The sequence below is a fragment of the Lathamus discolor genome, chromosome 4 (genome assembly GCF_037157495.1).
Source record: "Lathamus discolor isolate bLatDis1 chromosome 4, bLatDis1.hap1, whole genome shotgun sequence".
Taxonomy (NCBI): Eukaryota; Metazoa; Chordata; class Aves; order Psittaciformes; family Psittacidae; genus Lathamus; species Lathamus discolor.
In genome coordinates, this window is record NC_088887.1 from 1,968,479 (window position 1) to 2,029,142 (window position 60,664).

At 41.2% G+C, this 60,664-nt stretch overlaps 1 protein-coding gene and 2 long non-coding RNA genes across 4 annotated transcripts; 1 reads left to right on the plus strand and 2 right to left on the minus strand.

The window, feature by feature from the left end:
* Positions 1 to 2,200: 2,200 nt before the first annotated feature.
* On the minus strand, positions 2,201 to 6,747 carry LOC136012898 (uncharacterized). Of its 2 annotated transcripts, XR_010612052.1 has the most exons (3): positions 6,670 to 6,747; positions 2,590 to 2,644; positions 2,201 to 2,499 (listed from the first exon to the last, which is right to left on the minus strand). It is a non-coding gene; the product is annotated as an uncharacterized LOC136012898 (long non-coding RNA). The 2 variants fall into 2 exon arrangements; XR_010612051.1 differs by lacking the exon at positions 6,670 to 6,747 and having other exon boundaries at positions 2,590 to 2,810.
* Positions 6,748 to 13,277: 6,530 nt separating this feature from the next.
* Positions 13,278 to 36,327, minus strand: CIP2A (cellular inhibitor of PP2A). Its single transcript, XM_065675975.1, has 20 exons — positions 36,151 to 36,327; positions 34,487 to 34,634; positions 33,761 to 33,873; positions 32,600 to 32,694; positions 31,880 to 31,976; positions 30,894 to 31,016; positions 30,598 to 30,743; positions 29,841 to 29,916; positions 28,542 to 28,769; positions 27,913 to 28,069; positions 26,955 to 27,096; positions 26,160 to 26,259; positions 24,811 to 24,929; positions 21,968 to 22,160; positions 20,093 to 20,167; positions 19,899 to 20,009; positions 18,954 to 19,150; positions 15,698 to 15,780; positions 15,044 to 15,183; positions 13,278 to 13,970 (listed from the first exon to the last, which is right to left on the minus strand). The coding sequence occupies exons 1-20, from the start codon at positions 36,250 to 36,252 to the stop codon at positions 13,800 to 13,802; spliced, it is 2,616 nt and encodes an 871-aa protein (XP_065532047.1). The 5' UTR covers positions 36,253 to 36,327; the 3' UTR covers positions 13,278 to 13,799.
* A 58-nt stretch (positions 36,328 to 36,385) lies between these two features.
* Positions 36,386 to 56,829, plus strand: LOC136012904 (uncharacterized). Its single transcript, XR_010612060.1, has 3 exons — positions 36,386 to 36,445; positions 40,233 to 40,445; positions 56,592 to 56,829. It is a non-coding gene; the product is annotated as an uncharacterized LOC136012904 (long non-coding RNA).
* Positions 56,830 to 60,664: the final 3,835 nt, after the last annotated feature.

The window sequence follows — 60,664 nt, forward strand, 5'->3', positions numbered from 1 at the left end:
ATTCCCCATACCACAGCCTGTTTGCTAGCAGTAACAACGTGTGACATGTCACACGGGGCTCTGCCGAGCTGAGTTCCAGACCTCTGACACTACACCACTGATAAAGGGCTGCCCAAGTGCCTTCACAACAGCCAAGCTCTCTGGGAGTCAGCAATGCCTGCTTTAACCCAGCTATCTCCAACAAGTGCCTCCCACCACCATTATCAGAACCAGAAGTGAAAAGGTATTAACAAAGGAAAGATATTTTTGCACAGTGCTTTTTCACTGGATAGGGTTCAAGTCTGACTTCCACTGTCCAGCTCAGCAGCAATGGGCTGAGCAAGGAGAGCATGTGTGCAAGGGCACACATAAGGACTTAAGGACCTCAGCCAGATGTGAGGGTTGCTTGTAACTGTGTGCATCCAAAGAGCAAGCCAAATACCAACCATTCAGCCATGCCTTAAACTATCCATATCATGAGGTCATTTTCCTCAGCATCACCTCCTTTCCCTCTCTGCCCTTACCTAAGCACAAGATAAACTAGGAGCTGGCCCAGAATCTCTCTCCTCACCACTCTCTTCTTGGACTCCCACGAAACACATGGAAGGAGAGCACCAGGAGAGTTCATTGCTTGTGGCTCTGCAATTACAAAACAAGACAGCCATATATGGACAAAAAAAGAATAATTAGCAGATACTGTTTCAATCTTACTCTTTCTTTACTCATTACTATCCCCAAAGACACTGCCTTCCTCCCCCAAAATAAACTCCCCACTGAAACAACAGGAGGGACACACTACCTTGGATGTTTTTACAACCTGACAAAATGTATTAAGCACTGATGTGTAATTCTTCATTCTCAAGATCCAGCACTTGTCGTGTCTCTCAGAATTTCTTTAGAGATCTGAGATACCAGAAAAGGAATCCAGCACTTGCTAAGAGAGACTCTGCCTAGCTGTAAAGGATGAGGGCCCTTAAATAAAATAGAAGCTGAAAATTCTGCATGAACTGATGATAGGAACAGATTATTAAAATATACCATCCTCCTACACCAACAGTATTTCTGATGAGCCAGTCTAAGTAAATCTAGCCCAGCATTTATGTATTCAACCTGAAGAAAAAGACATACAAAGGATAGAATTACAGCCAGGAATATGGTAATGATGTTGCCATTAGCCTCCAACCAAGCATCACTGATCCAGGAATCAAGAGATTAGACAAGAAGAAGCCCAACTAAACTAAGAAGCAAGTAGTTAGGGAGTTCCAAAAGTCTTAATGTCACTCTATAGTGGAGACAGGCTATGACTAAGGTATCCGAGTGTTTGTATTCCTACAAGCTCTGATTCCACCTTTTTTACTTCAGTGCATGAGTAATCAGTAGCTCTCATTCATTTTGTCAGGCTTCATTTTTTTTCTCCTTTTCTCCTCTTCAGGAAGTTCCTGTTTCAAAATGACTGCATGGAGACAGAATGAGGAGGACCAGCTGGTGCTCCTGCACAAGATTCCTGGCCTTCTGGAGCTGCAGAGCAAACAGCAGAGCTCTATTTTAAGGGCAGAGCTACTAGAGATGCATGACGACCAGTGGTTACCAGTCTTCTAAAGAGGTTTGCACCTATTTTGTGTGACTGGCACCTCAAAGCAGCCCATTCCACTCACAGGTTCGTCTTCTAATTCGCAGTAGATGAACTGGCTTAGGGCTTTTCCTGAAGGGCAAACACATACAAAGAAATGGTGCAGAGATCCCACTCTCTAAGCCCTAGCAGTACCAAGCTGCTGGCTTTTCTCTGTGGTTCTCCCTCATTCCCATCAGCACTTTAGGTTTCAGTGGAACGGGGGACATTTCAAGCAGAAACGTACAAGCCACTCAACCATGAAGCCTTTGAACCTTTAGAGACTGAAGCTAAATAACAGTTAATCCACTGGTGAAAGTCTATGCATGTGCTGTCTCTCCAATGAGAGTGGCATTTCAGCCAGCGCAGAAGATGATAGTAAGTAGCATATCTCTGAGATCACGGTGGACCTAAGATTCTTTTAGCCTAGCTGTACTCTATATGTAACATTAAATACAACCATTGCTAATAACTTGGCTTAATTATTAGCTGATTTCTTCATAGACATGCAGGCAGATAATTTCAATTATTTTAATTATATGGGAAGTTCAAAGTGCATTTTATTCCATTAAGATTGTTCAGAACTCAGTAAAACCCACAAACACCTAAGTCTTTAATTGACAGTTTTTAATTAATTTGAACTCAGGTTAATTAAAAGATTTGCAGATTGCAGCAATCCAGTCCATTTTTCAAAAGGCAAGCCTTAATGTCTACAACAAATACACTCTATTTTATGCTAGGATTAAAGATTCAGCACCTACTTTTAGTGCAAAAACCTCTTCAGCCTTAACAGGCCGAATCACAGCTGACAGCAGGTAATAGAAGTGCTCCATCAGTTTGGTTTCTAAGCTACAAACCATCACTGGAGAATATCCATGTACACTGCTCCCACTTACATGGAAATCTGGGCACTGGAGACAGGGACAAGAACTTTAGCCAGAACCTTTGGTGGTAACAGATTTGGTTTAACCCCCCCACACACACACACACCAAACACTCACCTGTTTGTGCAGCACTGTATAAAGGAGGAAACACCACCCAGCTCTGGCCATCACCCTGCAACAAAATAAGGCAACTGGATTTGCTAGACACCCCACAGAAACACTAGCCTCCGTGGACGACCTCAAAAGGAAAGATAGAATATTTTACTTTAAATTTGTAGCCAACAACAAAAAAATAAGGCTGTGGTTACACTGTAGATCTCTCCCCATTGACAGTTAGTTCGTTCTCACCAGTTGATTCCAATGATATTTGGCAAGGGAAAAGTGGTTCTGGTGACAGTCGTACAAGTCAGTAGCTGGACTCTGAGGCCAACATGGACAGAAGCTGTTTTTCTCATATCCTGTGCACCAGAGCCTGGGCCAGCTAGCATCTCTGTAATTTCCAGTCATGACCTGCTGATTCCATCCTAGTGGAACAACCTCCCCAGGGACACGGATAAGCCCTCATCACTGGAAGATTTTAGGGTGTGATTGGACAAGGTGTTGGATAATCTCGTCTAGGCTCTCTTTCCCACAGAAGGCTGGACAAGATGAACTTTTGAGGTCTCTTCCAACCCAGGCTGTTATATGACCACTAGAGGCACAGAGGTGAGGAAATTGAGGTCACTTTCCCATACAGAAAACGACGGGCTTAAGGAGGACAAAGGACCCAACGCAACAGTGCGTAAGTTTTCCTGCTTTCAGTATGCACTGCTTTAAATGCATGAAAGTCACTAAGTCCTTGACTGGCACGAACTAAGTTGGATTTTCAGCACGACACCTTCACACAGCTGCTGGCAATGAGCTTCCTTCATATACAAATATAGTTAATGTATACAATGACTGTTGGCTTGATTTCGCCATTTAGAGTGAGTAATGCATATAGCCATAGTAACCAGCTCCCGCCACTGAGTCTTCCTTCTCTTCTGAAGTCAACCCACTTACGCATGGATCTACAACAAGGAGTTTACATTTCTCCTGGTTGGAAGAGTAGGCAAGGGAGACTTGGCTCCACAGTTCTGCCACATGCTGCAGAAATGACAAGGAGTGACCTTGGTTATTGTTCTGTCGGTAGTTTTCCAGCACGTCACATGCTCTGTTACCCACTTATCGACCCACTTAGGTCTATATAAACCAGCCAATATTCTCTTTGCTACCCAGGGTTATTAAAAATGCAACATTGATGTGCAGTAATATCTCTAAAACAATTTTTCCAGTCAAGGTATTAATAGCTTTAAGGTGTTGGAAAACCATTTTTAATGAGATGATGGAGTTTCACAGCAAAGTAGGTTTGTAGCCAGCATCCACATTAGCGTTTCTCCTGCCTATAGGATGTTGAATCTGAGGACATTTAGCTTTTAATGTTTTAAAGACAGAAGCATACCAGAGCCTTTAACACAAGCTAACAAAATCCAATTTCACTTGCCTAGATCAGCCTTTGTAAGTGTTGCTATCCGAATGCTGAACACAAGTCCCAAATCTGATCTAAGCTTTATCCCTCTCTAAATGGGTAAAAATAAACACATTCTTTCTTAACCTTTACAGAGGCAAAAACATTGCAAAGAAGGAAGATACATGTGTATCGTGAAGAACTCAGCCAAGCAGCAAAGATTACCCCAAAAGAACATGGAGCAAGTACTATAGCTATCGCACTCTGTTTACATATAAAATGAATGATGCAGATGGTAGCTTAGACTAGAGACCTATTGCTGAAAGAAGGGAAAATCCCACCTCCTTCCTCTGGAAGTGCTAAAGACATTAGAGACCTTTGCACAGATAAATAAAACGTGGGCATTAAGAAGAAGCTGAAAGCTACTGTGATTTTTCAATTGTCACACCGTACCTTATTGAAGGGGAAGCTGGCCATGTGCATGAACTATGGAAAGCAACTTATTTTTGACAGCAGCGAAACAGGTTTGACCTAAATTGCTGAGTTTAACTTCAGCTTGGGCTATACACAAGCGCTGAAGTTACCAGAGCCCAGCTCACACAGCAGCCCACTAAATCCCTTAGCCGAATCCCTAAATCGTGAGGCACCATTGTACCTATCCAACAAAAACCCGCTGGTTTGTATCAGTGGTGCGATTGGTCTTTAATATTCCAGGCCTGCAGAGCTCTCATCCAAGCACATGTCCTTGTTAGATTTGCCTGGGACTGATGATGCTTAATGAGTCTGGGAGAAATCCAGGAAAACGTTATCACTGAACAACAGACAGAGACTAACGCCAGACTTCAGCTACCTGACTTTAAATTTTTATCACACTTCAACACTGCAGCGAATGGAAAATACTTCTCAAAGATTAGCACCACTCCTCCTATCTCCCCTCTAATCACTTTCTACCTCGAGTTCTGAGAAATGGAAGACTTTTGGGGAGGGGGAAGGGACAATCCGGTTTCTGTAATGCCACCCCTTGCTTCTTAGCTTGTGGGGCTAATAACAGTCCTCTATCCTAACATAGCTGTTTGTAGGAGTTTTTAAACGGTACACAGGATGCTAAGATTCTTAAAGAATTTGAACACTGACATGTTAAACATGTCCCCTCTAACCTGAGACTTTGATGTAAAGTATCAGTTTATCTCAACAGAGGATTAAGGAAAGATAGATGAGACCTATTAACTATCACCCCCCACACCCCATCAAACAGTGAAACCATCTCCTGCAGAATCATAACTCAGGACTTGGCCAAAAGCCTTTTCACCCTCTAGCAGTGGTCACTTGCAGTCCTCCTTGCGTGCAGACTTGGTAAGCTAATAAAATTCTATCTGCAGTTTAGGACTAGCTTCCGTCCTTTCTGCTCACCAAGTTATGAATAAACATGACACTATCATCGGGCCTGGAGTAGTTACATTTATAATGAACAAGGCTTGGGAACAGGAGGGAAAGGGGGAAGGAAAAAATGTCATTTGAGTACTCCAGGCTTCAGAAATAGAACTAAAATTGGAGGTTGTGTGACCTCGCTTCAGCACCTGCGCGTGTGTAAGCGCTCTGCTTCCAGTGATGTGATTAGATGCTATTTTTCCCCTCAGGGCTCTGCCTCATTCTGCATATGAGAAAGGTCTGTGTGGGGAGGAAGGCAAAGTCAGGTGGTGAAGGAGATGCTGCTGTCTGCATGTCCCTTTCCACTCTGCTGCAGAAACTGCCTTTCTGTATGAGTCAGAAATGGGAAACAAAACACTATTTTAAGATTTGAGTAATTGCTGCTGCATTAGTATGACAGGAGGCTTCACCACAATGTACCTATGTGATGGCAAGCAAACCCATTTACACCACGGTTTAGACAGGCAAATCACCATAACTGGTTTTATTTTCTACGCAACTGAGAGCTGAAACCCCCTGATTTGCATGGAAATGCTGAGTGGAAAAGCACAGAAATACTGCATACCAGGGCTGCAGCCAAAGACACTAAGAACAACTCTTTGGAGCTACAGAAAGCATATCTGTGCACGCATGCCTCAAGTGTTGATGTACTTGCAAACAGAGGCTTTCAGTTTTTCACATAAGGAGCCCCAGATTAGCAGTTTCCTCCAATTTGCATCTTGAGTCTCTGCTGGTAACATGAAGGTAATCGTATGTAAATACTCTAAGGATAAGTACCATACAGAAATGAATGGATGGGAATGGCTATGCATTAGGTATTTTACCTTCATCTATTTCATAGCCACATATAGGCAAAGGTTCCTCACACATATGCAAGTATTCGAGCACAGTTGCAGCACATGTACAGAGCAGCTACAAGAGGTAGACGTGTTCTGCTCACGCAGGGAGAGGCAGGAGCAACTTCTGTTCTGGCACTCCACAGAGCTGAGTAGCCCATTAACCTCTCTAGGGGAGAAGTCACCTTGGAGGGGATTGTGCATCAGCCAGCCCAAAGATTGCGCTCTGTAAGCGCACCATGCCTAAAAATATACAGCACTTCAGCCACAGACACTAAACAGGTGAAGGAGTGACAACAGCCTCGCATGCAGCGAGGATGCTGTTCCCCAGCATATCAACACCACCCCTCTCTCCCCCCCTAAAAACAGCTTCTGCTTTTGCCAGTAAAAGGCATAAAAGTATTTACTTGGTCTTTACAGAACACAAGCAAGTCAACAGTACAATACCTTGAAGCATATTCCGAGGAGCTTTTCAGTGTTGAAGGAAACCATTAAACTGATACTGAAACGAACACAATAGCTCTCAGGTTTCCTGCTGCCTTAGAAAGCCACAACAAAAGGAGTTGTATTGATTCACCTTATCCTGAATATAAGTAAGAAAATTAAAGGCTTCTTTTAAAAGTAGATTCACTTCCACTTGCTGGATACATGATAAAAATAAACCAAAGATTTTTCTAAGCTTTATCCTCGAAGGATAAAAAGAGAAACAATTAAGGCACTTGATATGACATATAAGGAAACAGAAATAGCTCCTGTGGCCCCCACCCCTCAACCAAGATTAAACAAAGTATATTGTAATTGAGCAGCTGTGGATTTTTTTTCCCCTGGGGCTTTTTAGAAGCCTCTGGATTTTTGAATTACTACAGCCTTATATTTCCTTCAAAGGTTATAGGACATTCTGGCTGTACTGTAAAACACAACTGAAATGCAACACTCGAGTATCAATATAAGCAAATAAGACACCCAGACAGATTATTCTGAATTACAATTGAGCCAAAACAACAGCTGCTTAATTAAAAACTAATTTTGTAAGAACTTAATACAGTGCAAAACCCTAAACCATATTGTTAGTTCAGTTACCGTGAAGAAACATTTAACTAACACAGTATTTGTTCTCGCGTGTAAGGACTTAGTTATGTATGGATAAATAAAGAGCTAGCTGTCCCTGCTATGTGGAAGATCCCAGCAGTATGATGTGCTTGTTATCCATGCAGAGATAACCTTTTCAAAGATGTTCTTTGGCCCAAACAAACAGGATCCTACAGAATTTAATCAGCACATATTAAGTGACAACCCACAGGCTGGAGACTGTATCACAAGCCAACCACATTAAAAGCAGCCAACTATTATACTCCCGTAGCTTAGCCAAGGAAATGTGGGATTTTTCCACTCCTACCAATTTGTTCAGGATCTGGTGACACAATTTTTCTGTCTCTCTGCACTCTCTTCTTTCCTTATCCCATAGCATAACCAGTGCTGGGAACATCTACAGGAAAAAAAGTTGCATTGGCTGTCTCCCTAGGCTTCCCACATTGCAACGAGGAATGTGTAAGCCACCTTCATCACATTTCTCAGACACTGAAGAGCTCATTTCTCATGCAGAGCTGTAGAATGAAAAGATGTTTTAAAGCCCTGCAAAAGCAAACAGGGCTTTCAAAGCCCATCTAAGCAATGAGAGCTACAACGCCTACTTCCAAGTAACATGTGTTGCCCCTGGTTTCACCACTCCTTTAAGGGTCCCAGGGATCTGTCACATACACACACACACAGACACAGAGAATATGCTGTGCACATGCAGTGATGGTCTTACATACTTTCCTGGAAAGACAGGCTTGTGGGGCAAGTACCACTAAAGTTTTAACAGAGTTACACCAGTAGACTTATATATTTCCATTTCCAAAGACATCCTCAATAAAAAATAAAATAAATCTGTTGTTATGAGCAAAGTGGCTTCAATTTTTGCTCAACCCAACCCAACCTGACAGTTGTGGGTCAGGAAGACAAACTGCAAACACATCAGCGGTAGCAACATATAAGGGCTCCCATTATTCCTGAGCTTCCATTTTCAGACAAGAGCTAATGGCCATGAAAAACCCCAAACCAAACCACCCTTCCAGACTCAATGTAGCATTTATAGTTCAGTTAGAAAACCATACAGGCATAAAAGGAGACATGAAGACTTTCTAATCATACACAACACTAATGCCAAGCATGAAACACATGCATGGATCCAGCTGGCTCTTCTTACCAATTTCCCTTTACAAGAATCACTCATAATAAGATATTGCTGACCACCAGCTCTTCAGCCAAGACCATCAGTTAATTCCACATCAAAGGGCAACATGTCAGAAAGGAAGAGTTTAACATGCTGCAACTATGAGGACCTCAAGTATATCAGATCCAAACAGAGGCTGGACAGCTAAATGAGGATCACACTGCCTTCTTATTTCTGTCTTTTCTGAAACGGACACCCTCTTGGATACAAGTGCTTAACTTTTCCAGCAGTGACTGGGACAATCCAGGCTGCCACCACGGAGGTGAGGAAGTACCTTGCCCTGGTTGTCAGGCATGGTCCAGGACTAGCAGGATATTTAAGCCAACAGCTCCACAGTTACCAGTGTGCCATAATTTAGCGGAACTAGTTACCCCTCCTTTCTATGTACTCCAAGGAAAGTAGCCAATTTAAATGGGACCAGGGTAGATAGATACAAATGTGTCACTCGGGATCTAAAGCTAGCAGACTGTTCTCAATTTCATCACGCTGCAGAAGGGAAACTGGGGAGAAAAAGCTGGAAAGGAAGCATGTTTCAGACAGTGAACAAATCTGAAGATTTCAAAAGTAACCAGATGGGAGTGCATGGAGGAGTTTATTTATATATAAACCAACTTTGCTAGGTTGAAAGCATTTTCTGTGAAATAAGTACTTGCCTAAAAATACTTTATCTTTGGCTGCTAACAATAAATTCCTACAAAAAGGAGCCGAGAACCTCTCCATGCATCTTCGCATGAGCACTTAAACCAAACCTATAAGGCTTGAAGTCACAGTTTTAGTGGAGTTTGACCCATTTTTGGCCTGCATTTGTACCAGAAAAGTGCACTGCTAGAAAACTCCTGGAGAACTAGGCACGTACCTCTTCACCAAGAAAATCGTAAGCGTAAAGAAGACATAGATCCTGACCAGCAGTCAACACTTGGCACTGCTGAACTGGTAGCATAAGTGGGTTTTAGACTTCTTTACTCAGAATTTTTTATCCGGTTTACACCATCACTAAATAAATCTCACTATCCCTGGAAAAAAAAAAAAAAGTTATCTAGAAATCATATCAGCTCTTCATGATATTGCTTGTCTTAAACAGGCTTACTCACCAGCACTTACATTGAAGACCACCTTCTACGCCAAGGCCATGCTTTCAGATTGTACAGCTCCTAAGTCCAACTGTGCGTGCAGGATATTAACTTCATCCTGAAGTTATGGAAATGCCAGCCAAAGTTTCACAAGCCTGAGAAGAAAGCGGGGGGGGTGGTGGTGTGCCTATATTAAGTTGCACATGCTAGCACAAATACCACAGCATAAACATTTTGACCACAATAACTAAGAAACAAATAAATGCTCTGCCTTATCTGTAACAGAGACAAGTGTAGCATGGGAACTGGTTCATGACAAGCTTCACAATCCATCTTCTGTGGAGGCAAGGATAACCAATTCGACTTAATTCAAAAGTCAGAATTCCGTTCCACAGCCTGTTTTATCCCAGAGGTGGTTAAGGCTCCACTACTCGATCCAAACAGCACGCAAGAAAAAACTTCTTAATTTCTACACAAGACAGACTTCACCAGGGAAAAGCAAGTGGTAGGCATTGTCACTCTGAATCAGTGGTGAAAGAGAGATGGAGAGATGGAGAAGTGGGGGAAAGTGAAAGCCTAAAATAAACCACTAGCATGGAAATAGAAAAAGATCAAAGAATGCAGAATCAAGACTAAGAAGAGTGGTAAGGTGAAGACAACATACAACACATGATGAATTGAAGAGCATCAACTCCGAACTGTTTACTATCTCATCACCCCCAAAAAGTGCACCAAAAAAAATAAACAGAAAGCACAGAAAACATGGTACAGAAAAAAATACTGGTTTTACAGCAGCATTGAAATAATATACCAAGCCATGCAGAACCACATGCCCAGTGGAAAACTCTCTCTAGAGTATAAAGAATAGAGGGCAGCTACTTTCAGATCAGTACTAGTGTGCCTGGTATTGAGATGTGAGGTTACTCTGCACTAAGACAACTCAAGAGTCCCTGCACTCGTACAGCAAGCAATTGACAACCTGACGCGACACAGATAATTAAAAATCGACTCTATTGAATTGCTATTCACTGTGCTGGTGCCAGCTATTCTCTTCACTAAATGAGGGAGCCTGTGGGGAAAGAAGAAAAGTCCAATAGCGTATTGGATATAGCATGTACAAGAATATTAAAACTGCAGAGAGAACCTTATTAAAGAACTAGCCTGAACACTGATAATATCAGGATGCCTAGAAGCAAACCCTCAGAACACAGTTATTTCTTTGAAGGAAAAAAGTATAAAAATCTACAGGTTTTTCTATAGCGAAAAGAGCTTTACATTTTGAAAGAAAATTTAAACAGCCATCAATTTTTATTTGCTAGTTCCATTAGCCACTATTCATTACAAATTGGAAAAGCACACAAAAATGCTGTCAAAGTGGCTTGATGTGCCCATGCATTTATTTGCTATGCAACCCAACAGAGTTCAGCAACACTTGGCTTAGAACAGCATACTGAGGCAGCACATTTTTCCAGAGGGAAAAAGCAATCAATATTTATACATTGTCCGTATTACTGTGGATTCTATCATGTAAACTTCAAAGATTCATTTACCATTTTCTGGGGACAAGAACCTTAGTGCTGCATGACCTTACTCAGTGAGCAGCTTGACGTTTCTGCCCCCTCATTCCGCCACGTGAGAATAAACTCAGACCAACATTTATCAGTTTAATTAGTAACATACTTGACATTTCCTACTTGAATTTCTTTACATGAACAGTTGCTGTTCACGTAAAGTCAGAAGAGGGAAAAAATAAAGTAAAACATATAAAATCCATTCACTTACCCCTTTCCTTTTTTGTTATTCAACAGAAATGAGCCCACACCTGCAAATGTACTTTGACATTCAAATTTCTTAACCCATTAGACTGAAGTAATAATTTATGGTTAATGAAGCCTTCCTTTCCAATTGAGTTTGCAAAACTAAACAAAACTCTGCACTTCAGCAACTGTGATAGCATCTTTGACCCTCCTGAGCAGAAACTTCATTTTATGCAAAAACACAAGCAACCTGCATGCACTGTACACAAAATTGGCAGTGATACCTATAATTTACCTTACTTGAGAGAATATGCATCACACAGAAAATAGAACAAGTGATTTTTGTTTTATTCCCCTGGTCTTCACGGAGACCAGAACAACATCTGACTCTTACCTGTGCTTAACTTACAAACACTGTATTTCAGTAACCAATACAACTCATCAGATGTGTATAATTGCAACAGTATGTACAAGGCCGTACTTAGACATGAGTTGAACAGATTCAGTAAGACACTTCAATTATACAACTGAAAAACAAAGAATGTCAGGTATTTTAAAATCTAGTCATTACAGATCAGATACAAGTAAAAGCAGCAATGCTACAGAAAAAAATATACATTAAATGACTCAAAATTCTGGTTAATTCTACCAAAAAACAGATACTAATGAAATAGCTCTGCCAACTGCTAAAAGACATGTTATTCATGTCACAAGCAAACTAAGCACAGGAAAGTGTTCTGCTACTCAAAAATGTGCATGAGGTTCTAGTACTAGCCTTTCATATGAAAGTATACTTTTTAAAAAGCAAAGTTACATAAAGAGTTATACTATGAACAATTTATGAAATCCTGTCGGTGTAGAGCAGAAACGCTGAGAACAGCTAACATGTGCCAGAGAAGATTGGCAACAAAGTGCCAAAGAATGCAAAGTGTTGCAGGATTAGGAAAGTATTATCCAGTATTTATGAAATATATGTACATTCATCTATTTCCTTTCAACATGGTTTCCCTAATTGATGCTACTTGCTGAAAAGTCATTCACATGTGGTTTTCTATCTCACATCTCCCTGTAATAAGAAATGCCTCCACAGCGGCCAATGCCAACCTTATGAAGTTTAACCATGCCAAGTGCAAGGTCCTACACCTGGGTCAGAGCAATCCCAGGCACAGCTACAGGTTGAGCGGAGAAGAGATTCAGAGCAGCTCTGCAGAGATGGACTTGGGGGTGCTGGCTGATGAGAAAATGAACATGAGCCGGCTTCAGTGTGAGCTCACAGCCCAGAAAGCCAACCGTATCCTGGGCTGCATCCGAAGGAGCGTGACCAGCAGGTCGAAGGAGGTGATCCTGCCCCTCTACTCTGCTCTTGTGAGACCTCACCTGGAGCATTGTGTGCAGTTCTGGTGTCCTCAACATAAAAAGGACATGGAACTGTTGGAACAAGTCCAGAGGAGGCCACGAGGATGATCAGGGGACAGGAGCACCTCCTGTATGAAGACAGGCTAAGGAAGTTGGGGTTGTTCAGCCTGGAGAAGAGAAGGCTGCGTGGGGACCTCAGAGCAGCCTTCCAGTATCTGAAGGGGGGCTATAGGGATGCTGGGGAGGGACTCTTCATTAGGGACTGTAGTGACAGGACGAGGGGTAACGGGTTCAAACTGAAACAGGGGAAGTTTAGGTTGGATATAAGGAGGAAGTTCTTTACTGTGAGGGTGGTGAGGCACTGGAATGGGTTGCCCAGGGACGTTGTGAATGCTCCATCCCTGGCAGTGTTCAAGGCCACGCTGGACAGAGCCTTGGTTGGGATGGTTTAGTGTGAGGTGTCCCTGCCCATGGCAGGGGGGTTGGAACTGGATGATCTTGAGGTCCTTTCCGACCCTAACTATTCTATGATTCTATATTTACTCCATGAAGCACTTGCACCAATACACTGATAAATACAGCTTTCAACATAACATATTCTAATTGAAAAAAATGCATTTTATTTTTATGTTTCTATCTTAAACATTAGAAAGCAATGCTGCACAAATAATGATACTCAGAAGAGTTGAAATATGATATTCAGAAGAGTTGAAATAAACAAGGCTATAGAAGTGCTTAGCCTATAAAGCATTCCCCTTGCCAGGCAGCCAATAGAAGAATATATAGGTAAAAAAATTGGCAGTGACTCCTATTTTGCTTTCATTTCCCTATATATATTTGAAAAAGGTTGGTCACCAGCAAAAGGTGCACGCAGCTCCTGATACAGGTGATCATAGTTCTATGAAAACCATCACAAGAACTATTTGCTACAAAACAGCTCAGTTTTTTCAGATCAAAGCTTCCACAGTTACTACTTTTTCTTCTCAACTGATACTAAAGCTATTTCAATTTTAGTTCGGTTCTTTTTTTGAAGTCAGACAGTGTGCTCTCCTCACGTTTAAACATCTTTACATATACTTGCACATATGTATAAAATACTCAAGTCTTAAAAACAAAGCCCTATAAACTGAGGTTCACTGTTTCTGCACTTAACTTGCCACCACTTAGACTGTGAATCATGGCAATCATGTTGGAATGTTTGTTCAATTCTTCCTTCTGTAGTTTTACAAGTGCTTCTTTTTCTTCCAAGCGTCCTTCCAACTGGGATTTTTGAACTTCCAGAGAAGATGCCTGCAGAAACCAACAAAATGTTATCATTTCCTCCATTATCAACTGCTAAGCACACATAATGCAGTGTGAGCTGAGTGGTCAATTTAAACAAGTAAATTAAAAAGTAGTTTTAAACTTACAAGCTCCTTTTGGCAATCTCTCAGCTATATATTTGCTGCACATGAATGATTATAGTGACTGCCACACAATGATACCACAGGAAACCACCAACTCCCATATCATTGTCCTGTTTCAGCAGCACAAGTGTTCACAGTTAAGCCATCCACATGTCATTTCAAGCCCCACACCAGCAAATGTTTACCAAGAACAAGGGAAATATTTGCTATATGCTGGATAATACTGCCTGCAGAGATTAGGCTTTGCTTCCAGGGAACGGAAATACAGCAAATATGTTTGCCAGACTGCACACTTTGCATTTGCTGATGAGTTTGCATGAAAATGAATCTCTGCCTTGTGAGTTTACAGGGAGCCTTACCTACAGGCAAGGACATAGAGGCAGCACTGAAGTTTGAGGGATTTAGTTTTGCCTTTTTTAAATACTATTTTGTTAACTTGGTATAGCCAAACGGGTCTCTGTTTTGAAAAAAGACACGATTTTTCTTAGAGACAATATTAGTTTTTAAAATTTCAAAGATCAAAACACATCAGATGCATTTTGGTGCGTACATATGTAGCACGTGTACCTTAATTCAGGATGCAAGCAAGGGGAGAAAGTAAGCTAATCCACATTTTACAGCAGTCAAAACTACTAAAGAGGAATGCGGTACCTTCTCTTAATACTGTTCTACAGGTTTGTTTTGGGGTTTTTTCTTCCTTCCAAACATATTCTGTAGTCACACACCATGGCTCATACAGCCTCATTAGAGCCTGACCCCGACTTCTTTTCTCTTAAATTCAAGCTCAGCTACTCAAAGGGTATAAAATTTAAAGTTGAGAGAATTTCTTCCTGTCCGCTATATAGGCTGCTCTTTCTTTAGCTACTTTACCACCAAAATACAGGTTTACCAGCTCTATCAGTTAAATAGATATCTAGAAGTCTGGTCTCGAGAATGCAGGTGCAAATAATGCCTTACCTTGATACTCAGTTCTTTCCTTGCTTGCTCCGTTCTACTTAACTCCTTTCTAAGAATATCTATAGTTTGTTCCATATCTTTTGTTTCTTTCTGCTGTGCTTTCAGTTTTTCTTCCAGAACTTTTATTTTCTGTTGCAAATCTTAAGAAAACGAACACATTAAAAGATGGGCTGCCAAACTTAGAAAAGATACACTGCATTGCCTGGGAAACAAGGTTCTGGGGCTTGTTTCTCCTATTTTCTTTAGGCTCGACATAGCTGCTAATAATTGAATTACTGAGTAGTGCCACCTACTGCTAAGTTGTAGTAACTGCTTCCAGTCACATTTGCAGAAGAGTTAAATAAAGCTCTTGTAAAATTCTCAGTCCCTACAGAAAGTAGTTTCAATGAACATGCTCTAAAAAGATCCCGAAGGGAAATATGATGCTGTGCAGGCATTCAGTGAATTCAGTCTAGGAAATCAAGTTTATGTATCCTTTCTAAAGAAGAAAAATCTGTATTCATTTCATTCAACTGTTAAATTAGCTATCCCTGGCTAACTAAGGTTTACAAGCTACTTAGTAAGATATAACTTCTTACCTAGAGCCCATAACAATACCATCCAGTTAATCTAGTTAGCTCTCTAGGTTCAGTGACGTTCAGGTAAGTGACTTACTCGCTATTTTGCCATCTCTCTCCTGCAGCTTTTGCTGTAGTTCTTTTCTCTGATCTTCGGTTTCCATCAACTGTGCAGCAATCCTAAAATTGCAGAGAAATAAATTTTAACGATTAAAGAGAGATCTGCCACCATTTCTCTATCCTAAGAAGCTAGAATGATTTTTGTATTGTTTCCAGTTCCTGTCAAGAGCTTCGAATCAAACCTATGAATTTGCAGAGTATGAGCACAGACAGATTTTATTTCCTCTCCCCCTATGAAACAGTTATTTCCTTTCTCTGATCACGGAGACACAGTAGAAACCACTGAAAAAGTTACGGTTTGGAGCTTAAATGCCAAAAACTGTTGCTCTTGATTACAGCCACAAAGCATCCAAAATACAACGACAGAACTAAAATTGTCATTCAAACAAAGCCAACATTCACTGCCACTGGTAATTAAGGATGCTGGGGTTTTACCTCTTACTATCCTCCTGAGTCAACAATACCATTAGTAAAGCCTGTTTCATGCAAGCACATCTATGTATAAAGATTTTCCAATATCATATTCCAGTTTGTCACACAACACTAGGCAATCCCAATGATTTCATAAGATATCACCAAAATCCATATTGCTGCTTCAAAAAATCCATATGGCTGCTTCAGTCTTCATTAGATAGGATAATACTTAAGTTTCCACAATAATTTAATATACAGGTACTGTCATCTATCAGCATTACAGTTGTCACCTGTGAAGCTAATCTACCTTTTCCATTACTAGTTAGCCTAATTTCTAAGGCATACTCTATCTGCCACTTGCTTTGCCTAGATGGAGTCTGCTGTCACTCTTGTTTGCTTGCTCATCCCCTTCCTATCTACCAGTTTCTAAGCTGCAGCCTGTAGCAAGAGAGGTACAGAGTTAATTTCCATGGTCTACATTTTATTCATGACAGTTCAAGAGTACCTCTACAACAACTGCACCCCCAGCCTGCCTTTAAAAAGGGGCAGCTGTCACCGAAATATCTTCCCAATTACACTGAGCTGCATATTGCACCACTGAAATTAAGTGTCCAAATTTATTCAGTAGCAAACTTAGGTATCAGTATGAAAATTTTTCCAATTGGATCAGAACTCAAGGCAGTGATTTGGATTGCTCTGCTTAGTGACAAGGCAAAAGCCGTGAAGGATGAAATGAACTTTAAAAGTAAAACCAAGAATAGTATTTTATTTCTCAACTGAATACAAAGCCTGCCTATGAGCATATTGGGTATTCCTTCCCAACCCCAATACAGGAGGCAAACAAAATTAACCGAAGTCACTACCATGCGTATTCAACTAACATACACTTATAAAACCAACCCTGAATTATCTTTTGCTTCCCCTAACTCCACTTCTCAGACGTTATTTAAAGCTCAATTGAAAAATTGAGATGAAATGCTACTTAGTTTTACTGTTTAATTTGCTTTAAAAAGACCAAATTGGACTTACCTATCATTCTGCTGCTTGAGTGATTCATTTAGTTTCTTCATTGCTTCCGTTTATTTAGTGAATAGCATATAATCTGTAAATCTTTATGCTGTCATTCAGTGGTTTCATATGTATAAATGAATTAGGGGGTTATGGTTGAGGAGTTTCAGTGCTTTCAAAGAGCTCTTTAATATAACAGTTTGTTAAATAAAAATACTTGATAACATCTGTGCAACCATCCCACTCAAACTAAAAGCAAGGTGTTTTGGGGGGGTGGTGTCAGTTGAGGATTTTTTGGTTGCAGTTGGGATGTTGTTTTAATTTTGTTTTTTTTTAATGGACATACTTTGAGGAAGAAAAATAGCCTAATCCAACAAGCCAAGCATCAGCCGATCTCTTACATATCCTTAATTATTACGGATCAGGAAGCAACTTTCCTCCAGCAGAAAACTCTTGGGAATAGACAAAGCATATCGAAGCCTTTAGAACTTAGACTAACGCAAACTGCTATAAGTTGAGTATTTGCAGTCATCTTTTAAAGGACTTTTTGAGTCAAGTCTGTGACTGCTGTCTTGTGATATCAAAACTGAATACAGTGAAAAAATACAGAACGCCTTTAATACAAGTTTATGAAGTAGATCTCATGCTCTAAGCAAATGTTTTCCTATTTTACTACCACGAGGAAATTTTTTTCCCCTGATGTCAGTTATCCAGTTGGTTTTAAGGAACAGTATATTTAAAGTGTGCAGATCTGTTTAGAATGCAAATTTGTTTAGAATGCAAATTTTTTGCTTTATAAACACATTGTAAGGATCAGAAAGCTATTTAATGCCTGCTTTGGAGAATGTAAAACTGTCAGATACTAAATTGAGGCTGGCTTATTTCACATTAATTAGTCAAATATGCATTTACAGAGTATGACTGCATACAGTTCAAGCAAAGGAGGAGATACTTCTACGGTGACTATATGAGATAGTTATCCAAGACACCCCATAATGGACAAAAGTTGTATACATTTTTCCTCCCTCAATGGCTCCCTTATTGGCAGCAGTATACCTTCAAAATTGTCAAATATAATGGCTGCTTCCATTACTAAGCAAGAAACTTGCTCACAATTTTACCAGCTTCTTTGCCTTGCTGACACCTAGTGACGAGACAGGCTCATGTGAATTGTAAAGCTAAAGCTCTTTTGAGCCTTTATTCTTCCAAAGCACACTCTCTTTTCATAAATAGCTTTTATCTTTAGATACTTTGTGTGTCTCACATGTCCCTTTGCAGCTTAAGATCCTGAAGAAATTATGCTTATAAATAATTTGGGACACACAAGGTGCCTTCTTCCTCTTTGGCTCACTTTTTACTCAAGTTCAATCAGATTTGCTACAGAAGTGATCAAAGTGCAAGCTTCTACCTTATGCAGACATACTGTTATTGGCTGCTTCTCCAGACTACTTATAGCAAGTCATCAAGACAGCATAAGAGCAAAGAAAGACACCAACAGTATGGTGTGATACTAACAGACACTAAGCATTGTTAATTTTGTTTCTTAGAGAAAAATGCTCCCTTTTATACAAAGGTCACACTATTTCCTGAACTGAACCTTAAACTCTAGTTCTGATTCCATTTAACATATTAACTTCTTGAATGAATCAAGTTAATCTCATTCATAAGCATATAGAAGAAAAAATAATCAATTTTTCACCTAACAACATAAAGTAGCGTGTAATTTTGCCCTTCTAATGTGCGTAGCCCCATAAAGGACTTCCTCACCCTTTGAATACAAAGTATGTGCTCAGAGATCTTACACGCCTTACCTCTGAAGATGATCGGCAGAGGATTTTTTCAGTACTTCATATTCTTCTGCAACTGTTTGTAACTTCCTGTTGTGTTGGAAAAGCTGTTCTATATCAGTCTGGGCTCTTTCAGATTCGGTGCGCTGAGCTTTCAGCAAATCATTGAGTTCTTCATTTTTTCGTTCTGCATCCTTCAACATTGCAGCAAGAGTTCTCGCCTTCAAGTGGAAAGACACCCCCCCAACAAAGAAAGTCCCACAGTTACAAGCTATTCTGTTTCACAAGTCACTCTGTAATAGGCATATTTGGGACCATAGATATAACACTAAAATGCCATCAGCTACATTAATTATTTCTTCACCTAATATTATTGACAGACTAATTTGCTCACCTATTTCCTTTGGCTTCCTTTATAGACAGTGTGAGCAGAAAGGGAATAAAGTAAAACATGATACATTTTAGCTACTTATTTAGCAACCTGCAGCCCAGTCCTTATTATACCTTTAAATAACAGAAATTATTCCAAGTTTTCAATGCACACCTCAAATACATATTCCATGGAAGCAAGCTTTATTTGAAAGTTCATCTTGGACAAGTGACTAAAGGCACAAACAGGAAACAGTTCTTCATATATCAGCAAATTCTACATAGAATTCTAGTACGTGGCTATACTTATTTTCAAGATTACTACTATTAAATTAACACTAATGCTTAATGAATAATACTTAGGACAATAGGTTAGTTTTGTTGCCTTCCTATAAGGAAATGGACGTTAAAGAAAACTGTTCCAAAGAAAAATCCAGAGGAAAATGGGATATTCATAAAAATTAAGACTGCCTTAACTTCCAAGCATAGCTATACTAAGCATTGTAGAGTTTCCACCCATGCGATCACAATTAAAGCTACCCAGACAATTATTACTCAGTCCCACCTCAGAGTCCCAGAAGGAAGCTGCATGCTACTTACCTCGGACTCAGCCTGGGCTCTTTGACATCGGTACTGAGTCATCAGCCTCTCAGTCTGAGCCTGAGCTACTGCCTTTGCTTCCAAAAGGTCTTGCAGCCTAGTTTCTTTAGACTGTACATAGGAAGAACATTTCTCATTAACGTTTTCTGAATGTACAGACAGCAATGTACCCATACACATTAGGCTGTACTCACTGCTAATGCCGACAGCTTCTGCTCATAGACATCCATTATGTCAGATACCCTCGTATTGGTGAACGACTCCTTCATCTGTGGAAATACATCCAGATTATCAGAAAAGGCTGAGGAAAGTCATTGTGAGAACAGAACAGAACTAAGTTTACCCACTTACTAGAGGAAATTAACCATACATGACGGAAGTCCTAAGTGTTTAGCAAAATATACGCCCAAAGTCCAGTGAAAATGCAACTTGGTGATTTCAGGATATTTTTTCTTAGGCAGTGATACTGTAACACCAGTTTTGAGCAGCTGCTCATGCTTACATATAACCAAATGCAGCTATCCCAGCTGTTCATACAATGAACACCTACTGGAAATACTGAAAAGTACTATCTTCGCACTATCTTGACCCAGAATGTAAGATTCTTGCATACCAACAGTAGTCCCCGCGCAGCTCCAGTTCTCAGCCCATTTTCCTGCCCTCAAGCAGGAAACAAGTAGTGTCTTTGCCTGCTTGCAAACCTGTGATCTCTATGTCCTTTTAGATATTACTACTCTAAGAAAAGCTTCTGTAAGTTCCCTTCACTCCCCTCTGTCTGTACAGTAATACTATTAAAAGTCTTCTCAATTACATTCTTTCACACATTTGAGCTTCACACAACACACAGAATGCACACAGAGATGAAGCAGTGCATATTTCAAGTGAATGTGTATACTGATTTCTAAAGGTAAGTTCTACTAATTAGAAGGTTCAAGAAAAGATTCACCCAACAGTTCATCAACAACTTTCTCCTCTAAAAAAAATTGAAGCAGCTTACAATCTGTCACACCTGGAAGCTGCTGCACTAGTGCTGCCAGGCACCCACAGCTGCTTGAACTGACATTAATATATACACAGCAATATACCTACAGGATGTCATGTGCTGTCCTGAAAAGGATGATCAATGAGAGCATTCAGTGGCAGAGTACCAAGTAAGCCAACCAAGACTCACTTAAACTTTTTCACCATTATTCTAACAGCTGACTGGAATCAACAAATTGCTGAGTTTCATTCTTAACAATTATAAGAAAGAAGATAGTTGCAAAGCTAAGGCTGGAGGCAATGCCACTAATACAGATATCAAGTTGTTATCAGGCACTTTCTGTTGTTTGTTTTCCCAATCTGCATACTGTTCTTATAAGCCAAAAGAAAAGAGAAGAAACAATCCATCACTCAGTCTAAAGCAGCTACAAAGCTGCTAACTTGCTTTGAACAGAGAAGAGGAAATACATTCAGTATCTGACAGTACGGTCTGCAAAGCAGCACACTGTATGTGGTACTTGTTTGGGTGCCTCATTCACCATGCATGTTGCTGCAGAGGGAAGCAAAAGCTTTCTTCTGAAGTAATAACAGTGCCTTTACAAGAAGGCCACAAAAAATTTAACTGGAAACATTAAAGAGTCAGCTACAGGAAAGAAGGAAAATGTTCGTATGCATGTTCAGGCATACAAGAGATACACCATACTCTTCTAAAGCAGCATATAATCTCTTTTTATCACAGGGTATTTCTTAGGAAGTGGGAAGAAGAGGCTCCTGGTATGCGTTGCAGCAAGTCTTGGCAGCTGCAACCGTATCTGACACCTGCCTCCACATCTGACAGCTAAGAAGTGCATGGGTAAACCTATTGGAGAAAGATTTCAATAAGGAGCCCCTACTACTTCTGATGTAGCACAAAGAAACATCACTGAATTCTGCTCAGTAGCTCAGTAAAAGGAGCACGTTCCAAACAGGCAGGTATCTAAACTGGACTCAACTGATAAATGCACTACAGCCCAACACTTAGATTTCTGCCGTGTTCCCCCAGTAACAGGTGTCACGTATTTAAAAAGGGGTATATCAATTCTACTAACCTCTAGTCCAGAATGCAGCTTTTCTATTAATTCCTGAATATTTGAAGTTGTGGATTCATCACTTGAACGACAGGATGAGGAACACCTCACCGAAGTGACGTTGGTGACGGGTGAAAGCAGTTGGATTCTTTTTGATGCATGCCCCGCTTCTTGTTTTCTGTAAGCATTATTTGCTGCGATGCTTTCACCAAGGCTGTATAAACGCAAAGATTATTAATGAAACAAGCTGCTACAAATATCGCAAGGACTGAAGATGAGAACCATTTCATAACCTACCTTCTCTTTCACTGAAAAGAAATTGCACAAGTCACATTTGCATTATCACACATTAAGATGTGGTATTAGACACGTGCCCAAACTGTTTCTACAGAAAGCAGAGAAAAATTAAAGCCTGTCATGGGTAACCTTTAGAAACAAACTCAGTACCTTGCCAGAAAGGGCATGGTGCTTAGGTCTTCTTGAGCAGAAGAGATCACCTGTCTCCTATTAGCCTGAGAAACAGGTTATTTCACATATCATTATTCAACTTAACTAGTTGAAGTAGGAAGATTGAGAAGGGCAAGAACTTTCATTAGGCACAAAAATAAGATCAAATCATGAAAAGGCAGAGTGCTACCAATAAATCTTAGTTTTCCCTTGTCTCTGATGCTATTTTACAATATGATACCGAGTATAGCACATTTCATTTCAGAAGTTTTAGCAAAAATGTCAACATTTAGATTAAAAAAAGTGCCATCAATTAAAATCTGTACTGGGAAGAGAACACAAAAGCTTACACAGAAGTAATTACATTAACTATATTCCAGTGTATGCACATAACTTGTGGTTGGTATTTTAGAGGCAGCTACTCATGACATGTTCCAAATCAGAGGCAAGTCAAAAGAGCTGATTTTTGAAGCACCAGTCAAAAATCTTTTCCCTGATAAATTCCTTACTAAGTCATCCCAGCCACTTCACTGAAGTACTGTCTCAATTGCTTTGTAAGTGAACAAAGCCTATTTTTAACTTGCATTTATAGACATGTTATTTGGCTATTCCATTGTACGACTCCAGGCATATTGGATTGTACAGATCCTTCATTCTTCCTGCCAGACTATTTGTTACTGGTTCTTATAAAAATGTTTCCTGTATCCACAAAACCATGTGATCATAGCACAGTCGAGGTTGAAAGGGACCTCTACAGAACATCTGGTTCAGCTCTCCTGCTCTAAGCAGATGGTAGTTTTGTAGTTTTGATGGTAGCAGTAGTTTTGACTATATCAATATATCTATATCAGTATATCTATAACTTCTCTGGACAACCTTTTCCAGTGTTTGACTCCCCTTAAAGTAAAAGTTGTTGGGATTTTTTGGTTTCATTTTGTCCTCCCCCTTGCTCTTCTAAAGAAATTTAAAAGTTGTTTCTCCTTGTATTTCAGCTTGTGCCTACCTCCTGTCCTGTCAATGGACACCACTGAAAAGACTCCGGCTCCATCTTCTTTGTTCCATTCCATCACACATTTACACACGCTGATAAGGTACACCCCAAGTCTTCTCAAAACCAATCTCAGCACTCTCAGTCTCACCTTGAATGGTATATGCTCATCCCTCCAACATCTTAATGGCCTTTCACTAGGCTCACTCCAGTATGACTCTATCTCTCTAATACCGGGGAACCCAGATCTGGACACACCACTTCACATGTGATCCCACTTCGGCTGAGCAGAGCAGGGTTTTTTAAGCTCCTGTAATGCCAATATCTTTACAAGCTTCCTCAAAAACAACCAAAAAACCACAATGAGGCAAATCACCATGATCTGCTTAGGTCACCTTCTTTTTTCTCCAATGTAAGTAGTAATACAGTCACGATTCCACGATAATTTAGTTGTATTACAAACCTTTCACTCAAAAAAGCAGCTGAAATGCCAAAAAGGAATCTGCACTGATAGTCCTTTCAAGCTATCCCTATTTTATTTTAACTTTTTTTTCTAAATGCTGGACTAACAAAAAGGGAAGAAGTTTCAGATTGGTTTTTGAGGTTGCAAAGACCATGATACAATTTAAGATATTGTTTCCTATTTTATTACATCTACAGAAATAGGGACTCTATCAAATAGAGCTTCTTAGTATTTTTTCCCCTATTTAGACCACCTTAAATACTACCTGATCTGCATGTGTCTTATCCTAGTCTGTTCTATCTTGGAAATTACTACACAAAGAGAAAACAAAGTTTTAGGAACTGAAGAGTGACATGTCTGTCAAAGTTCAGCAGAGAGAGCAATCTGACAGTCAGAATGTTAGACGCACTCCAAGTAGATAGGTCCAAGCACAGACTACAGGCAAATGAACTCTGAGGGACAGAAGTCATAGAATCATAGAATAGTTAAGGTTGGAAAGGACCTTAAGATCATCTAGTTCCAACCCCCCTGCCATGGGCAGGGACACCTCACACTAAACCATCCCAACCAAGGCTTCATCCAACCTGGCCTTGAACACTGCCAGGGATGGAGCACTCACAACCTCCCTGGGCAACCCATTCCAGTGTCTCACCACCCTAACAGGAAAGAATTTCCTCCTTATATCCAATCCAAACTTCCTCTGTTTAAGTTTTAACCCATTACCCCTTGTCCTGTCACTACAGTCCCTGACAAAGAGTCCCTCCCCAAGTCAGACACCACTATTCTCTCTAGGATCCATGTTAATTGAACACCATCAGCGTTTGAACTATTTCTTTCCCTCTGCGCTCCAAGATCACTACAGTTTCTTAACTACAAATAAAGTAAAGTAATATGGTAAGAAACATCAATATCACTAAACCCATAAAAATGTCAAATCCTTTCAGTCTGTCACAAAAAGAAACTTACACTATGGCAGGAAAATCTGGTAAGGGTGCAGCCTCAAACAATATTCCAAGTCCCACTTGGACTTGTTCTCTGTGGTCTGATGTTAAAGCAAATGTCAAAGGTGTAATCAAGCGTGGATCCTAAAAAAGAAACTGCTGTGGTCAAAACAAGATATAGCAGTCAACAACAAAAAATCCCCAAACCACCCAGACATCACAGTACCAAGGCGTATTGCGGCATCTGTAAAGAATGAGGCTAAACAGACACACACACACACAGAGCTTCCACAACTAGTTCCAGTTCAGTTCATGTTCTGTTCTTCTTCATTTGCTATAGCATGGTAATATATAGTATACAGATACGGGTCTGAGCTATGAAGCCAAACAGAGACCACATCAATCGGTGACTGTCTTCAGTCACTATAAATCCCATTCTATAAACAATCACTCCCCAGGCTGCTTCCGAGCCTGACCTTGCAGCCATACACACAAACACTCCCTGGCTTGCTCAAGACCCAGGTGCACTATCAGCAATTCTTCTTCAGTTATCCACATAGCAGGAACAGGACAGCTTGCAGTTCCCACAGCCCATTAGCACAGAAAAGTTATATTCAAAACTTAAGCTACCTTTTTAAAGTTTGCCCTTCTAAGTTTCTGAGCCTGAAGTTATGGAAGAGAAGTGATTATAAAAATAGCTTACACTTCAGAGTATTTAGAAACATGTTTTCCCATAAAAGCCAATGCAACAGGTAAAGAGACTAATCCCATCAAGTTTTCAAGTGCTTGATTTCCATCACAAAGCTTAAGTTTTATAAGGATTTCCTGAGAACTGAAACTCCCATTGTTACCCATTAAATTACTGAATTTCCACTCTTGAAAGAGAAACTAGCATGAAGTGTTTGACTGTCTGGATTACTTTTCCATCTACAAAGTCAACTGTTAAGATACCATCTGACCAATAATTACCAGGAACCATTTTGACCAGGCAAAGTCACAAATTAGATGTGTATATTCAATAATAACCAACCGCACAAATAATTATATGGTTGCGATAGCTTTTTTCCTAGTTTGCTACTTTTAAACTGCAGTCCTAATGCAGTCTAAAAGGATAATTCTTACCAGGTAGCAGAAGTATGAGTAAATGTGCATTACTGAAATAAATAATTGAAGTAAAAAGCCAACTGCTCTTTATTTTAGAAGAATTAACAACGAAACAACCCTTAAGACATGTGCCCATGGGACTGTATTGTCCTTGAAGTTTTACCACTTCAGAGACAAGCATACGAAACATTCAGAACTAGAACTACTGCACTGCAATGACACTTCCCTTCACAGACACATTTCATTTGACACTTCAAAACTGCAAAATACCTGTAAAATTTTGTAGAAGCTGACTTCCATACCAGGTACATCCTGCTTCAGTCTGCTCATAAGATCAAGTGTTTTCAAAATAATATCAGCAGCAAGTTTGCTTTTAAACATACAAATAAAAAAGCAAAGGGGAAAGAAGGAGGGAAAGAGAAAGATTTGTCAAATCAGCACTGATAAATCAATTTAGTCAATTTTAAAATAAATACCTTCACAAAGAAATTAAGTATGTCTATCAAGGCAACAAAGCCATCATCACAAGAGATCCTTTTTGACCTGCTGCTGAGCTTCTCCAGCATGCCAAGGCTAGCAACAGTGAAGACCAAAACAAAACTTTCAAGTTGAAACTAAGGGCTTAATGGTAGGTCCAATTATATTTCTCTGATTTTTGGCCATATAACTTTTGGTTATGGCGACATTCAGGTTAATGACACTGAGTTGAAAGAATGTGTATTCCATATTGCATAAAATCAAAACGAGAAATTAGGTGCATTAAGCAATTCTGGTAAGCTTCATCTTATGTAAGCTTGAACTACTGCATGAGGCTTAAGGTCATCTTCTACTTAAGTGGATTCCCAGCTCATGCCAAAACCAATATCTGAATGCTTAAATTAGGTTTTAACTATTGAACTGACCATCAACATAAATTTCTATTGTACAAAAATACTAAATTTTATTTTAAAACATTAATAATTTACATGCATTTAAATGGTATTTTCAGCTACAATATACTTTCCATTGAAACAATATCACAAAAAGTCTTACTAGGTTAGATTTTATATAAATTTGTGTGCTCACCACATTTTAGAGTCCCCTACTTTTGTCCCAAACCCAGTATCGATCCCACTATAGGTAAACTGGTGTTCTATTAGAGACGTGCATTGGCTGGCAGTCAGTACCTTCGAGGCATGCATTTTCAGTATGTCATCTCTACAGAGCAGTAGGTCGAGTTAAGAACAAATTTCATGCTTAGGTATTGGCACAAAAAGACAATATTTCCTAATAAAAACAGGACACAAAAGCTGCTGTATAAAGGCACAAAAGCCTCCAAAAGCGTTTTTATAACCCAACTATATAAACCACTTAAGTCATGTTTAACTGACAAACCAAGTAAGCTTCACTTATCAATTAAAAACACTCACTTGGACACAAACAGCTAAGGGAAAGAGTAAAATGAGTGGCGTAAAGATGAGCAAAAAGCAGTCAGCAATCAGTCCCCAAAACAAGAACAGGTTACCTAGGACTGAACTAGCAAAGAGACTTCTTCACACAACACAGCTTAGATGCAGCCATGTTCTCCTTACTATGTGACACCATAGACTCCAAAAGGAGTGCAAAATTGTATCATTTCACATTATTTTTCCTTATTTCACTGATCTAAATTTATAACATATTTGGCTGGGAACTGCACCTGACTTAGCTAGGCAAAAATACTATACTCATCAAGAAGATGGCCACCCAATCTCCCCTTGTGATTTTAACAGAAAACACTCATCTTCATTTTTGATTTGCAAAGCACTTCTCTCCTGTTGAATAGCCGCCACATTCCATCCTGCACCAGTATATTCCAAAACAATTTCTTAGCAATTAGAAAGCTACTTAAGGTCTTTCAAGATGACAGTCCTAAGTAAAATTAGGGCACTTATTGCCATTAAAAGACATTAAAGTCACCCAAGATAGACATTTTGTCTAGTAGCTTAGAGCAGATTATGGTGCAGGAATAAATTAATGGCCAACAGGCACCCAAAAAGGATATTTGTCAGGACATGAATAGCTTTGGCCATTCTTTCACACTTCTTCACTAATAGCTCATCCACAATCTGTTCTGGCATCTGAAGATGATCAAGAAGAACAGGCAGCAAAAGATCCACAAAATGCTCGGCTGAGGCACTGTTCCCACTATTAATAACATCCTGTAATAAAGACATTTTATGGCAATTTTTGAAACTACAAAGCAAGGAAGCCAAGCCTACTCTACCCCCTCCTCCGCTGCTTTCTTGCTTTTGCAGCCTCTTGCTATTTCAGGTTTAAGATTGCAGATCAGTAATATACTTGAGGAGGGAGTTCAATGAGAAACAGCAGAAACTTCCATACTCCTTCAAGCCTTAGTAAGCAACTGTTTGATAGCTTTGCTAGCATCTACCTCATGACTTCACAAACTACTGCATCTTCCACTTAATTTTCAACACTGGCATATTTCTAAACTAAAGCATGTCTTTAAAAGAAAAGTTGTTTTACCAAGTATGGAATTCTAGAACAGGAAGAATCTTATTTAGGATATTTTTTTACATGCTATTTTCAAGTAAACTGCTAACAGTTGCTTAAAAATCAATTTAAAATATAGCTGCTAACAAGCTCTTTAAACTCAATTATCAGTCTTGGTACCTCGAAAATCTCTTTGAATAGTTGCAATGCTAGAACAGAAGAGTCTTCAGAGCCTTCCAATGGCTGGTTTGACAAGTGCACCAATGCAACAGATGGTTCAAAAGTCTTTGAGCGAGTCGCAAATCTGGTATTTCCAGAGACTGGCAAGCCAGATGGTTCCAGTATTGCCTGCCGCAGGATATGACGTAGTTCTATCACAGAACAGAAGGCAAGCAGGAGCTCTAAGATCTGTGTGAAGTGAATGAGAGTTCAAACATTTTTAAATCAACTACTTACACAGAAATTGCAACTCCCATAGCACAGGTCTAGAAAGATATACAAATTCTATGCAACTCCTTTTAGCACTTTAAAAGTTACCTGAATAACAGTTGTCTTTTCTTAAAGCCAAGTCAGCAACAAAACACAGTTCATTAGATTGGTGAAGGCTTGTGACAGCATTCAGTGTACTGCTTTCCCTTCTTTTTTCAAAAGCATGACTGCTGGGTATCCAGTAAGCAGTAGAAATGCATATACACTCAAAAGGAAGAAAACTATGGAAGGGAAAATACTCTAAGACATGAACAGATGCACACGTGCATACTCGGGGATGAAGAGGAAAGCACCCTGGAAGACTCCTTGTCAATGTCTTGCTAAATCAACAACAAAATCACATATACAGAAACCTTAGCATTTATTATTTACTATGAGGTAAAACACATTCATAGAAAAAGCTTAAGAGTCGTTTCACAGATGCATGTAGCCCAAATATTTTCAGAACGTTTAATATTTTAGTTTTTAGAACACATAGCCAATATTTCATTTACGTAAAGTGATAGTGAGTCAAAGTTGAACACAACAGTTAACTGCTTAACCACATGTGGCATCAATTTGTTCAACTAATATGAGAGAATGTATGAATAAGTCTTGGAAGTGAGCATCACTGTTCCCTGATCAGAATCCTAGTAGTATTAATTCAAGCTTTAGACAGTGAAGTAAGGTACACACTGCATTTGTGGTAGATCCCAAGATTTCCTACAAGTCAAACCACAAAAGGTGTTCATGTTGGCTTTTTGCCTTTAGGTCTGCTACTTGAAAGCAGACACAATCTGGCAAAAAAACAACTACTACAAATCCAACCTGACAGCCTTGTGAATAACTAGAGTATAGAAATCTGGTGTATAGTATAGGTCATTTAGAAATCCTGAAGTCAATATATTTCATTATCAATCCTTGTACACAAGGAGCCTACTTAGGTAGGCAGAAGCGGAACTCGATTAGGAGTTGCACCCTCTTAGCCTTAAACTGGAAAAGTATAAATACCTTAGATGACGAATTGGGATCCCTTCCATGAAGAAGATCTAATACTTGACCAAGGCATGAGGTAAAGTGCTCATATCTACAGCATGCATAGAGAAAGAAAAAACAAATTAAAGGCAGTTTTGTTACACTCAGACGTTTATACCAAGTAACGAATGCAAGTGCCTTGTTCCTCTCCTCACTTCCAAACACTTCAACTACAGTGACAGTTTTGATAATGCAACTTCTATTTAAAATAAATATAGCTTTAAAAATATTCTAAGAATGAGGAAAAAAATCCTTAAAATAAGCCAAGATTTTCCAGATATTTTTACTGTCAGATTAAGATTGGAATTTAGTAACTAAAATCTGCTAGCTGAATTTGCAAAACTAGTCAAGCTCTCTGAAGCTTTAACACCCTCCGGTAAAATAATTACAGCTTCAACCATACTATTCCACTTCAAGATACCATAGACCTATAACAAGCAAAATAGCTACTCACCAAGTTGTTTGACCACCAATACCATCCAGACAAAGAATTACTGAACACACTATTGAATATTCCTTAAGAGATAATAATGCATGTGTCACATGCATGTGTCAATGTAACACAAGAATCCTTCAGTTTCATATACAGCCGTTATTATCAACTAGTAACATTCAAAAAGCATCTAGGGACTTTTTTTCCAGTGTTTGGTTCAGAATACAAATAGCACAGAGCAAAGAAACTGAACAAGAGCTTAGGAGAAATATCTTGTACTTTAAGGAAATGAAGCCATACCTGCTAAGATAATCGGCAACTTTAGGGTTCTTCAGAAGATCCATGAACAGATCAACAGAGTATTTTCTCGTTAGAGTACCATCTCCATTTACAACAATATTGAATATTAACTGAAACGTCTGATGGATATTTCGAGCATGAAAGAGCTGAAAGGAAGAAGAAAGTTATCTACAGGTATGTACTTACTTTGCCTAGGTTTTTAGTAAAACTATCTGGAATTAGAATTTCATTTGGCCAGTGTGAGCATTACCTTTATCTACAAATTAAGAATATAACAGATTCAAAGCATTACTTACTTTTTCTCCTACTTCTTCATTTAAAGTAAGGCTTGATAATAGTGAAAGTGCAAACACAACCATAGTCAAACTACTATGGGCCAGGAAGCTTATTAAGGTACGATAAAAATTCTTCACGTTATTCTAAAGCAAGAAGGAGAAACACAGGCATTACGAACTTAATTCTGTTTTACAAAAATACCAAATTCACAGATTGCATGTACTTAAAAATAAGCCATACAAATAATGAACAATACAAAAACCATATTAGAGACATAACAGTTCTCTAGGAAATGTATTTCACTGTTAAAATGCACAATACTGGTGTTGATGTCAATGACTAAATTATCTTTTGAACTTTTATAATGATAACAAGCAAACAAACAAACCGACAAAAAAAAACCAAACCCAAGCAAAACAACAAAACCATCCAAGGAAGAAATTCCATCATTAGTTTAATCTTACTGAAACTAAGTAGTTGTACTGAAATCTCTAATAGAAAATCACCACTGCAAATTCAGCCCTGTCCCTTCTTTGCTCAGAGAACAGTGCTCATTATCTCCGCTTATCAAGATCAGTGGTGGCTTAATATCTTTTAAAAGGCAAATCCCTTTCTTGGCCAAAATTACCAGCCCAGCTTCTGGGGAAAAAAAAAAAAAAAAAAATCCAACTACAGTCTATGTTAACAACATTTATTTTTTCTAAGGAAGAATGCTTGAATTTTAAATGCACCTTTGCAGAGAGCAGTTGCAGACACTGAATGCATAACCCAAACTAGTGCAACAACACAGCAATGTAGAGAAGGAAAAAGAACACCCAGTTTCCTGAGCTACTGGGTTTTTTTCCCCTCAAACACATGAGAAACAAACACCAGCACTGCAGAACAAGCAGGCCAGGGTTATTACTGCCACAAAAAAATAGTGCCCAAGAAATACGAAGGTAAGTCCCCAGAGTCAAGTCTTTTGCACCCAAGCCAGACAATCATGCCACAAAAGCAAAACTCTCACCAAAGATTTTATCCGAGTTTGAATAGACAAGTTGTGACGACAGAGATTTGCCAGGAGTCCCAAACAGGGTATCGTTAGCTCATCTTCAGTGTGCTGACTTCAAAGTCCAGAAGTTTAAAAAAGAAAGTATGTTTTTATTAAAGCATCCAGAATTTAATTAGAAGAAGTTGGAGCATGGGGGGCAGAGGGTATGGATGTTTTGGTTTGGGTTTTTGATTTTTTTTTTTATTAGATACCATCCCACCAAGCAAAGCAAAATTCAAATTGCAGTCACCACAGCGTGAGCAGTTTTTAATGGAGTATAGTACCAGAGATCAATGCTATCAAAGATAATTTCTTGCATGCGCTTAATAGTCATTAGACCTTTTACACAAAGGTACACAAAATCATGTACACAAAAAATACATGTACACAAAATCTGTATTAATCTAATAAGTTTACTCCTAAAGACAAGCATGAGTTTTCTTCTAGCTTTTCTCTTTGTCAGCTCCCTGTTCCTAAAGGTGTGGGATGGGCTACAAGGCAAATTAGTATTCAGTCACCCAAAGTTCCATAATCACTGCAGCTGGCAATCTGTAACAGCATGATTTTCAAAGAATTCAGAACAAAAACGCCACAGCTTACTCTGAAGACCAGGTTAGTGCAATATGCTACTGGCCTTCAGAAAGTTTGGAAATGTAGCTACTTCCCATAAGAAAAGACAACCAAGTACACACTTACACATGCTGCATTAGAAATGAAATCAATTCATCGATGTTGGCACCAACGGAAAAGACAGGAACATTGTAGGTTAGCTTCTGCAGCAACTGAATACTCTGAGGAAATAAAAAGATATTCACATGTCTTTTCTATAGCGTATCACTGAAGAATGTTACAAGTTACAAAGCTGAAACTGAAAGAACAAATAACAAGACACCACCACTAAATTAATTTCCAGACTCTCTAATGTTAACATATTGATTACATAAACTGCTACAAACACAATGAGTAATGTCCTACCACACTGATCCACTCAGTAAAAGCCCAAACAGATTAATATGATTTTGTTTTGACAGAGAAGTTACCTTGAGTTCCATTTAGTTCTCCCCATTGACTCATAAGCAAGTTCTCCATTCTGTCAGTGAGAAACAGGCTTTTCCCTATTGGAAGATCTAGAAGTGCCACCAAAATCCAACAAGTACCTTGCAACCTCTAACAAAGTACATTTACAGGAAAACAGGTTTGCTGTAAAGGCTGCAAACAGATCCAGTGGTAGTAAAGTCTTCCCTTCAGCATCCTTTTGGCCCATAACTGCGTTAATATGAAGTTAATAGAGAATCATAGACTAGCTTGGGTTGGAAGGGACCTTAAAGTTCATACAGTTCTAATCCCCTGCCACAGGCAGGGACACTTTCAACTAGATCAGTTTGCTCAAGGCCCCATCCAACCTGGCCTTGAACAGCTTCTTTCATTCCTTCACAATAACATGACAAAGATGACCAGTGTTGATGCTTTTGCTACAAACATTAGGAGAAATAACTAAATACCTCAACTGAAAGTAACTTTCCAAGCCCTCAAGCAGTGATTTCTTGAAATAATTTATAATACAAAGTAGCTTTTTTGGTTGGTTGTTGGTTTTGGTTTATTTGTTGTATTTTGGTTTTCTTTTAATTTAAGCAGGTGAGAAACACAAGCAGGATTAAAGATAAAATACAAAAAACTCTATGCAGTATTATAATCCTGTTATACTAGCCTCATACAACAAATAAAACCCACAGCTAAGATTAACTCTCCCTCAACACATTACTTCAGACAGCACTTTGGAAGACTTATTATATGCATACAGTATAATGTATACTACATAATTATAATAAAATATTATTAAGCATTAGTTCTTGTTACCTGTAATAAGACTGGGTCGCTAAGTTTAGTAGAACTTCGATGAACCACTCCTGCCAGCACGCTGGTCAGATTGTAGGTATCTTGAAGAGTTTCTCTAGTCTCATTGTCTAAAGCTAGAATTTAAGAATTATTAAACCCAACACAAATCACCTATCTAACAGCAAAAACAACTGGTGCACTGGCTACCAATCTAAGCAGAAACAAGCAAGAGGCAGCAGAACCTATTTTGTAATTGGGAAACTTGATGCATACAGGCCCAGGCCATTGGAGAGCCCAAACTGCAGCCCAGCAAACACTGGAGTGAGAGAGGTAAACTAAAGTGATGACAGTTGTTGATGTAACATGGCTTCTCCCTGTCTCTGCATCCCCTTCGGCAGGTTTTGTCACTTCATTAAAAAAAAGGGAGTATTTTCAAGCTCAAAAAAAAAAAAATCAAGGACAAGAAAGTAATTCCTCACCCTACCCAGGGTGGAAACAAATGCTGACAGGCATGATAGTTGTTGTTTCAGTGATGACTTCAAATCTGCTTCTTGTGGTGATATATCATCTTATCTGGCCTTGTACATACATTCATGTGGCTCAGCCAAGCGCTCCACTAAAATGAAAACCACTTCATCTTTCACGCCTTAGACTTTTTCCAGGTTCATCACCTATGCCACAGAATCAGTACCCATCTTGTCTTTCCTTTCACAGATCAAAGATAAAAAGTTAGGATGCAAACCTTACCTAGCTGTGACAGCAAAGTAACCACAGACAAGGTTAGAGATGGGCTTATACTAGCATCCTCAAGGAGTTCTACTAGGCAACTGAGACATTCACTTGGCAGAATCTGATTTGAAGTAAACAATCGTGCAAGCTTCAGTCCAGAGATAACCTGGAAATGAAAGGAGAAAACCAACCTTAATTACTCAACTGCGGCAAAGTATTTAACACAGAAGTCAAAACACAGAGCTGTATTAAATACACGGCCCTATTTGCCAGGCTGAGAATGTAAATGCACTCACTCTAACAAAACATTTATATTCACATTTGTGGGAGGGGGAAGGAGGGAAGAAGTCTGAAAAAAAACCCGGGGTTTCACTGTTGTGGATGTGCTCCCTTTACTTTTGGAAAATAGCAAGTTGTCATTGTGAACATTCGTGACACGTTGGGGCTTCTTTTGTTTGCTTGCTTACAGCATTCACAGTAACAGCATCCTTTTCAGTCTCATAGCTGTAGCAGAGCAACACCTGTATTTCTTCACACATTGAACAGACTTAATGCCAGGTTATTCTTCCTGCATGTGTTTTATCATAGATAGAATACAGGGATTATTTATTTTGAAAGAACAACCAAACAGATTGCAGACGTTTTATAATCAGCCTTCAGCTCAGCCCAACAGCCTGCTTTCTAATGATGCAGACAGGGATCCAAAGGGGTGCTGCTCAGCAGGCAGGATAAACAGGAACAGGCAGCGCTGCTTTGGGACCACTCAGTGCTCGAGGTGAAAAAATAGCAGCTAAAGGAAGCCTATATAAGAAGACACTGAAAATTATATACCTGCACATCAGGACAGGTAGAGAGCAATTACCCTTTCATATCAGAGCAATATAATATTGTTCTTGCATATCCCGTGTATAGATCTCTTAAATGGATACAAAGAAGAAATCTAGGCTGAACATTAACTCTTATATTAATGCTTCAGCAATTAAAAAACAAATCTGCATTTGACAAATGACCTTGCAGTCTAAGCAACTCAGTCAGGGTGCCAATCTCTCACCACACCAAGCGTGCCCACCAAGGCTGCATACAAGGCTCTACCTGGAGGCCTGGGAAATGGACAGGCCTCCCCTGAGCAACGAACACTTTGGCTTACATGCCCCATTAAACCAGCAAACCCCACATACAGGCCATCCTCCAAACTCGCTTTTTAAGGTGTGAAAATAAATGCTCCTCGGCAGTCAGAAACAGGGGATGGGAGGGAGGAAAGTCACTCATTAGGCCTGTCATACGTTTAGCTGATGCACAGGTAAGCATACCGACACAAACAAAACCACCCCAAACACTACATAAAACAACACAGCAACGGTCCAGAAACGCTGCTAAAAACCGAAACGTCTCCTCTGCCCGACGGCCTCCCCCGGCCACCGGCTCCCCCGTGCCCACACGCTAAGCACCGGCGCCCGCAGGCAGCGGCGCTCACACGCCCGCCAAGGGCCCCGCGGCTCCGGAGCCCGCGCGGCGGCCGACCAGCGCGGAGACGGCGAGGCGGAGACCGCCGAGGCCGGGCCCCGAGAAGCCACAAACAGCCCCCATAACCTCAGAGGCACCCCGGCCACCGCCATATTCCCGGCCGCACCATCACCCCCCGCTCCGCTCCAACCGCGGCCCCCGACCAGCGCAGCCCTCACCTCAAGACTGCGCTGCAGGAGCGCCGCGTTAGGAGCTGTCTTGGCAGCGCGGTACTGCGCGGCTGCCAGGAGCAGGGACTTCATGCAGCCTGAGGCATCCATGGCGCCTCAGCTCCGCCATCAGCAGCGCCAGCCACAAACAGAACTCGTATTTCCCGCCGCCGCCGCCATTTTGATGGCACCACCCACGGAGTGGGAGGGGCCGCCGGGCCCGCGGGGCATGACGGGAGGGCACCGCGTCCGCCATCTTGATTCGGGGCGGGGAGACGGGGAGCGCCGCGCAGGGTTAATGGCGGTACGTTATGTGCTGTGGTAGGGATGCTCCTATGTGCAGTGCCTGGTAAATAAACCAATGTCTTCGTGCTGACAGGCATGTAGAACTATCGCTCCTCTTGCAATCTACCACAATTCATCAACATTAGAATTACTTCAGACCATTTTCATGTGGTTTATAGCTCATGGCATGGATTTAACATGGCCTTTTGGTTTTAATTTTGTTCATTCCAGACTACAGGATAATACTAGTATTCCCTGACACTTAGCTGAAACACCACCCACTTGTCCAACAGTGTGGTAATGATCCGCAGATTGACTCCGCAACTTGTTAAAGTTGTAGGTATGCTTCATTCAGCGCTGAGGTGCATGGGGATAGCTCCTCCAAAGTATGCACACCCAGGGTCGTTTTTCCTCTACATTTATTCTCTTAAGGCATACATATGCATTAGATTACTGATACGCCTATACATATTTAGTATCTATCCCCGCTTCGTATTCTAATGAGCTAGAAGGTCCTTTGTGCCTGCACAGTGCCCCGCTCTGGTCATGGGCAAGGGTCTCAAGATGAAGTAAATGAGTCTTCCTCCTGTGGGCAGGGGTCCTCAAGATGAATTAAATGAGAATTCCTCTTCTTAAACTTTTCACCTTTTAATCTTCACGCATAGCCTTAGCGTTTGGTCGGTATCCCAGCCATAAACTATCTGTTTTTCCCCCTTATCAATAGACTCAGGTCTCCTTTTCCTTGTCAATAGTTGCTTATCAGTAGAACCAGACCTCTGCTTCTCCCCTTATCAATAGTTTGCGCCTTGTTCTGCTTAGTAGGCATGATAGGTGCTTACAAAAGACAATACTTTTGTTTAAGCAAGCAAATTCTTCTAACCCCTTTATACACTCCCCTGTATATTAGTCGGATTTCCCTGTATTATCCCCCTTGTACACTAGTTAACCCTGTATCGGTAACATGAATCATGCACAAAATAACTGAGGTTAGAGGGTTTTAAGCATCATGTTGATACCAGGGAATAAAGGGTTAACGTTGTGCCTGCTTGCTTAAGCAGTCATTGTGCTTGAAGCAGAACTGTAGGAGTCAAAGTTGCTAGAATGGTGAAGCAGAATTGTAGTAGATAAGATTCATAACTTAACATTGAAGACATTCTTGTTTAAATAGTATCCATTGAAAGAAAAGGAACAAAAGATAACCAGAGAAACAAAATTTGCAAACTTGACAAGTTTCGGCTTTAAGATGCATAAAGCCAGCTTGTACCGAACCTGAAGTTTAGATAGGAGCCGAAACCCTATTGAGTCTGCGTAACAAGAGGTTACTCACGGTGATGAAGAGGAACTGGAGGCCTTCATCCTCATGACCCCCTAACAACCATCACCAGGAGGCACTGCACAGGCGCACCAAGGGGACAAATGCCAGAAAACTAATTATAATACTAGACGGGAATAGGTTTTGCATATGTATGAGGAGTGAAGCAATCTCGTGTTTAGGTAATCATTATATGTAATATAAACAAACTGAGTGGCAAAGGAAAGGTACGCATGCTTTTGGAGGAGTGATCACCGTGTGCCTCAGCGCTGAATAAAGCATACCTACTTCACAACTCTAACGAGTTGTGGAGTCTACCCACGTATCAGTATGGTGCTGTGTAAGTTTTTTTATCCACTGATATCACTTCTGCTTTATGCACATTTGCTTTTTGCATCTATATTGCTGCTTCCTGACGGATCGTTCATTTTGGCAGCACACAGCTTGGACAGTTTGCTAACTAAAAGCCAAAGTGCACGAACATGCACACAGATACCCTTCCCCAACATGTGTCTCTTATAAATTCTTTTATTGCTGAACAAAAATAGCTTGTACTGGACCTTCTGGAGAAAAACACGGCTGTGCCTGCTCCGACAGTCTGCAAAGGAGGAGATTAACTCGAGAGGTGCAGATCCACAGTGGAGAATGCCCAGCCTGCAGCTCTCCCCAGCTGATCCCTTGTGCTGCGGCACAGCCTGGAACGGCAGCTTCCAGAACTGCCGGGTTGCAGATCCGTCAGGGAAAGACCGTGATGTAATTGCTCTCATCGATCTCTGTATAGCAGCAAAATGAAAGAGGTCGTGATTGCAAATGGGTCCTCGGAATGAGGGTAACCAGAGATCCCCTGTAAGCTGGGAGTAAATGTTTTCCAGGGAGCGTGAGAAGGACTTCTCTGTCCATGAAAGCTGGTCTCAGAGGACACTTTGCAACTGTTCACTGCAAACCTGTCAATGGAATCGTCTTAGAATGATGGAACCAATAGAATAGTTAGGGTTGGAAAGGACCTCAAGATCATTTAGTTCCAGAAGCAGGAGGCAAGGACCAGGCTGAGCAGTGTTTGCGACAGAAAGCAAATTGAAATAGGTTATAAAGATGTGGGGGAAGCAGTGGTTCAGAGGGCAAGAACGGCAGGAGAGAGAGAACCCTCAGAGGAGAAGGATCTAGGGCCCCTGCAATACAGCCTGTCCTTGAGGTCAAAATGGAGCCCAGATACACAAGTGCTGGCACTGGCAAGAATCTTCCTCATTTCAAAACGTGCTATTTGCACGTTCACCTCCCAGCTCTCACACCTAGGGCCACCTCTTTATGAAGTCCTCGCGATGTGTCATGATTTCCATGTTGTCAAGCTGTGCCCAGAGGCAGTGGCTCCTGTAATTTCTGTTCAAGATCTGGCACCACTGCTGCCACGTACTCCATTAGTACTGGTGACTGCGCAGTGCAATTCCAGGATCCACCTTGCTGATGATCCACACAGAAGACAAGGGAATGCCCAAAAATGGTATTTTGATATTTCCCGCTTCCTTTTCACAAATCCAAGCCCTCATTTCACAACACTGCAAGAATCTTGTAAAGTACTCAACAGTTAGGTTATGGCCAAGCTACAGCACGCTGCTGGCAAAATCTCAGCTCTCCTCCCTTTGTGCAAAGGAAGTAGGATAAAGGATTAGGTGTGATGGTAGGAGTGATGTCTTACGACACTTATTTCTTCTGTGTGTCATCTGCCTCACTAAAGCCGTACCTTGGACTATGCTACAGGAATAACTCAGGACTGTATAGGGAAGGCAGAAGTTAACTATAGGAACTCTTGTCCTTTTTGTTCACAATTACTAAGTGAATTTGAGAAAAGAACATGAGTGTTTGTGATGCCCTGATCAGCCTCAGTCAGGAAGCCATGGAAAGCTCCAGGAAAGCCTTGGCAACCCTCTGTTCATGCAGAGGTTTAAACAGAGGTGACCAAAATAAGCTGTAGAACTACAGAAGGATTTTAGTAGAGAAACAAAGTGTGAGATACAGTGAGCACTGGCATCCAGACCACAGGGTGGTAAATACTGACAGAACTCTAGCAGACAAGAGCAGCAGTATTGTACGTGCAGCTGTAACTTTCACATTTCTCAGCCTGACAAATTTGTACATACAAAAATCTTACCTTATTAGTGTGTTTAATTGCAAGTTAATCACGCATGACACTAAGAGCATTTCCAGATGGCATCTTATGTCAGGAATAAAGCAAAAAGGCACACCTTTGTGTCAAACAAATTTACAGAGCTAGAAAAAAAGGCTCCCCTAAGAGAAAAGCCTAGGAATGGCAACTCCAGTGTGAAGCTAAAGCTGAGGTCTGTACCGCAATGACCACAGACTAACCATAAAACACGTCCCCATCCCCAAGGTGATAGTGAGAGTGGGGGGAAATAGTCCTCTCTCACCATGCAAGTGTTCTTAGAGGCATGTGGCAAAGGTTCTTCTTGTTATCAAATACACCTTTATTTTCCTACAGGTTAAAACTGCATCTTTTGTCTGTGCATCTTATGAACAAAAGATTCCCATGAGGTACCGAGATGTGAATGACTCTTCCAGAAGCCCAGCTCTGCAAAGCAGGAGGAGCAGCAGCTGCTCAGCCCTAGCGCTGCCCCGCTTCAGGCCGGTTCTCTCTCCTCTGCCTTGAAAGTAAAGCAGATAGGAAACAACTTCAGATTCCTCTTTCACGAAGGTAATGACTACACATTCTTCACAGTTTTCCCTAAAGACCTCATTAGGCAGTTGCTGAAACAGAAGACAGTAATTTCAGTAGATCTTGGGGATCTGAAACTAGAAGTTACTTAAAGGGAAAGAGCAGCAACATTCTGCCCACTGAATGCTCAGTAGAGTGCTTCTCTGATGGCAAAAAACCCTAGAGAGGGAGAAAGTGCTTGAGCAGAAATGGGGGTTGGGGGCTCCTTTCTGCAGCAGTCACCATCCATAGCCTTGACACCCTTCCTCCTCAGGCAACACCAGGTTTGGTTTTGCCCAGCCTTTTCCTTTTCCTGCCAATGGCAGCTGCAGTGTTGGCACCAGTCCTTAAGTCAGCAGGCTTCTGTTTCATTAATGCTCTTCACCAGCTTGTAACTAGCTCTGGGAAAGAAAGATATGGTGAAGTTTGAGATGATACTGAGACCAGGCAAAGGGCATCAAGCATGGGCAAGCAGGGAGCAGGGTCTTTGTTGAAAACATGCCAGTGGCAAGCAAAGCATGAAGAGGGGATTCTGTGTGGGCCAGGAGGAGCAACAACTGAGGGGACTGGAAGAAACAGAACAAGGAGCAAGACCATGGATGGAGAAACAAGAAAGAGGCTGTAAATATGGTCTGGTCTGTCACTAAACCACAAACATGATTCGGTGGCCAGGCACAGGAACTCTACATGGTGTCTTGCATGCATACATATATTTACTTATATATGCTTTGCTCTGGCACTGTGGGCTAGTTCAGGGCAAAAAGGCTCTGGCAAAGACAAAACAGGACTTGCAGATTGCAGCCTGGCATACCTGTTGGTGGACGCTGTGTAAATACCTGGAAGGCTCTGGGAGATGTCCCTTTCAACCACCACAAAGCTGTGCCATGAGCTTCACCATGACTTGTACCACTCAGCATCAAATCTCTACCATGTATGCTGGCATCACATAACGGTGTATCTCTGTGGGCCAGTTTTAGCTGTAAACTGAGCAAGCATTTCCTAACAAGTATTTCTGGCTTAACAAATTTAGCAAGTATTTTTGGCTTTCAGGAACCTGTATCTCAGGCTGCATCTCAACTGAGACTGAGGAGTGGTCAGAAATAGGAGGTGGTGGTATTAACTGGAATGAAATCTGTGTATATTTCAGTTTATAGGCCAGGGAGATGGAGAGAGGCAGCAACACTGGGTTTCCTCACCACTGTTCACTGATAGAGACTTCTAGACTGCCTGACATTAAGGGAGGCTCTTGTTTGAATAGAAGAGAACTGGCAGGGTTGTTGCCTACATGACAGCTAGGAGCAGAGTCTTTCTCGGTGAATTATCCCATGCAGGGATCCTGCATGGCATAACTTTCATGCATCCGAAATGGAGATGGGGCTTCTGGTCAGTGCAAAAGAGCCCTTTCCTGGAAGCTGCTGTAAACCTGCCTGGTGAAAACCACAGTAGGCGAGCCTGGTCTCGCTTCTCACCTACAGCTTGTTCTCATGTTGGCTATGTTTGTAGCAGTGGCAGAGTTTGAACCCACTCAGATTCATGCTGTGGACAGTCTGTGACTATAGGGGCTTTTCATTGCAGAGGCAAAAAAAGACCAAGAACTGCTCCAAATTCCGTTCACCTTCTGATAAGAGGCCTGGGAAGGTAGAATGGCAGTGATACCCCAAGGCAGTGGGGCTTGAGATGTTGAGCCAGTCACACCAGGCTGAGCCTCTGGGAATTACCAGGCATATCCTAGCTACACTAATCCAAACTGTTGCTGTTGCGAATCTGATCTTAAAATCATTTTACTCTGCTCCAAAATAGGATTAGGTTGGTTTTTTTCCTCCTCATCCACTGCAGGAGGTCACAGTTCCTAGGATAGCCTCCTGCCTCAATGAAACCTTTTGAGTAGAAGGTTAGTTACTCTTGCTGTTAGACAAACAAGACCTGCAACGTTTTGGCAGCAGTGCCAAGCCCTGGTTGACCGTGTACCTAATTTATTTTCTGACATACTGCTACCTTTACCCAGTTTCAGTTTTGCCTTCTGTTAAGGGACTTAGTGAGGCCTTTTCATTTCGACACCCCATATTAGCATGCACATTTGGAGCTCTGGTTCTATAACCTGTCCTTGCTGCAGCTCCAGCACAGCAAAGCTCTTGAGCGTGCCATTTGGAGGAAGACCTGGGTTGCTTGACAGTACTGAGGGTTAAGTGTTCAGTGAATAACTGGGGAGGGTGTGGGAGATCAGGGTTCAATCAATAGCTGTCGTCAAAAGCAGCTAAAAGCAAAGCCGGTGTGCATGAAAACTACAGTGAATAAAACAGGAAGCTGAAGGGTCATTTGCATTCTGACCAGATAACAAAACAAGATACGAAAACAGGAAGCAACCCAAGTACTAGCTAGGACTCCTGAAAATTCAAGTTCTCATTGAGCTGTGTCACTAGGCAGTTACAATACTGTGGCTTACTATACAAATGGAACCAACAGAGGGTTTTGCACAAGTACAGTTACAGTAACAAATGATGCTTAATTGTGAAAGAATCACAACTGTAGCATAATATCTACACCAGTTTGTACTCTTGCAATGTATTGTAGCTGGGTGCAAAGGGGGTTTCTGATACTTGATGGCAAGATTTACTTTAGAGTAACAGAAAAAGCATTACGTAAATTCAGGAAGAAACTTTAACTTGTGTGTCTGTTACTCACCGATTGCTGCTAGAGCTGTCTGCGCAGTGCCAGAACAATTCCCCAAGGCTGCAGAACTCTGCCCTTAGCTTTCTAATCAAACATAAATCTATGAGGAAAAGAATGATTTGTAACCATCTCAACATAGTGTCTGTTTTTATAAATACAAGTAAATTGAAAATGATCCTTCCAAATGTAAACTTCTCTATGCTAAAAACAGGATTAAAAATTCATAGTAGCAAACAATTACAAAAGATTATAAAATACACAAGTATGTGTAATAGTGGGGTTTGGTCTTGACATTACCTAGAATTTGCCTTAAAAATTTACTTGCAAGATAAAGTCCCAAAATAACATTTTCCTTCTCACTGGCAACCCTGTTGTCAGGGATCTGTGATCCGTATTCGATTACTCCTTGAGCTTATGGGAGTTCCAATTTTGTATTTAAATTAATATACTTCTTGGGGAAAAAAATGATAGAAAACCTGAAAACCAAACCAACAAGCAAAAAAAAAAAAAATGGTTCCATTGTTTTCAGAAGTGTTTTCAGCGTTTTTAAACTGAAGAAACTGGTGGCATAAAGTGGCCCCTCAAAGAGACCTTGGCACCTCCTGGAAGACTTTGGTCAGCCAGGGGGAAAAGATGGTTGAGGGGTGTGGAATCCCACTGGCATTGCACTCTTTAGCTGCTCTGCAAATGGAGAGGAACAATTCAGGCTGACTGGAAACACATTCCAGGTGCTAGATGCCACGGAAATCCCACTGTAGGCTTCAGTGAAACACCAATTCCACCAGGAAAGTTATTTACTTGAAGTTCAGTCGATCCATCCTAAATGGCATAGATCTTTGTGAGCAGAACACTTAGATGTTCTTGTAGCAGGCCTACGCTACTGTGGTAACACTGTCTTCAAGACATAGAAAGCATGTTTGTTTCCACAGAAGCAGCTCCCTACCCCGGTTTGACAGTCATGATGCATGTAAACCATTATACGCCCTGATAATTCAGCTCTTGTGACAGCACTGGTCTCAAATATCACATAAAACAATTAATGAAATGCAGGAAGAAGTCAGTTCACAATATCCCCCAAATACTGCCTTTCTATTGAGAAATGTGCAAATAAAGCTGTGAGAGATGACAAACCCCACTTACCCTTAATCACATCTATGTATTTCTGCTGCATACTACGTCAAATGTAACTTCCCTCTAAAACTGTCTTTTGTAGTTTTCGTCTTGCCATTTGACAAGACTCTGACTAGGGTGTCCCTGTGAGGATTCCCACCTCTTCTGTTGAGCCTAAGAGCATCATGTTGGCAGCTTACTATTAACCTGTGAAGGCATCCCCTTGTCTCAGTGAGAAACATTCTCCCTAATCCCTAGCTGGTCTTCTACTAGTTTTCATTATTGCAAAGAATTAGATTGAGATTTAAGAAACTAGATCATAATGTAGCTCTTGAGCCAAAATTAGCTCTTCTAGATCACCAGGCTAGTTAGCCAGCCTCTGTTCTCTTGACATAAATTAGTAGAGGCCAACATTTATCAAGGGCTTTATGTTTTTACAGCATACTTGGATTTGAACTGCTGAGCCAGGCAGGAACTCTTTCTGTCACTTAAGAGGGGAAGAAGCAAGGACTTGAACTATGGCAGCACAGCTGTAACTGACTAACTCTTGCTGATGGAGTTCTCAGTTCTGTTTCATTTTGACTCCCTTTTGGCAGAAAAAGCTTCCCACTGCTACTGTTGCTACTATCAAATTCATATTCAAACCCAAATGCTCCATCTCACAGCATGAAAGCTGTGTGAAATGATTCTCTGACTCCGTGCCTCTGAAAATAACTCCACTACACTGGTTAAATTAATCATTAAGAAGAAAGCTGGAATGAAAATTAGCAGCATGAAAACTTGAGGTTTTCTTTGGAAATTAGAGTTTATCAGCAAAGCTCACTTAACTCCTGTAGAGGAGAGAAGGATAAGAAAATGTGATCACATAAAGACTGTTATAATCTATGTATATAGATGTGCTCCATTAAAAAGTAGCAAAATAAATCTTACCATGCAAGTTTCCCAGTGTCTCAGCTCTTAGCTCTTCAACCTGACATGCTGGTAGTGTGTTTGGCAAGCCCTTCCTGTTTTGTTTTGTTGAGTCTGTCCTACTTGCAGCTCACTGCCTCACTTCTGTGATGTAGAGAAGACATCTGTTCGGGTATGCATTCACAAGGACCTTGTTTCTCACCTATGAAGAAAAAAAAGTGTAAGACAGCACTTAAAATAGATGCAAAGTCCCCCAAATGCTCACTAACTGTAGTAAGGACCAAGAGAAAGGAAATGCACTGCAGAAACTCCCCAGTTACCAACTGCAAGAGCCCCAGGCGTAGCCCTGACGTGGTGTGGCTGGCATGGTTGTGAGGGGCCCTGGGTGCCCCCAGGGGAGAGCAGCCTGCACCACCGGGCTGTTTTCAGTCAAGGCTCATCAGGACACACTGGTCCCAGCAGGACCTGCCTGGTCCAAGCCTGTCCACATCCCCATGGAACAACTCTTGAACATCACTGTAAAACCATACAAGTGGAACATCTGGATTTACACCAAAACCAGGTTTTACCCACAGGCTTCCTCTCAAATTTGAGTATTATTCGTCTCAAACTGAAAAGTGATTTTTAACAGAGCTATCAGAAAACTATCAAGTAGATCTGGTTTCCTGAGCACTCCCTGAGAGAGACCAATTCGACTCCTCTGCTCCACAGCCCTTGCTCTTTATTACATGCTGGGCATTTTGTTGTAGCGTGGAGTTATTTCATGACTATTGAAAAATACAGGTCTGTCATGCTGATTTGCCACATTGAATTGCTCTGTCAAACTGCAAGGAGCTCAGCAGTTTTCCTCAAAAACTTCCATAAAATAACACCTTGCTCAGCTTGTTACAGGCAAATATTCAATGCTTACATTTAATATTGGGCAAACAGCAGGTAGACTTTGGCTTTAGAAAGGTACTCAACTGCTAAACTTTAGGCCCCCAAAACACATGAGAGATTCCTTTCATAATGGGAAAGAAAACATATCTCTGGATAACATTATGGAATTTGGCCACTTATTTGTTTCAAACGGTGATTAAATTATGCATAAGAAACTAAGAAGGACCCAACAAGGTAACTGGTATAGAACAACAAAACAAAGAGATCTCCTGCCTGTGTTAGTGCATTGTAATTAAACAATGCACGTCTCTCTACATACCTATCTAAAGGCAGAGAGTGTTTTTTACTGCCATTCTAAGGCTTGCCCTATGAAGGCATACGAAGGGACATGATCCGTAATTGAGACTGAGCTCAAGATACTTCCTCAGGGCTCCCTCGAATAAATTCTTTTGACTGGGTCGTGCTGTCATTTTGCTTCCTCTTTTTACATTCCACTCAGGTGTGTAAAGCTGTTCAAATCTGTATGGGGTCTGTAGATGGCACTGTGACTCTGTATAATGGCTAATCTAAAGCCAACAACCTTGAAGTGTTTTGCATTGCCAATTGGATAAGAATTCACAGCTGCCAAGTGACTAGTTTCCAGTTCTTTATATATCAGATGTGTAATAATAGCTGTATTTATGGTGCTTATTTACTTCTTGGGTCACAACACAAGCTTGTGCTTTGCAAGACACCCTGTTCGGTTGTTCACAGTTAATACTGAAATACAGCCAGCTGGGTACAGTTGTATGTTCTTTCCTAAGTAATGTGAATTAGCTCATTAGGGACTACCTTTCAGTCCCTGTACTCTCAGAATGTAGTATGTATAGCCAGGCAGTTATGTCAGATTAGAAACGCTTACCTGACAGGTTAATTGGCTGTTCACAATTGCTGGGTATCTGTGTGATCAGTGTTTCACTGCTAGCCATCATTGTGCTAAAGGCATGGAGAGATATATTATCCAATGCCTTAAGTCAGTAAAGATAACATTTCTTCTGCTTCCAGAGCAGAAGTGAACATCTTTTAAAAGTGTTAAAATGTAAATCAACTTTACAATCTGCATTACTATTCAGAACTGATACTTGCAGAAACACTAATGTAGGTGGTGGGTGATGCAGAAAACCAAGGCAAGTTCAAGATCACAGGCATCTGTATTATCAGAGAGATTGATATTTAGGCACCTCCTGATTTATATAGATAAAAGCCTCTAACATTTCCTTAATGGAAAGCAGCATGATAGCTGTCATGATGAAAGATCAGGCTCAGCGTTCTGGATAATTATTCTGTGTGTTTGGGCTGCAGTTGGATATCAGCTCTAAGAACATTACAGAATTAGGATGAGAGAACACAGTTTTCTACCAAGCAGCTTAAATCTGTTCCGACCTGCAGAGATAACCAGTGCATTATATAACCATCTCTCATTTTTAATGGATACTTTTAAACAGGGGTATGTCTTTTCATTATGTGAGCACAGTGTTTCAACAGGAGATGCAGACAGATGTTATAATGAAGACACCAGTAGGAATAAAGTTATCAAATAAAGCCAACAAAATTCTCTGTGGTCACATACCAATCCTAAGCTGTTCTACCACTCACTCATTGTGCTGCACACCTATGTGTCTTTTCTCACTTCAAGTCAAATGTTTCTGATTTGCACAAGGATGATTTCACTGCTATGAAACTGATGCAAAGGGTTAACCAATGTACAGGGGGGGTTACGGTTAAGCCACTTGCTTAACAATGTTACTGCATGCTCATGCTTATTGTACTTGCAGTGTACAAGGGGATAGGTCAAGCTGCTTGCTTAACGATATTGCTCAGTCACGATTATGCTAGGACAAGATATAAGGACATGGCAATTGTTCAGAGGTAGGGACCGTGACTTGGTTCCCGTCCTTTGGACGCCCAGGCTGGTTGAAATTGGCTCTGCGCTTTGGACAATGACCAAGGCTCCAGAGAGCATGCGTAACAACTAGAGGTGAAAAGTTCAGGCTCGAGGAAGACTCGTTTACTTCATCGTGAGACCCTCGCCCATGACCATCAGAACGCACTGCGCAAGCGCAAAGGACTTCTTAGCTCATTATAATACGAAGCAGGGCTGGGACATGAATATGTATAGGTGTGTTGTGCAACCTCATGCATATGTATACCTTTAGAGGATAAACGTAAAGGGGAAACGACGCTGATGTGCGCATGCTTTTGGAGGGGTGATCCCCCGTGCGCCTCAGCGCTGAATAAAGCATGCCTGCTTTACAACTTTAACGAGTTGTGGAGGCTACCTGCGCATCAAAACCAAGGAGAATCCTAAGAAAAGCCCCTGGTGCCACACCTGAGGCAGTCAGTTCAGTGTTTGTCATCCAAAGAACGGATGCAGATTGTGTTCAGGCTTGGTGATGGTGATTTCTTAGCACACTTGGCAACCGAGACAGTAAGAGGACTGGGAGATATAAATGATCCTAAGTGAATTCCATTCAGTCCTAGACAAATCTCTCCATGTAGCTAGTTTTTTTCACAATACCCAAGAGGGACCAGAGACCTTTATGGTATAAGGATAATCCGTACAAATATGATAAATAAATACTGCCAACTTGTAATTTGATGTTTCAGATTTCAGTGGGAAAAAGAGATATACCAACTCTATGATACAATGAGGGTATTATTGAAGAGATTAAGGGATGAGAAGCTTTAAACCACATAAGCAGCAATAACATTTTAAAAAAGCAAGGTCCCTTGACCTTAGCTTTTAGCCTTGTTTTGCTGGAAATTCATTGAGCCAATGTCCAGATATGCGCTGCGATCTTCTTCCATCTGTTTAAACAAAATCTGTTTGAATTTATTAAGCAGTTTACTGAGAAAAACGTTCTCCAGTTAAAGCAAGGAGAACTGATGTAAGTGTTCTCCAGTTAAGTAGATGATAGAACAAAAACTCAGCATCAACAGAGACCTCACTTACGGTTACGCCGTAACTTTCCTCTGTGAGTAAGTGAAGGAATAACTAGCAAATACTGGGAGATGTGTAATGGGAACTCGCATCGGAGAACAGTTATGCCGTGGTTTTGAGCTTGCAGTGGCCAGTCAGCTGTTTTTTCAGGATCCTCAGGACTAATTCTGCACCAGCTGGTTTAGCTATGGTCCTCCTTGCTAGCTGACATTTTCTGATAAGCACTCTCCTAAGCAGAGCTTCCCCTGGTTGTACCGCCTGTACCAAGTGGGATGCTGCCATCTTCAATGAGGCATAAGAAACTGTTGCGTGCCTGCACACTGAGGGCTGGTGTGTAACAGCCTGCAGAAGCAGTGAGCAGCCGCTTTGTTCTTGCACTGTGGATGTGTGGGTTTTGACAGATATCACAGGGCTGAGGTATGTTGTGGCTCTGCTCCCAGAGCACCTGCCCCACCGCACACCCCAGGCACAGACAGGAGGAAATGGTTGAATACCTTCTTTGGGAAGCTTCTCTGTATCTATCCAATATTACAGATCATGCCTCTTTGTGCTTGACTGCCCTGGAAAAGTTAAGTTAGGTTTCTACGTGCAAAATGAGACTGGGGGACATTACAGAGAGCAGCCCTTGTGCACCAGTTGTGATCATTTGGATAGAGGCACAGTGATCCCTCCTAACTGGCAGTGAAGGACTGTTAACATTTGAGTCCGCCATCTAACCAAGCGCTCCCATGCTTCTGAACACGGGGCCGGAATATTTTCCTCCCTTTTCTGATAGTTCATATTCAAGTTATTGAGATTTGTTACAACTGAAATTTGCTATAAATGAAAGCAATCGATTATTTTCTTTTTCCCTAAAGGAAAAACCTGCATTTGATTCTGTTTTGGCAGGACACTCTTCCCAGGCCTAGGCTTTGCTGGAGCTGTGTGAAACATTTCAAATCAAAGGAATCATTACAAGTTCTCAGCATTTTAAGTTGGAATTTTTCCTGGCTTTTACTTGAATTGAATTTTGGTTTGCTTTGTGTCCTGTGTTTAGCAGTAGCAGTAATTCTCCTTCTTAGTGGCTGGTGCAACGCTGTGTTTTTGATTTTTGGCCTGGGAACAGTGCTGATAACGCCGATGTTTTCAGTTGCTGCTCAAATGTTTGGTCTGGCCAAGGACTTTGTGAGCCTCATGCTCTGCCAGGGAGGAGGGAAAGCTGGGAGGAAGCAGAGACAGGACACCTGACCCAAACTGACCAAAGAGGTATTCCATACCACAGCACGTCATGCCCAGGATGTAACAGAGTTACTCGGAAGGGCTGGGGGAAGGCAGGGTTGGACAAGGTATCAGTCGGTGCTCGGCTGGGGGAAGTGGGGCGAGTTATTGGTTGGCTGGTATTGAGGTGTTGTATTCTTTCCTCTTGTTATTTCCTTTATCATTATTATCATTGGCGGTAGCAGCAGTGATTTGTGTTATACCTTAGTTACTAAACTGTTCTTATCTCAACCCGTGGGAGTTGCATTGTTTTCGATTCTCCTCTCCGTCCCTCTGGGAGTAGAGGGAGGGCAAGAAGGGGGGGGAGTGAGAGAGTGACGGTATGATTTATGGATGACTTCTGCTTAAACCACGACACTTTGCTTATGATGTGATGGGGTTGGTTGAGGGCAAGTGTTTCCAGAAAAACAACAGTTTCTCTGGGAGTCCAGCCTATTTACCGTGCCCCAGGAGCCTCAGCTATTGTTCTTGGTTCTTTTCCTGTGCAAGTGTCTCCTTGTTTATCTGTAAGATACTGTGCTAGGGCAAAATTACAGACTTACTGAATTAAGTGGTATTGAATCACTGAAGTCTTTTGCTACGCCTCCTTCAGCAGCTGCTTCAGCTTCCTTGATGTTACTCGTGTGCTTCTGATGTGTTTTGTGCTTCATTTTGCAGCAATCTTTTTGTCTCTTTTGCAGGTGTTCAGAGAGGAAACAAGGCTCACCTTTGCTTGTTTACTGCCTTAATATAGATCTTAACTGTATTCATTTGCGAAAAACAAAACACCCGAGCCATTAGCACAGTGATGTTTCTCACATGACAGCATAAAACAGGATCAGAATGAGCTTGTGCGAGTCCAGCTTCTCGAAACTAGAGCTCTAGTACCACTTGAAATTGCTGTGATAATGTCTTTTTTATTAGCCGATTGCTGTTATCTTATGCTGCCTGGCATTTTGTTGCTTAAATGTACTTTTTCAGTCTTGCTGTACAGCAAGCGTGGCTGCATTTGATGTCAGCTCCTTCGCACTCCAGTGTTACATGCGTGAACTTCAGTCTGCCAAAGGCCACATCCAGATTACATGTGGCTGGATGTGGCTCTTGCTTCCTGCGCTGGGTATGCGTACTCCTGGTGGGTGACATGAGTCCTGCCTGCTTCCCATTGCAGGCCTAACACTAGCAGATACAGTAATGACATCCCAAGTATAATCCCCAGGTAGGATACAGGAATAATCTTTTCACCTGTAAGAGGGACTAGACATGTTGCCATGGCAGAGATTTAATTAACTGTACTTACACGGGATCTCAGTAATCGATTTCCCAAACCAGAAGCAGGCCCTTAGATTAGATGACAGCTCTCTCATGGAGTGAGCAGAGCTTGTAAGAAGCCCTTCTCGAAGTTCTGTCTTATTGTGGCTCAGATCTGACCTGGCCTTTCTAGAAAGTGAAGAAAGGGAAAACAGAGAAATGATAACCTCCATTGCACAGGCGGCTGTATGCACACATTCCTGCCAGCTAGCTTGCCTCTCATTTGTACAGTTAGCAAATCTAACTGCAAGGCATACACTGTGGCATCTAACCACTAAACCCCCAAAAGAGAAACTCTGTTCCATGGCAGGCAGACAGACAACAGCAACACCTATACCACTTCCCTGCTTGTGCGGGCTTGAGATCTTTGCAGGCTGTTTCAGCCTCGGGGGTTCAATGGGAACCAGGGCAAGTGTGGGAGGAGAGCTGGGCTCTCGGCCCAGCCCAAGCACCAAGCTTGCACCTCCATCTCCTGGAGGTTTGGCTGACCTATCATTTACATGTAAGATTCGTCTTTGTTTTCAAAGCTCAGCTCAGAGCAACTCTTTGGACCCTCATACCAAAGCATAAGGATGTTGTGAGTCACAGCTAACACCCACTTCCAGATAACCCCTTTGAAAGGGCTTTTATTACTCCCTGGCCTTTACTTCAAGACTTCTGAGATATGCAGGAACACAGGAGAATCTTACCTGATCAAACGCTATTCCCTGCTCCTAAGGAGGGAGCAGTCAGAAAGAGTTTCTGACTGAGAATTTAAGTAGTTAGTTGTGTCGCACTGGTTTGTACATAAACACTCCCTGGTCCATTAAGAACATATTTATAGCCTGGGAGGAACCCTCCTAACTGAACTGCGGTTATATGTAGGTAGTTCCTTTGGTGGTTTCTGAAGAGTAAAGCAGTGCTTTCCCAGTGCAAATGAGTGGTTTCTCTCTTACACAATCTGCTACGTTACTTGCAGTAAACAGGATCTTGACAGGTGAGAATTGCTCTGGATCTAATCCAGTAGATTGCTTTACCTTTAACTACATAAATACTCCTGCTGAGTTCAATACATGCGTGTAAGACAAAAACATCTGCTAAGTGCTTTGCTGAATCATGACCATGATGCACAAAACCTGCAGGATCACATCACGCAGGGCTTATTTCATTGTCCTTACTACTCATACTGATATTTATGGGAACATCACTTTTAAGGCTATTACAGGCTGCAAAGTACAACAATTTAGTCTAAGAAAACAAGCGATTTGAAATGTCAAACTGTATATTCCATGTTTCGCTATTAGGGAACACACACAGAGAACAAGAATCCCAGACAGAATATTGGTTTAACATTCGGCTGGATACTGTTCTTTCTTCTTCTGGTACTCACAACTTTAAAACTGCAAAAAATGCCGTAGTGGATAGGAACCTGTCCAGCCTCCTTTAGACTCTTCCACTTCAGACTTTTCCAGTACAGTAGTGACAGAAATGGTCAGTGACCCAAAGAGAAAAGGATGTTAGGATTCTATGAAAGACATAGGGCGAAAGGCAAGACCATCACCAGGCTCACGCATCACCTCCTCTGCAGCTGGAACAAGCGCATTCCCCACAAACAGCCTATCTCTGGATCTGTGAGACTGAATCAATCCCCATGGCTACAGCCCAGGATGGGCCTTAATCTGTAGTGCTTTTCATGGCTCAGCTTGGAAGGCAAAAAGCATGATTACAACTACCTCAGTGATGTGTTTTCACATGTGCAACTGTTTGCAGAACCATTACTATTAGCACAAACCCTGCCTGTGGTCTTCTGTGTGTCTCAGTGGAAGCCAGGATATAGTTTCCTATTCAGCTGTAGGGTAACAGCAGCCTTCAGAGATTCTGCTGTTAGTCTAGTAAATAGGAGAGATTTGTTTGGCCCAGGTTGTCTCCCCATTTTCCAATACCTTTACCATGCCTTATATGCTGTGAGGGCCTTTGCTGCTTGTACACTACCTTTTCCTTTTCAATTCCAAGCTTTTGTAGGAGTGCAGAATTGAAATCATCAGTTGGCGCAGGCAGGAAAAGACTGAGCATGATTTTAGGCAGGAAAGAGAGGAGGAGCAATTAGAGGAGGGGCAAATGAGACTTTTCATCTATGCAGCTTTTGCAGAGCCTTAAAACCCCCACACAGCCCAGCCTATCCTGTCTTTAGAATTTACTTCCAGCTAGAGGTACATCTTGACTGAATCATGCATTTAACAAGGGTGTCTGGCTCCGCTCAAATTGGGCTGCCACAGAGACAGGCTCCTGTGCTGAGGGAGGTGGCCATCATGAGTCCTAAGTGGAAAAGCACTTATGTTGGAGAACAGGCTTTAGAGGTCTTCCAGTCTCTGAGCAAGACAAACTGGGGAAAAGATGGCCTTAGCAAAGGGAACACTTCACATTTCCATCCGCCAGTACCTTACATCCCCTGTTCTTCCCTTTATCCTTCTTTCCCCAGTTAAGGATGATCTAGGGATTTTGGCAAGAGAGAACAAACTGGTAAATGAGCTTAACTTACCATGGGAATACTCAAGCCTTTTTTTCTGCTCACTTACTGAAACATGATTGGGGTTTCAGTGAATTCATTTATCTTGCTTTTGCAATGACTTGGCACCTCAGCTGCCAATTTTCTCTTTCTTATTTCCAGGGCATGGGAACAGTTTGCTAGTGAGAAAGAAAAGCCAAAGCTACTTGGTGAAGCAGCCTGAAGTATCTCGGGATTGGTGGGAAGAGACAGGAATTAAGATGTAATGAAGCAGCGAGATGCAACAGGGTATATGCTGCTTGGTTCCAGGCATGCTTTCTTTCAGCCAAGAAGTGCATGCTAGCCAGGCCAGGAAATTAGCTTTTTTAAACCCTGCTGCTTCTAGGGGATAATCACCAAGATGATACCTTGAAGCATTCATACCAGTTAATACTTCATAGCAGTTCATAACTTCCTCACTAACTATACAAATTGTACTCTGTGGAAAAGAGGATTTCATACAACCTACTTCAGCCAGTTTTCCTCTCTGAAGGAAGTAAATAGGTAGGTATTCATTTCCCTTCAATACTTTATACTGATGGAATCACCCAGCACAGGCTGCAGCACATGAAAGGCCTTGAGCACTGACCACTGAAGTAGGCTTACCAAGATGGAAGTATTCATGGTTATTTAGGAGCTGCTCAAATGGAATCAGTAGTGTTTCCTTCTGGTGTCCTACACTAATGTTAGCCCAAGCAACAGTCAACTAAACAGACAGAGGCTAGAGGAATCACATGTTGAATATCTCAGAAGCTAACAGCAGTACTGATAGCAGAGCAGCTGGCCATTTGCTTTGATGGGTAGGGGTGATGTCAGATTTGCTTAACTTCAGTAGAAGTCATGGGAATGACTGCTTCCAGGACACACCTATTGCATCAAATCCTCAGGGGGCTGCAGTAGAACACACTCTGTGTCACGTTCATCTTTAGACACAGGAATTACTTTCAGTTGATACTCTAAGACTGCAGTCCTCAAAACATCCCCTCATTTCTCACTGACTTTATTAAGATTCTATGATTCTAAGATCTGGAAATTCTGCTGTATTTCCTGAAAAACCTAAAATTCAACCTTTGGACTCAGAAATTCTTCTCTTGAGGTCTGAGGTGCAGCAGGGTTGAACTTAGGCTCCGAAAGCATTTATTAGTGGTGGAGCGAGCAGAAAACTATTCTGCATTTCAGTTTCTATCTGTAAAACAGAGATGCTGGCTCTTCTCTGTAGCATAAAAACATTACATCTGTATATGCACTTTGACATCTGGATGCTGCAGTGAAAGAGACCAAACACAGTCCTTGGTGTATATAAAACCATAGGACTTGCTGCATGCGTGGACTGCAACCTGTCCTTTTTACCCAGTCTCAGTAGCAGCTCTGTGCCTGGCTCTGAACCATCAGTCACTTTCAGATGTCAGGGACAGGCCCCATTTCTAGTCATGAAGTCATACTTTCATAGCAGTTTATATTAAAGTACTATAAGCAAAGCAGGAAACACGCAAGGCTTCCCCTGAGCAGCTTGCCTATCTGCTGAAGGCAGGCAATACTCAAAGTCCATACCAGCTTGCCCCTTTTTCTCCTTGATGTAGTGAAACATGGGATGTATTAGTTTTCAACTGAATATGATTCGCTTGCTCCTACCTCCCTTTCCAATTGCCTTACTACTTAACACGCATACAAAATGACAGCAAATAGATCTCACCTGAATTTGAAATTCATGCATTAGCCTTGCGTTGTTAAAAATCCAAGTTTTTAGTAACACCTTTTATGACCTCAAATTTAGTCTGAGACTCCGCATTTCAGTCTGCAGGGAGCCCTCACCTTTTTCCTTCTGTACCGCTAGGAGTCTGTGCATCATTTCCAGATCTGAGGGAAAAAGACATTAAAGTTTGTATTTATAATATGAAATACCGTCATTTCTTTATAGAAACAACTGCAGTATTGATACCTTTTATGCTCTGAGGATGAGGGGCATTTAAACTTCCAAAATCCTTGATGAGCACGTGCATTTGTCCCAGTTTTATGCAAAAAACTCATGTTCTGTTTAGTTTTGTGGAAGAAATCTGAAACCTGGTAACCCTTCCATAGTTTTACATGCCATAACAAGCCTTCTTGTTGCCTTTGGAGTTCGCTTAATTACGATCAGCTAAGCTTTCGGTCTGTCTGCCTCCGAAATAGAGCACAGTCTCAGCTAAAACTGAATGTGCACTAGAGTGCCTGCTTCAGGGCACTGCTTGTGGCTGCTGGTTCTGCTTGGGGAGCCTCCAGCTAGCTCAGAAAACATTAATGGCTTTCTAGAACTTTTATCCTTTCCATAGACATTTTGCAGTGTTGAACAGGTTCCCACCTGCCATGCACTGCTCTTTCGTTCACAAGAGCATCGTTAGTCCATGTAGGTACTAATGCTGTGCAATAGAAGAAGCCAAACACCAGAAATAACCGAAGTAAATGGTTTATAAGTTACCAGTGCGATGCAGATTCTTTCTCACCCCCTAGGAAAATAAAGAGTGGCTTTCTTTTCCCTCTCCTTTTCTTGCAGGCTGTTTGCAAGAGAAACCCCACAGTTTTATGGGTCACAGGGGATGTTTATCAGCTCTTAGAACATCAAATATTGGCTGTCTTCAGACACAGCGCTTAAAAACTCCAATCAGCAGTTCAAAAGGCAATGTGGCATCACAAGCAACTTCTACTGTGTGACTGCATACTGTATCCTTGCTGCTGTGACAGGCCATACCTTTTCCGGGAAGCCACTTGAGAGCTGGAATAAATGAAGTCATTTTACCCCTGTGTGAATTTTTGCCCCAGATGTCTTCAAACTTTCCACTCTGTGTTGGTTTCTGTGATGTGTTTTTGTTGTTGTTGGTATGGTTTTGGTTGGTTGTGTTTCTTCTAATACCTAGAATAAAACACATTCCATTTTAAACCGTGAGAGTCCAGGAGCTGGGTGGGATTCTTGGGCTCAATCCGAAGCCCCTATACTTCAAGCTATTCTGGCAACAAGACGACTCCTATGAACTTCAAGTACTCACCAAGTATATTGTTTCTACAGCATTGATTCAGTCCTATTATAACAGCTAGAATAACAGTTACAAAATACAGATTTCATGCGTGTGAGCTTTCAATTTATGCTGAATGCTTGGCTCCATTGCACCAACTTTCAGGAAAAGGAACGGAAGCAGAACCTTCCGTACCACTCCTCCTCACTCATCCACAAAGTCATTTGCAGGCATCTATAATGGAGCACAGAAACCAAACCAAATTAATTGAAAAATAATTGAAAAGCCATTAAAGGGGTTTGCAGAAACTTATAAATAAAAAGGAATTAAGAGAAATGGAAGCATGGCATTTGTAATTAATTTATACGGCAAAAGTTTACATTTGATATTCCATACAGCTTTTAGATTAATTATTATGCCAACTACTTGGAGAAACGTACTGATTAGAAAGGGAAGAAGCAATAAATCTTGTTTTCCTCATAGGAAATATACCCCTCTTGTTTACAAACACAAGAGGTTGCTTTGAAACTTCAGTTCTCAGGAGTTAACTGGAATGTTCTGTCTTTTCTCCACCTACTTCTTCAATTCATTTTGCACAAAAATGCAGTTATCTGGCTATGAACGTTAAAATGGTAAATTGAATTATACCTGTTCTGCAGAAGTATTGATGTGCTCTTAGGTCTGTTCCACTTAGAGCCAGCTGCTTTCCATGTTAGTAAAGGAAAACCAATAACATCATCTTTCAGTCATTCCAGCGAAACCTGCAAAAAGAGTTCTTTTGGTCCCTTTCCTTGGTTGCGTGTCCTCCCAAGGTACCCGAATAAAGCAGCTCTCAGTTCTCAAGACTCTCAGCTTTTGGTGAAGACATCTTCAGCTTTGTTTCATTTGCAGAACATGCAGAAAAGGCACAGTTTTCTTGAATCAAGAAACTAAGGTGGATAGGACCATTCCTGGCAATAGCATTCGAGCAGCTGCTTCAGGATTTAATATTTGCTCCAGAGCCTAAGGAGCACAAAGGCTTGCTGACTTCTGGGTGTATTTTGCTGCTGTAGAGTACTTCACAGTTCACGTAGCACAAGCACTCCTTAGTACTTAAAAGTACACTTTGCAGCTCCACATTAAACTCAGCACACCGATAACTTACTTGGAAATAATTCAATATGAAGTCTCTAAGCCCTGGAATAGCTTGGAAAAATGCTCTTTCACCGTATAAAGAAACCAAGCCCCACAGAATGGGCTTCTTACGCACACTTGAAGTCAGGTTTCTTTAATGTTTTGACATTAAACAAAATTAAGCAGTGATTAATAGCTTCATTATCTCAGACTGACATGCAAATGCGTAACACCCCTCTGAGGTGTGAGCACAAAGCAGGTACCCACTGGTTTGCCCACAGTAGTCAGTGCTAGTGGACATACCACTACACTTGGCTCTGTAAAAAGGCAGATGATGCTTTCTTCAGTGGATGTAGTACAGGAAAGGACTTTGATTATGCAGCTCTGGCGCTTTATCAGTGTTAATTTAAGACAATTTTCAATGTGAGAGGTTGCCCTCAAAAACTCGCTTTTCACAAAGCAAAGAATTTGTGAGAACTACAGACTGAACTGGTATTCTACCATCCACCTTCACAAAAATCAGTGATGTTAGACTAGTTGTAGGATAAGAGCTGGGCAACTCCTTAGCCTTTCCTCACTCTAAGGCTGTACAGCAGGCAAATGCTCCATGATATAAACAGTGCTGCTTCTACAGACCCTAACGGATGTTTTAGGCTTGTAATAGGGGATATTTTTAAGGCATTGTACAGTCACAATAGCAAGTGATTACACCAGGATGTGAACGATTCTTTAACTTAATATGAAAACCCAAACCTAATTTTGAAACGTTAACTGAAGAGCTAGAAAAAAGAGCAGAACAAACATGCAACAAGTGATCTGGGTGCTTTGTATTTCTGCAGACTATATAACAATAAGGCAATTTCCCAGCACAGCCTATATTAAATATGGTACATTAGCACTACTCACTTGTACATTTCATTTCAAGTCTCTGTCCAAGGCTGAATTTGAAGGCTTCTGGTACATGCAGCTCCTAAAGAACACCCAGAAGAGACTAGCCCTGTCATCTGGGCACGCATAGGCTGGAACTGAAGAGGTCTTCTCTGCAGATGATGGGAAATACAAGTTTAAGGGCAACCTCCTGAGTGACACTGCCTTGTTGGAAGTGAGGAAACTCAAGCAAAGGGATAAGGGACCCTACACATGCCAGGCAGCATGCTTAATGCCACCTCCATCCCTGGAAGCAAGCCGCAATGGACCATATGTGTACAGTAGGATTTTGCTAACCTGTTAACAAGCCCTTCTTCCCCATATGTAGCTAAAACATAGGGTGCTTACAGAAAAGACAAAGATGCAATTATTTGGCAATCAATGAATGAAAGTTAAATTTATCATAATCTCAAACCTTCACACCTGCAATGGTAGCCATGGATACGGAAATCCTGTGCTTAATATCCACAGGCTGAGACCCAGTGTGACCACGAGTAATTCCCAGGTTTCCTTATAGTCCTCTTATTGACATGAAGGTATCCTCTAGTCATGGGGTTTTAACAGGCGAAAGTCCTGTGGCTGTAGAAATCTTGGCAAAGTGGTGGATAAATCTTCCATTTCACATATCAGTTCACTGAAAGTGGCTTCTCATTTATCAAAGAGGCAACGGTTTCAATCTTAGAAATGAAATCCTGTATTCCTTGCCACACTTAGGCCATGCAATCAGCAAACAACGATCAAGTACATAACCTTTTGGCTTAAAGCTTGCAGAGGCATTCTGTGTTCTGGCAATGCCTTTCCTGTTCAGCACTATTCAACTTGAACATGCTCTGAAACAAAAAGGACTGTTAAAGAACAAGCGTGTACACTTGCTGCTTAGAAGCATTGATTCTTTTTTACAGCATTCCCATCACAGGCCTGTTTTTTTCATCTCCTTTCCAATATGTGGATCTGATTTGTCACGATGAAACCTTTTCACCCTTCCTTCTCTTTCCTCCCTAGTTCCTGACTTTGGGCTCTGCCTGTTGCTGGAAGCATACATTGACCCAGTTATAGGAAAGTGCACCGAAAGTTACCTGCACTGGAGCCCGGTTTTAAGGTTGTGCTGCTTTTTGATCAGGAGCACAAGACATGTCACCAGCCTCTTCTAAGACATCAGATATTAAGTTTGTCACCCACATTACAGTTGTAGTAACCTGTGCATCTGCCATAGTCACAGCCATGCACAGTTTGTGCTAAGGCAATTGATTTGCTTTAAAGTTATACATGTCCTAAGTAACAGAGTGATATTTTATTGCCAATAAGATTCTGTTTGCACTGAATTTTCTCCTTATTTGTAAGGGGTAATGCAGTGCAAAAAACCCAAAAGGTCTTAAAAAAGAACCCCATCCAAGGTCTTAACTCACCTTTAAATAAGGGACCTTATAAAGAAATTTGTGAAACACCTGGTTTTAGTTATATAGGCAGGGAATAAGGATCTTCAGTCACGTCTGCCTATTTGAAGTTCAGGTGTGTTACATATTAGTCTGTGTTAAGAGAGGTGTGATTTACACATATAGGTTAGCTGTTGGGATTA

Bases quoted from the DNA above. Each gene is read 5' to 3' on its own strand.
- CIP2A (XM_065675975.1), bottom strand. From the start codon at position 36,252: ATGGATGCCTCAGGCTGCATGAAGTCCCTGCTCCTGGCAGCCGCGCAG. The intron at 22,161-24,810 runs GTAAGTTTCTTT...GCGTTTATACAG, and splicing joins CCAGATTTTCCTGCCATAGT to CCTTGGTGAAAGCATCGCAG. The intron at 20,168-21,967 runs GTTAGTAGAATT...GTATTTCCACAG, and splicing joins AGCTGCATTCTGGACTAGAG to ATGAAGGAGTCGTTCACCAA.